Source organism: Tachyglossus aculeatus, chromosome 1 (assembly GCF_015852505.1).
Source record: "Tachyglossus aculeatus isolate mTacAcu1 chromosome 1, mTacAcu1.pri, whole genome shotgun sequence".
NCBI lineage: Eukaryota > Metazoa > Chordata > Mammalia > Monotremata > Tachyglossidae > Tachyglossus > Tachyglossus aculeatus.
In genome coordinates this window covers 66,169,566-66,241,654 of record NC_052066.1, presented here as the reverse complement: position 1 = coordinate 66,241,654, position 72,089 = coordinate 66,169,566, and the positions used below count along the sequence as shown (strand labels likewise).

Sequence of the window (72,089 nt, the reverse complement as noted above, 5' to 3'; positions counted from 1 at the left end):
GCATAAATGTGAAGGATGGTTGACAGTATGACTCAGCTATAGTATTTATTAATTAAACCCAGAATCCTTCCTGTGGATCACGCTTTGATCGTTTCAGTGACACACACACAACCCATGGGGAGTCGGTGATGTTTTCTTGGAACACAAAGGGCCCATGTGTTTCTTACCTCAAAAGACAAAATGAAATAAATATCGATGTCAAAGACCTTGGAAAATTAAAGGGGTCATACGAATTTAAAATATTGTTAATATTGTTGCTAATAAAAAGGTTGTGTGGCATTATATTGTACTTATGATGGAGTCGTCCACTGAAAATGAACAATTCTTAGTCCTGAGACTTTTCATAACGTAATTATGGAGATATAATACATCTCCAGCCCTGATCGCTCTCCCTCTTCTCAGGCTCACATTTCCTCCTGCCTTCTGGACATCTCTAGAATGTCCTGCTGTCACCTCAAACTTAACATGTCCAAAACAAAACTCCTTATTTCCTCATTCAAATCCTGTCCTCCCCATGCCTTCCCATCTCTGTTGACAGCACCATTCATTCATTCATTCATTCAATCGTATTTATTGAGTGCTTACTGTGTGCAGAGCACTGTACTAAGCGCTTGGGAAGTGCAAGTTGGCAACATATAGAGATGGTCCCTACCCAACAACGGGCTCACAGACTAGAATCAATAAATACAATTGAATGGATGAATAGAAGGGGGAGACAGACAACAAAACAAAACATGTGGACAGGTGTCTTCAGAATAAATAGAAATAAAGCTAGATGCACATCATTAACACCATAAATAGAATAGTAAATATGTACAAGTAAAATAGAGTAATAAATCTGTACAAACCAACATCCTTCTTGTCTCACAAGTCCATATCCTCAGCTTTACCCTCAATTCCCCTCTCTCATTCAACTCGCATATTCAATCCATCACTAAATCCTGTATTTTCAACCTTCACAACACTACTAAAAATCCATCCTTTCCTCTCCATCTAAACTGTTACCACATTAATCCGAGCACTTATCCTAGCCCACCCTGATTAGTTCATTCATTTCATTCAATCGCATTTATTGAGCGCTTACCGTGTGCAGAGCACTGTACTGAGCACTTGGGAAGTAAAAGTTGGCAACATATAGAGATGGTCCCTACCCAACAATGGGTTCACAGTCTATAAGGCCTTCCCAGACTGAGCCCCTTCCTTCCTCTCCCCCTCATCCCCCTCTCCATCCCCCCCATCTTACCTCCTTCCCTTCCCCACAGCACCTGCATATATGTATATATGTTTGTACATATTTATTACTCTATTTATTTATTTATTTATTTTACTTGTACATATCTATTCTTTTTATTTTATTTTGTTAATATGCTTGGTTTTGTTCTCTGTCTCCCCCTTCTAGACTGTGATCCCACTGTTGGGTAGGGACCGTCTCTATATGTTGCCAACTTGCACTTCCCAAGCGCTTCGTACAGTGCTCTGCACACAGTAAGTGCTCAATAAATACGATTGATTGATTGACTGATATAAGGGGGAGACAGGCAACAAAACGAAACATGTGGACAGGTGTCAAGTCATCAGAAGAAATAGAAAGAAAGCTAGATGCACATCATTAACAAAATAAATAGAATAGTAAATATGCACAGGTAAAATGTAGCAGCCTCCTTGCTGACTGCCCAGCCTCCTGTCTCTCCCCACTCCAATCTGTACTTCACATTACTGCCTGAATCATTTTTCTACAAAAACAGGCCATGTTTCCCCCCCTCCTCAAGAACTTCCAGAGGTTGCCTATCCATTTTCGACTGTGAGCCCACTGTTGGGTAGGGACTGTCTCTATATGTTGCCAACTTGTACTTCCCAAGCACTTAGTACAGTGCTCTGCACACAGTAAGCACTCAATAAATACGATTGATGATGATGATGATCTCCACATCAAAAAGAAATTCCTCACCATTGTCTTTAAATCACTTAATCACCTTACCCCACTCCTATCTCACCTCCTACTCTCTTACTACAACCCAGCCCGCACACTTGGCACATCTAATGCTAATCTTCTCACTCTACCTCCATCTCTCCTATATCTCACCACCAACATCTTGCCCACATCCTGCCTCTGACTCGAAACACTCTTCCTGCCCTCCTTTTTCATGTTCGACAATGACTCTTCCCACTTTTAAAGGCTTATTGAAGGCACATCTCCTCCAAGTGGCCTTCCCTGAATTAACTCTGATTTCCTCTTTTCCCACTCCCTTTTCCACCGCCATGGCCCAGACCCACAGCAGATTATATATATATATAGATAGATAGATAGATAGATAGATAGATAGATAGATAGATAGATATAGATATCTAGATATAGATATCTAGATATATATAGATAGATAGATCTAGATATATATATATATCTAGATACATATATATCTAGATATATCTAGATCTATCTATCTATATATATCTAGATAGATATATAGATATCTAGATATATGAGATATATATATATATATAGATATAGATATCTAGATATCTAGATATCTAGATAGATATAGATATCTAGATATAGATATCTAGATATAGATATATCTATATATATCTAGATCTATCTATCTATCTATATCTAGATATCTATATCTAGATATCTATATCTAGATATCTAGATAGATTATATATATATAATGGCATTTGTTATCTATATATCTAGATAGATTATATATATATAAATGGCATTTGTTAAGCGCTTACTATGCACAATGCACTGTTCTAAGCGCTGGGGAGGATACAAGGTGATCAGATTGTCCCACGTGGGGCTCCCAGTCTTCATCCCCATTTTCCAGATGAGGGAACTGAGGCCCAGAGAAGTGAAGTGACTTACCCCAAGTCACACAGCTGACATTGGCGGAGCCGGGATTTGAACCTCTGACCTCTGACTCCAAAGCCCGGACTCTTTCCACTGAGCCACGCTACTTCTCTAATAGATACGACTGAAGGAATGGATAATGACGTGTTTACTGTGTGCCGAGCTCCGTACTAAGCGCTGGGGTACAGACCAGATAGATCAGGCCAGACACAGTCCCTGTCGATCCACGTGGGGCCCGCATTCGAAGTAAGAGGGGAAAAAGAGGTATCATCCCCATTTTACAGATGAGGAAACTAAGGGCTGGAAAAGTAAAGTGCCTCACCCAAGGTCACGTGGCAGGCAAGTGGCAGAGCTGGGATAATAATGATGATGGCATTCACCAAGCGCCCACCATGTATATATGTTTGCACATATTTATTACTCTATTTATGTATTTTACTTGTACATATCTATTCTATTTATTTTATTTTGTTAGCATGTTTGGTTTTGTTCTCTGTCTCCCCCTTTTAGACTGTGAGCCCACTGTTGGGTAGGGACCGTCTCTATATGTTGCCAACTTGTACTTCCCAAGCGCTTAGGACAGTGCTCTGCACATAGTAAGCGCTCAATAAATACGATTGATGATGATGATGATGATGTGCAAAAGCACCGCTCCAAGCGCCGGGGACATGTTCCAGCATTTAGTACAGTGCTTTGCACACAGTAAGCACTCAATAAATACCACTGAATGAATTGAAGGAACATAGCTGTGATTTAATATTCAGTGATTGTATCAATCACTCACTGATTATAATGTAATAATGTCTGTCTTCCCCTCTAGACTGTAAGCTCGTTGTTGGCTCATTGTTGGCACTTTCCCAAGAGCTTTGTATGGTGTTCTGCCCTCAGTCGATAAAAATGATTGATTGAAAACATGATTGATTGACTGATTAATGACACTATGTTCAGAAAGCCCCACTGACTGTCTGCTGCCTCCCCCTTTTAGACTGTGAGCCCACTGTTGGGTAGGGACCGTCTCTATATGTTGCCAACTTGTACTTCCCAAGCGCTTCGTACAGTGCTCTGCACACAGTAAGCGCTCAATAAATACGATTGGTTGGTTGGTTAAATTGCTGCTTGAGACATTAAAACCGATGCGGGTAATTTGGTGCAATTTCTATCACCAGTTCTTGCTGGAACCTGCAACCCACGAGCTGATACAGCAAACACTTCCAGACCCACTTGGAAAAGACAATCCAATGATTTGTGTGGGCATTCCCACAAGTGTCCATTGCCATTTTGCCCAACCCTAACAGACTATTATAAATTTAAAGGAACGCAGGGAGGAAATACTGCATGGCAACAGCAGTGCCTTGGATTATTTGACAAGACTTGAAAATCCTATCCACGGCCCCAGCTGCTTATTTTCCGGACGCTACGAGGAGGGACGCGTCAAGAAAAAGAGATAAAACAATAGACTCTCTCTTGGGGTTTGGTCCTGCGGGGACACCAATCCAAACAGAGGCCTTTTTTCGTTTTTTCATCCTGGATGAAGACTGTCTGAGGGGGAATATTTGCAGAGAGCAGCCGCTGACTTGGAGCTTTGAAATGGAATTTCCTGAAAGCTGGGACACTTGTTCCGTAATTCTCGGGGTGGCCAAAGGCAGAGGAAGACGCCACTTATATTAGCAAAAATAGGTTCAGGATAGATTCATTCATTCATTCAATCGTATTTATTGAGCGCTTTCTGTGCGCAGAGCACTGGACTAAGCGCTTGGTAGATTTCTTCCTGTATCCCGAGTAAGACTTGTGGAACATCGTCTACAAATTCAGAATACTTGAATTCCTCCAATCGATCACTCAGTGAATGAAATTTATTAAGTGTGCAGGCCACTGTACTGAGGTCTTGGGAGCCTACCATAGAGTAGATGTAATCCCTGCCCTCAAGGAGCTTACAGACTAGAAGGGGAAACAGACATTAAAATAAATTACAGGTGGATAGGTATATTCATTCATTCAATCATATTTATTGAGCCCTTACTGTGTGCAGAGCACTGTACTAAGCACTTGGGAAGTACAAGTTGGCAACATAAAGCAGCATGGCTCAGAGGAAAGAGCATGGGCTTTGGAGTCAGAGCTCATGGGTTCAAATGCCCACTCCACCACTTGTCAGTTGTGTAACTTTGGGCAAGTCACTTCACTTCTCTGGGCCTCAGTTGCCTCATCTGTAGAATGGGGATTAAGACTGTGAGCCCTATGTGGGACAACCTGATCACCTTGTAACCTCCCCAGCGCTTAGAACAGTGCTTTGCACATAGTAAGTGCTTAATAAACTCCATCATTATTATTATTATAGAGAGACGGTCCCTACCCAACAGCGGGCTCACAGTCTAGAAGGGGGAGACAGACAACATTCATTCATTCAATCGTAATTATTGAGCACTTACTGTGTGTAGAGCACTGTACTAAGTGCTTGGGAAAGTTGGCAACAAGTTGGCAACAAGATGGTCCCTACCCAACAGCGGGCTCACAGTCTAGAAGGGGGAGACAGACAACAAAACTAAACATATTAACAAAATAAAATAAATAGAATAGTAAATATGTACAAGTAAAATAAATAGAGTAATACATCTGTACAAACAGGTATATAAGTGCGGTGGGGATGAGGTGAAAAGCCACGTGTTTAAAAGGTAGTCACTTCACTTCTCTGTGCCTCAGTTCCCTCATCTGTAAAATGGGGATGAAGACTGTGAGCCCCATGTGGGACAACCTGATCACCTTGTATCCCGCAGCGCTTAGAACAGTGCTTTGCACATAGTAAGTGCTTAACAAATACCATTAAAAAAAAAAGGTACAGATTTAAGTGTCTAGGTGATGCCAAAGGCAGTGGGGTGGGGGGAATGGAGAAAGTGAGGGCTTATTCTGGGTAGATCTCTGAAATCTGAAATATTTTAGTAGAGCACTGAAGATCGGGAGTCTTGGATACGAATGGGGAGGGACTTCCAGGCCAGGAGGAGGATGTGGGCAAGGGATCAATGGTGAGAAAGATAAGATGGTGGTATAGTAAGTAGGTTGAGAGGAATGAAGATGGGATGTAGTAGATCACTGAGATAAAGCAGGAAGAGGAGAACTGACCAAGTTCTTAAAGCTGATGGAAAGGAGTTTCTATTTGATGAAGGATGGATTGCCACTGGAGGTTCATGAGTGAGGGAAAAGCTGATGGAAAGGAGTTTCTATTTGATGAAGAGATGGATGGACAGCCACTGGAGGTTTATGAGTGAGGGAGGACATGGACTGGGCCGTTTTTTTAGAAAAATGATCGGAGCAGCAGAATGGACACCCTCTCGCCGCGCCGATTACTGAACGAACCCGTCTCCCCGGATGATGGGTGACAGGCGGTCCTGTCTGAATAATAATGATGGAATTTGTTAAGGGCTTACTACTAATAACAATAATAATGGCATTTAATAAGCACTTAATATGTGCAAAGCACTGTACTAAGCGCTGGGGAGGTTACAAGGTGATGCGGTTGTCCCACGGGGGGCTCACCATCTTCATCCCCATTTTACAGATGAGGGAACTGAAGCCCACACTATGTGCCAAGCACTGTTATAAGCGCTGGGGTAGATCCAGGGCAATCAGGTGGCCCTACCTGGGGCTCCATCCCCATTTTCCAGATGAGGTAACTGAGGCACAATGAAGTGACTTGCCCAAGGTCACACCACACCCTGACTTGCTTCTTTTGCTCCTCCCCCCCTCCACCCTGCAGCACTTATGTGTATATGTGTACATCTGTAATTCTCTTTATTTATATTGATGCCTGTTAACTTGTATCGATGTCTTTTCCCCCGCCCCCCTCAGACTGTGAGCCCATTGTCGGCAGGGATTGCCTCTTTCTTTCTGTATTGTACTTTCCAAGTGCTTAGTACAGTGCTCCGCACATAGTAAGCGCTCAATAAATACGACTGAATGAATGAATGACTCGAGAGGGGAGAGACAGGAGGCTGGGAGGTCAGCAGAGGCCGATGCAGCAGTGAAGGAGGGATAGGATGGGCTTGAATCAACATGGTAGCAGTTTGGATGGAGAAGAGGCAGATCCTGGAAATGTGAACGAAGAACCGGCAGGAATTGGTGAAAGACTGAACGAGAAAGATGAGAAAGATGAGAAACTTTGAATGAGAAAGATAAGTTGAGGATAATACTAAGGTCAGAGGCTAGTGAGACAGGGAGGTTAGTAGTGTTGTCAACAGTTATGGGAAAGTTTGGAGAAGGACAAGGTTTGGGTGAACAGATGAGGCGTTCTGTTTTGGACATGATAAGTTTGAAGTTACAGCAGGATATCCAAGACCATCCTTCCTGCCTCACAAACCTGCAGCCTTGGTGTCATCCTCGACTCCGCTCTCTCATTCACCCCTCACATTTAACCCGTCACCAAAACCTGCCAGTCTCACCTCCGCAACATCGCCAAGATCCGCCCTTTCCTCTCCATCCAAACCGCTACCTTGCTGGTTCAATCTCTCATCCTAACCCGAATGGATTACTGCATCAGCCTCCTCTCCGATCTCCCATCCTCCTGTCTCTCCCCACTTCAGTCTATACTTCACGCTGCTGCCTGGATCATCTTTGTGCAGAAACGCTCTGGGCACGTTACTCCCCTCCTCAAAAATCTCCAGTGGCTGCCAGTCAACCTATGCATCAAGCAAAAACTCCTCACCCTGGGCTTCAAGGCTGTCCATCCCCTCGCCCCCTCCTACCTCACCTCCCTTCTGTCCTTCTCCAGCCCAGCCCGCGCCCTCCGCTCCTCTGCCGCCGCTCACCTCCTCACTGGGCCTCGTTCTCGCCTGTCCCGCCGTCGACCCCCGGCCCACGTCCTCCCCCTGGCCTGGAATGCCCTCCCTCCCAACGTCCGCCAAGCTAGCTCTCTTCCTCCCTTCAAAGCCCTACTGAGAGCTCACCTCCTCCAGGAGGCCTTCCCAGGCTGAGCCCCCTTTTTTCTCTCCTCCTCCCCATCCCCCCCGCCCTACCTCCTTCCCCTCCCCACAGCACCTGTATATATGTTTGTACAGATTTATTACTCTATTTACTTTACTTGTACATATTTACTGTTCTATTTGTTAATAATGTGCATCTAGCTTTATTTTTATTTATTCTGATGACCTGACACCTGTCCACATGTTTTGTTTTGTTGTCCGTCTCCCCCTTCCAGACTGTGAGCCCGTTGCTGGGCCTGGACCACCTCTATATGTTGCCAACTTGTACTTCCCAAGCGCTTAGTCCAGTGCTCTGCACACAGTAAGCGCTCAATAAATACGATTGAATGAATGAAAGAGATGGAAAGGCCGAGGCTGGAGAGGTAGATTGGGGAATCCTCCACATAGAGATGGTAGTTGAAGCTGTGGGAGCGAACGAGTTCTCCAAGGAAGTGGGTGTAGATGGGGAATAGAAGACCTAAAAATGAGCCTTGAAGGACCCCCAGGGTTAGAGGGTGGGAGGCAGAGTAGGAGAGGCCAGAGGGCTAGGAGCAGAATCAGGAAAGGCGGTGTCAGTGAAGCCAAAGTTAGATTATGCTTCAGAGAAAAGGGAGTCATCCCCAGTGTCAAAGGCAACTGAGATTCATTCATTCATTCAACTGTATTTATTGAGCGCTTACTGTGTGCAGAGCACTGTACTAAGCGCTTGGGAAGTACAAATCGGCAACATATAGAGACGGTCCCTACTCAACAACAGGCTCACAGTCTAGAAGGGGGAGACAGACAACAACATAACAAAACACGTGGACAGGTGTCAAGTTGTCAGAACAAATAAAGCTAGATGCACATCATTCATTCATTCATTCAACTGTATTTATTGAGCACTTACTGTGTGCAGAGCACTGTACTAAGCGCTTGGGAAGTACAAATCGGCAACATATAGAGATGGTCCCTACTCAACAACAGGCTCACAGTCTAGAAGGGGGAGACAGACAACATAACAAAACATGTGGATGTGTCATTCATTCATTCATTCAATCGTTTTTATTGAGCACTTACTGTGTGCAGAGCACTGTACTAAGCGCTTGGGAAGTACAAATCGGCAACATATAGAGACGGTCCCTACTCAACAACAGGCTCACAGTCTAGAAGGGGGAGACAGACAACATAACATGTGGACAGGTGTCAAGTTGTCAGAGCAAATAAAGCTAGATGCACATCATTAACAAAATATAATAGTAAATATGTACAAGTAAAATAGAGTGGTAAATCTGTACAAGCACATAGACAGGTGTTGTGGGGAGGGGAAGGAGGATGATGAGAACTACTACGATGGAGTAGAGCCCTTTTGATTAGGCAAAGGGAGGTTACTGGAGATTTTAGAGGGGGCCGTTTCCAGGGAGTAAAGGACTCAGAAACACCTGGAACACGATTGATGATTTCCTGGTTTTGATCAGCTTCCGATTCCTCTGTCTATAGAAAGCATCAAAATTATCGATTTTTGGTCCCTCCAGCTGCAGTGATTCAAATGGCAAGCAAGAACTTACTAGTGTCTCCACTTTTTCTCTAGCAATTGTTAAGGACTCTCTATGTGCCAAGCATTGTGCTAAGCTCTGGGGCAGATTTAAGATAATCAGGTTGGACACAACCCCTGCCTCATATGAGCCTCACTCTCTCCATAGCTGGGGAGTTGTTGTTAATAGGTTTTTCTCTCTCTAAAGTACCCCTCCATTATTCCTCCATTATTCTTAAACACCTGCTTTTAATGTTTTTGTATTCCCGGACAACAAATAATGCCACACAGTGACACTGTTTCAGGCTTTTATGGTTGTCATAATTGGCATACCTTATTTTCATCGTCTACTGGAAATGAAAAGGAAGGATTTCTAGGCCAGTTCGTGTCTCTCCTGCCACCCACCTCTTTCTCAAACTGAGTGATCTCTTTTGAGAAGAATGAAAAAAGCAAGTTGGGATGTACTGAGAGAAGGGAGTGGATAAGGGGAGAACTGATGGAGTATCTCAATTTCAACAGTCAGGATTTTCTTCTTGATGTGGAGAGTTTTGGGCAACCACTGAAGTGAACCCAGACGAGTGACAGAGCCGGAATTAGAAACCAGGTCTCCTGACTCTCAGTCACTCCACTAGGCCAGGCTGATTTTTCTTCTTCCTGGAAGACAGGATAATGCCAAGGTTATAGGCTTGAGACACGGAGAAGGTCAACTGTGATGGGAAAGTTAAGATGGTGGAGAGGATTTAAGAGGGAAGGTAAGGAGTTTAGTATTAGACATATTGTGCTTAAGCTTTAGACATCCTGAAGAGATGACCAGGAGGCAAGAGGAAATGCAAAATTGCAGAGGAGGTGAGAGGTTGGGGTTAGTGAGCTAGATTTGTAAGTCATCTCCATAGATGTGAGACTTAAAGCCAGAGGAGCAGATGAGCTGTCTGAAGACACAATAATAATAACAATAATGGCATTTATTAAGTGCTTACTATGTGCAAAGCACTGTTCTAATCACTGGGGAGGTTACAAGGTGATCAGGTTGTCCCACAGGGTGCTCACAGTCTTAATCCCCATTTACAGATGAGGTCACTGAGGCACAGAGAAGTGAAGTGACTTACCCTAAGTCACAGAGCTGACAACTGACCTCTGACTCCAAAACCCAGGCTCTTTCCACTGAGCCACGCTGCTTCTCTAACAAGTCAAGTGAGAAGAGAAGAGGTGCAGAAAGTAAGTGCCCAAAGTAAGTGCTCAATAAATATGACGGGTAGATTGTAGCCTTAAAGGATACAACCTTGGGGTGGGAGGCAGAGGATATGCCCGCCAGAGAGAACGAGAGAAACATCAGCCAGAAAGGTTAGAGGACAGCAAATAGAGAATTGTGGCAGAATTTCAAGGAGAAGGGAATGGTTCATAGTGAAGGCAGCTGAGGAGGAGTAAGGCAGAGTACAGTCTTGTTGGCTTTGGCAGGTCACTGGTGAAACTTGGAAAATGCAGTAAGGAGGAGAGGGTGAAGAATGGAGTCGGAAGAGGGAAGTGGAGGCCATGGGTGTGTACAACCTGTTCAAGAAGTTTTGACAGGACTGGGAAGAGGAAGTTGGGGTAATAGCTGGATGGTACCCAGAGGGGTTTTCTATTTGGGAGAGGGGAAGTGTGGGAGTGTTGGAATCAATCAATCAATCAATCAATCGTATTTATTGAGCGCTTACTATGTGCAGAGCACTGTACTAAGCGCTTGGGAAGTACAAATTGGCAACACATAGAAACAGTCCCTACCCAACAGTGGGCTCACAGTCTAAAAGGGGGAGGCAGAGAACAAAACCAAACATACCAAAAAAATAAAATAAATAGGATAGAAATGTACAAGTAAAATAAATAAATAAATAAATAAATAGAGTAATAAATATGCACAACCATATATACATATATACAGGTGCTGTGGGGAAGGGAAGGAGGTAAGATGGGGGGATGGAGGGGGGACGAGGGGGAGAGGAAGGAAGGGGCTCAGTGTGGGAAGGCCTCCTGGAGGAGGTGAGCTCTCAGCAGGGCCTTGAAGGGAGGAAGAGAGCTAGCTTGGCGGAGGGGCAGAGGGAGGGCATTCCAGGCCCGGGGGAGGACGTGGGCCGGGGGTCGATGGCGGGACAGGCGAGTGTTGGAAGACAGGTGGAAAGGCCCTACCAGAGGCAGCAGTTGAAAATGGTGGTCAAGAAGGGAAGAAAAAGGAGCAGCTTTCCTATCAATCCAAACTACTACCATGCTAATCTGCGGACTTATCATAACCTGCCTTATCTATGCATCAGCCAACTTGCTGACCTCACCGCCTCCTGCCTCTCCCTACTTCGGTCCATATTCACTCTGCCTGGATTGTTTTTCTCCAAAACCGTTAAGCTCATGTTTCCCCATTCCTCAAAAGCCTCCAGTGTTGGCCCATCCACCTCCACAACAAACAGAAACTCCTTACCAATTGCTTCAGAGCACTCGATCACCTTGCCCCCTCCTACGTTACCTCTCTGATTTCTAACTTCAACCCAACCCACGCTTCACTCCTCTAATGCCAACCTACTCACTGAATCGCACTCTCATCTATCTTGCCGCCAACCCCTCGCCCACATCCTGCCTCTTGACCAGGAACTCCCTTTCCCTTCATACCAACAGACGACCACTGTCCCCATCTCCAACGCCTTATTAAGATCACATTTCCTCCAAGAGGCCTTCTCCAAATGAGCTCTTATTTCCTCTTCTCCCACTTTCTCCTGCATCCTGCTTGCACTTGAAATTGCACTCTTTATTCACCCCACCCTCAGCCCCACAGCACTTAATGTGCATAGCTAAAATTTAATTTCATTCATTCAGTCATATTTACTGAGCGCTGAGCACTGTACTAAGCGCTTGGAAAGTACAATTCGGCAACAAATAGAAATAATCCCTGCCCATACCGGGCTCATTCTCCCTGTAAACCATGAGTTTGTGTGGGCAGGGAATGTGTCTGTTATACTGTACTCTTACAAGCACTTACCCAAAGTAAGTGCTCAATAAATATGACGGATAGATTGGCACAAGTTCTTTTAGAAGATGAGAAGGCAGAGGTAGATAGAGGATGTAGATTTTGCGATTAAGTGGAAGATCTGCTTTTGAGAGATGGACAAGAAGGGTGAGTGGATCTAAGGGTGGAAGGGAGTTGGGGAGGTGAGGGGAAGACTTTTAAAGAGCTCAAGTCTGATGGTTTCACTCTCTCTACCGTACCACTCCCACAAATTTCAAGCAAGTTCAGGTTCTGTACACAGCAGGATGTGAGGATTGCTTCCTCTCATCATAATGAACAAAGGCTAACCACCATCACCTCAAAAGTTTTATTTTTAATGCTTGAGCATGAAAAAAAATTACAACGGAAACATACAGTTGATGATAGACAAAATAGCTCCAACTTCCCAATCAATCTCTGAAGTTTCTCTTAAAGGCTCAACTGGATTCCAAAGGCCATTTCGAATATTTCTCCAAGTCATTTTGCTTGAAAGGAAAAATCACCTCTGCTGCTCCAAGGTAAGGCCTGCCACTCTTCAGTGACTAGAAGAACAGCGATCTGGTTTATGGTCTGCCCCATATCATGAGATTTGCCTGCACCGATACTAAAACTAAGCTTAAAGGTGCCTTATTTATTTATTACTTTTTACTGCTTAGGTGGATTTGTTTTCTGCTGCCTCTCTACTATTACTTCCATTCCCAGAGCTCTCAGGGCTACTTTTCCAAGAAGCACTTGGCTTACCTGTAGTAATAAACTCCCCTCCCATAGATCTGAAAATGTATTTTACGAAACGATCCAGAATCTTCAGAAACTTCTAGCTGACTAGTTTCCCCCTCGACACATATAGGATTCTCAGGACATTTTAAAGCTTTTAATTACTGGATTCACCACATAAAAATCTTGCAGAAGGAACGGTCACGCTTCTTGATTCAACTTGCTTTGTATTTCTGTTTCAAACCATTGTTTTTTTCTAAGATGCAACTCACGCTGTGAGGCAGCCTGCCAGCTTCACCAGCTAGAGATGCAACTGAAAGAGCGGGATTACGTGAAGTTACAGTTTACTGGCCTGCCACCCCACCAAGCTCTTCCACTGGTGCAGGGGAGGGTTTCCCTGGGCGGCCAGCTTTTTCAGAAGGCGGCTAGGCTCTAGCTGGGGGATATCGGGATTGCTTCTGTAGTACTTCTGCAATTTTTCCAGGATGGTGGGCAGGCCAACCGTAGAAGCATAAAACATGGGGCCCCCCGTGTGCTTTGGCCACCCGAAGCCATTGACGTAAATGCAGTCGATGTGTTCCGGGCCGGCCGCTATTCCTTCTCCTAAGATGCGGAAGCCTTCGTTGATGAGGGCATACAGGCAGCGCTCCAAGATCTCGTCCCGGCTGACGGGGCGGGTTTCGATGCGGTGCGCTTTCCGGTAGTCGGACAAGAATTTCGAAAGCCACGGATCTGGCTTGGGAATCCTGCCCATGGGTCTGTCGTACTGGTACCAGCCTTTGCCGGTCTTCTGACCGAACCTCCCCTGTTCGCACAGCGCATCGGCGATCGGGCAGTACCTTTTCCCGTCCCGTTGCCGAGCCGGGGTCCCCGGAGCCAGGGTGGGCCCAGTCAGGCCCTGGCCCTGCCGGGATTTCCAACCTACATCGAGCCCGGCCAGGTCGGACACTCTGAAGGGGCCCATCCTGAAGCCGAACTCCTCCAGGACCCGGTCTACCTCCTCCGGCTGACTGCCCTCTTCCAGCAAGAAACAGGTCTGCTGGATATACGGAAACAGCATCCGGTTCCCGACGAATCCAAAGCAGTTCCCTACCACGACCCCGACTTTCTTCATGGTTTTGGCTAGGCTCATGACGGTGGCGATAGCGGTGGGAGACGAGTGGCGGCCGGGGATGACCTCCAGCAAGGTCATGACGTGGGCCGGGGAGAAGAAGTGAGTGCCGATGACCCGGTGAGGATGCCGGGTGGAGGAAGCGATCTCGTCGATGTTTAGGGCCGACGTGTTGGTGCAGAGGAAGGCCTCTGGCTTGCAGATTGCTGACAGTTGGCTGAAAACCTGTTTCTTTAAGCCGATTTCCTCAAACACGGCCTCGATAACTAAATCCACCTCCCCCAGCTCCTCCAGGGACATAGTGAACCTGGGCTTCGGGGCGGCCCAGCTCTGGCCGCTTTCCTGCATTTTGGAAGCCTCCAGCTCCAAGAGGAAGGATATCGCTCTCCTAGCCAGTTCCAGTTGTTTCTGGTCCTGCTCCACAGCGATCACTGGGATATTGGCCCTTGCCAGAGAAACTACGATGCCTCGGCCCATTGTTCCCAAACCTGAGGACAAGAAAGGGAGACTGGTAATAATAACAGTCACGGTACTTGCTAAGCACTTACTTTGTGCCCAGCACCGTTCTAATCACTAGGGTAGATACAAAACAATCAAGTTGGACACAGTCCCTGCCCAACGTGGGGCTCACAGTCTTAATCCCCATTTTACAGAGGAGGGAACGAGGCCCAGAGAAGTGAAGTTAATTTGCCCAAGGCCACACGGCCAACACTGCTCTGCACACAGTAAGCGCTCGATATATACTACTGAATGAATGTAGCAGAGCCGGGATTTATTCATTCATTCATTCAATCGTATTTATTGAGCGCTTACTGTGTGCAGAGCACTGTACTAAGCGCTTGGGAAGTACAAGTTGGCAACACATAGAGACAGTCCCTACCCAACAGTGGGCTCACAGTCTAGAAGGGGGAGACAGAGAACAAAACAAAACATATTAACAAAATAAAATAGAATAAATATGTACAAGTAAAATAGAGTAACAAATACGTACAAACATATATACATATATACAGGTGCTGTGGGGAAGGGAAGGAGGTAAGGTGGGGGGATGGAGGGGGGAGGGGGGGGAGAGGAAGGAGGGGGCTCAGTGTGGGAAGGCCTCCTGGAGGAGGTGAGCTCTCAGTAGGGCCTTGAAGGGAGGAAGAGAGCTAGTTTGGCGGATGGGCGGAGGGAGGGCATTCCGGGCCAGGGGGAGGACGTGGGCCGGGGGTCGATGGCAGGACAGGCAAGAACGAGGCCCAGTGAGGAGATTAGCGGCAGAGGAGCGGAGGGTGCGGGCTGGGCTGGAGAAGGACAGAAGGGAGGTGAGGTAGGAGGGGGCGAGGTGATGGACAGCCTTGAAGCCCAGGGTGAGGAGTTTCCGCCTGATGCGTAGGTTGATTGGTAGCCACTGGAGATTTTTGAGGAGGGGAGTAACATGCCCAGAGCGTTTGTGAGCAAAGACAATCCGGGCAGCGGCATGCAGTATGGATGGAAGAGAGGAGAGACAGGAGGATGGGAGATCAGAGAGGAGGCTGATACAGTAATCCACACGGGATAGGATGAGAGCTTGAACGAGCAGGGTAGCGGTTTGGATGGAGAGGAAAGGGCGGATGAACCCATGTCCTCTGATTCCCACGCCCGAGCTCTTTCCACTAGGCCATGACTGGTGATACAGACTGCTCAATACCTCAATAAGAGTGACGCTGAAACATGTTAGCTGATGAAGATAGTTATGACAGAAACCTCAGACTTACCTCTTGATTAACAGTTTTCTCTGAGTGCTTACTGGATTCTCCAATCTCTGGAGTCAGCACTACATGCCTTCCCAATACAATTCAGGCACCAACTGGCAGCCCTGCATTGACTCTCAACCAACCAACTAATCAATCAATCAATCGATGATATATATTGTACGCTTACTATGTGCAGAACACTGTACTAAGTGCTTGGGAGAGTACAATACGATACAGTTGGTTCCCACTGGATGATTTCAGACAAGAGCACGTGTTTGGCACGGAAATTTCATTCTATTGCCTGATTGAGTAGATCAGTGGGGACAACAGCAGGAATACAAGAAAAATTATAATACATTGTTCATAATAGCGTATTTACGAAGTTGAGATTTTCATTGCACAATGGAGAGAACTATTAAATGAAACTTGAACAAGAGAAATGCTATGGTAGTATCTTGACCAATTCTAAATGACAACTTGGGAAAATGAAAGCACTTCCAGATGGAGGGTTTATTTTTCCCGCAGAAAACTGAGCAGAAGATGAAAATCATCACCGACGGCCCTGTTCCAGTGCTTACGTCTTGAGCTCGGATGAACATACTGTACATCAGAGGTTGTCGACCCTTTTTCAGGCAGGGAGCCGCTTTTTAAGTTCAGATCCCGTGGTTTTTCACAGCTCCGTCTCTTAGCACCCTTTCATTCCCTTCTCTACCCTCTTCTCGTCACTGACCCTAATATCCATCAAAGAAGAGGAAACAAAATAATTTTACGTTCCTTTCTGATGACTCTCAGCTGAATTTCTGATTTCTCTTTACACTCCCTTGCTGTGACTCCTAGCCCTCTTACATTGTCTCAGGATGTGGATAAAAATATGCATTGTTCTATGATAACTGCATTGTTTTACAAGCTACAGGTTGTCCCCAAATCCTCTGCTTTTCTCTCCCAAACAGAAAAGAGATGGGGAGGATCAATGACTGAATACCACCAATCATGAGTTTGTTGGGCTTGGAGAATAGCTCCTTATATTATATTGTTACACTATACTGTTCTCTCCCAAGTGTTTAGTAGAGTGCTGTGCACACAGTAAGCACTCGAGAAATACCAGTGATTGATTAATCGATGAAATGATTAATTCAATCATCATCATCATCATCAATCGCATTTATTGAGTGCTTACTATGTGCAGAGCACTGTATTAAGCGCTTGGGAAGTACAAATTGGCAACATATAGAGACAGTCCCTACCCAACAGTGGGCTCACAGTCTAAAAGGGGGAGACAGAGAACAAAACCAAACATACTAACAAAATAAAATAAATAGAATAGATATGTACAGGTAAAATAAATAAATAAATAAATAGAGTAATAAATACGTACAAACATATATACAGGTGCTGTGGGGAAGGGAAGGAGGTAAGATGGGGGGATGGAGAGGGGGACGAGGGGGAGAGGAAGGAAGGGGCTCAGTCTGGGAAGGCCTCCTGGAGGAGGTGAGCTCTCAGCAGGGCCTTGAAGGGAGGAAGAGAGCTAGCTTGGCGGAGGGGCAGAGGGAGGGCATTCCAGGCCCGGGGGATGACGTGGGCCGGGAGTCGACGGCGGGACAGGCGAGAACGAGGCACAGTGAGGAGGTTAGCAGCAGAGGAGCGGAGGGTGCGGGCTGGGCTGGAGAAGGAGAGAAGGGAGGTGAGGTAGGAGGGGGCGAGGGGATGGACAGCCTGGAAGCCCAGGGTGAGGAGTTTCTGCCTGATGCGCAGATTGATTGGTAGCCACTGGAGCTCTTACTGTGTGCAGAGCACTGTACTAAGCGCTTGGGAAGTACAAGTTGGCAACACATAGAGAATCGATGAAATGATTAATAAAATACTAGTAGAGAGGATGAGAACCTTCAGTACCCTCTAACCCTTGCACTGGGAAGTAACTGAAGCTCTCATCAAGAGCCAGAATGCTTCTAGGTAGCTGGGGAACATCCCATAACGGTTTTGCTCAATCAAACACATTTATTGAGCACTTCCCATGCGCAAAGCACTGTACTAAGCACTTGGGAGGGTACAATAAAACAGAGGTGGTCTTGTTCCTTGCCCACAAGGGCTTACAGCCTAGAAGGGGAGACAGATATTAAAATAAACTATGAATATGTACACCAAATATACCAAGCTGTGGGGCTGAGGGTGGGGTGAATAAAGGATACAAATTCAAGGGCAACGCAGAAGGGAGAGGGAGTAGGGAAAATGAGGGCTTAGCCCGGGAAAGCCTCTTGGAGAAGATGGGATTTTAACAAGGCTTTTGAGAGCCGGGGTGGGTAACAGACTTCGGTTAAGCCTTGTTTCCCCGACTTCCTCTCCCTTTGCATCGTCTAGGCGGTTGGAAGTCTAGAGAAGCAGCGTGGCTCAGTGGAAAGAGCCCGGGCTTTGGAGTCAGAAGTCATGGGTTCAAATCCCGGCTCCGCCACTTGTCAGCTGTGTGACTTTGGGCAAGTCACTTCACTTCTCTTCTCTGAGCCAAGTTACCTCACCTGGAAAATGGGGATGAAGACTGTGAGCCCCTCGTGGGACAAACTGGTCACCTTGTAACCTCCCCAGTGCTTAGAACAGTGCTTTGCACATAGGAAGCGCTTAATAAATGACATCATTATTACTATTCTTATTTGGAGCTGTACCCTGTGGGCACTCGGTATTCACTTCAGCCCCACAGATCTGTATAGATCTGTAATTTATTTATTTATATTAATGTCTGTCTCTCACTCTAATAATAATAATAATAATGATGGCATTTATTAAGCGCTTACTATGTGCAAAGCACTGCTCTAAGCGTTGGGGAGGTTACAAGGTGATCAGGTTGTCCCACCGGGGGCTCACAGTCTTAATCCCCATTTTACAGATGAGGTAACAGGCCCAGAGAAGTGAAGTGACTTGCCCAAAGTCACACAGCCGACAATTGGCGGAGCCGGGATTTGACCCCGTGACCTCTGACTCCAAAGCCCGGGCTCTTTCCACTGAGCCACGCTGCTTCTCCACTCCAGCCTGTGAGCTTGTTGTGGGCAGGGAACTTGCCAACAAACCCTTTTGCAATGTACTCTCCCAGGCATTAAGTTCAGTGCTACGCACCCAGTAAGCTCTAAGTCTTACTGGGTCTTCAATCAATCAATCAATCAATCGTATTTATTGAGCGCTTACTGTGTGCAGAGCACTGTACTAAGCGCTTGGGAAGTACAAGTTGGCAACATATAGAGACAGTCCCTACCCAACAGTGGGCTCACAGTCTGGAAGGGGGAGACAGAGAACAAAACCAAACATATTAACAAAATAAAATAAATAGAATAGATATGTACAAGTAAAATAAATAAATAAATAGAGTAATAAATATGTACAAACACATATACATATATACAGGTGCTGTGGGGAAGGCAAGGAGGCAAGACGGGGGGGATGGAGAGGGGGATGAGGGGGAAAGGAAGGAAGGGGCTCAGTGTGGGAAGGCCTCCTGGAGGAGGTGAGCTCTCAGTAGGGCTTTGAAGGGAGGAAGAGAGCTAGCTGGGCGGATGGGCAGAAGGAGGCCATTCCAGGCCTGGGGGATGACGTGGGCTGGGGGTCGATGGCGGGACAGGCGAGAGCGAGGCCCGGTGAGGAGATTAGCGGTGGCAGAGGAGCAGAGGGTGTGGGCTGGGCTGGAGAAGGAGAGAAGGGAGGGGAGGTAGGAGGGGGCGAGGGGATGGACAGCCTTGAAGCCCAGGGTGAGGAGTTTCTGCCTGATGCACAGATTGATTGGTAGCCACTGCAGATTTTTGAGGAGGGGAGTAACATGCCCAGAGCGTTTCTGGACAAAGACAATCCGGGCAGCAGCATGAAGTATGGATTGAAGTGGGGAGAGACACGAGGATGGGAGATCAGAGAGAAGGCTGATGCAGTCTTCAGTATTTACAACTGACTGAAGACGGGTAAGATGCATCCCGTGGATTGTCGAAGTATTTGACCTGTCGGTACCAGCTCGCATTAATTTAACATCTCTGTAACTTCTCCAGCTCGAGTCAGGCTACTGGTTGGAGCCAGGCACCTTAAAATGGTCCCTAAACCTCAAACTAGATAAACTCTCTACCTTCTCTGAAAAGTATTCCAATTCACGCAGGCACACACCGTCTAGGAACTGACAGCGGCGACGGGGCATTTGGTAAACTCTTTCAAAAAGCCTTCCGGCACGGCTATCCTCCTCCGTCTACCTTCAGTATTACTGGTGCCTGAATTGGAAGTAAAGTGGGCCCCATGTCCTTTACTTCAACTGACAGTTTCTCTCATTTAGCCAGCACTCAGGAAACGTTGTGACTGATGATGGTAATGAGGAGAATGACGGACTGAATTATCTTATGAACGATCACGTGACGTTCTTCTTGGAAGAGGAGTAAAGGGACTAGAGGGAAAAGGATTCTGGACTAAAAAACTACTTTTCCCAGAAGGCAAAGGGCCGTTTCCTGTTTGTAAAAAGGAACCATAAATATAACAGCCTCTTTCAGAAAGTACATTTTCCAGAAAATACATGGTTCCTTCCTATTTCTATCAGTCAGTGGTATTTATCAAGCACTTACTGTGGAGAGCGCTGTACTAAGTGTTTGAGAGCGTATAATGTAACAGACGCAGTAGAGACAATCCCTGCCCACAAGGAGCTTACAGTCTCAAGGTGGAGGAAGACGGTAACTTAAATTGATAATCTAAATTAAGAAAGGGGACATAATGAAGTGTAAGGCTAGGCAAAAGCAGCTGTAGTAAGGTTTCCCAGAAGGCCTTTCCCAGCTCTTCCTACAGCGGAGGCCTTCATCATCATCATCATCAATCGTATTTATTGAGCGCTTACTGTGTGCAGAGCACTGTACTAAGCGCTTGGGAAGTCCAAGTTGGCAACATATAGAGACAGTCCCTACCCAACAGTGGGCTCACTGTCTAAAAGGGGGAGACAGAGAACAAAACCAACCATACTAACAAAATAAAATAAACAGAATAGATCTATACAAGTAAAATAAATAAATAGAGTAACAAATGTGTACAAACATATATACATATATACAGGTGTTGTGGGGAAGGGAAGGAGGTAAGGTGGGGGGATGGAGAGGGGGACGAGGGGGAGAGGAAGGAAGGGGCTCAGTGTGGGAAGGCCTCCTGGAGCTTTCAGTAGGGCCGGGACACTGCCATAGATCTCTTGTGGTAGGGTTTGTTTATAACTGTGGTATTTGTTAAGTGCTCACTATGTGCCAGGCACTGTCCCAAGCGCTGCGGTAGATACAAGGTGATCAGGTTGTCCCACGTGGGGCTCACAGTCTTTATCCTCGTTTTCCAGATGAGGGAACCGAGTCCCAAAGAAGTGGAAGGTCACACAGCAGACAAGTGGCGGAGTCAGGATTGGAACCCGGGTCCTATGCCTCTTTCTACTAGGCCACTTGGCTCCTGTCTTTCTGCTGCTTTGTTGTTGCTGCAGCCCAGCTGTTGCTGCTGTCAACAGCTAACTCCCCTGCTGTGAGCCAAGCAGCCTTGGAATCAGGGCTAAACCCACACTGAGCCCCTCACCACAGAGAGAATTGAATTCATCGTTCATTCATTCCATCGTATTTATTGAGCGCTTATTTTGTGCACAGCGCTGGACAAAGCCCTTGGGAAGTACAAGTCGGCAACAGATAGAGACGGTCCCTACCCGACAACGGGCTCACAGTCTAGAAGTGGGAGACAGACAACGAGACAAAACAAGTAGACAGGTGCCCAAACCATCAGAATAAATAGAATTATTTCTAGACTGTGAGCCTGTTGTTGGGTAGGGACCGTCTCTGTATGTTGCCGACTTGTACTTCCCAAGCGCTTAGTCCAGTGCTCTGCACGCAGTAAGCGCTCAATAAATACGATTGAATGAATGTGCAAAGCACTGTTCTAAGCGCTGGAGCACTGTTCTCAGTGCTGGAAGTGTGGGCTGTATCCAGCCTGATACAGCCCAGCGCTTAGAACAGTGCTTGACCCATAGTAAGCACGCAACAGAAGCCATTAAAAATAAAAGAAATGGCCTTTTTTCAGACACCTTAACCACTGAAGCAGCGTGGCTCAGTGGAAAGAGCCCGGGCTTGGGAGCCAGAGGTCAGGGGTTCTAATCCCGGCTCCGCCACTGGTCAGCTGTGTGACTTTGCTCAAGTCATTTCACTTCTCTGGGCCTCAGTTCCCTCGTCTGTAAAATGGGGATGGGGACTGTGAGCCCCACGTGGGACAACCTGATCACCTGGTGTCCAACCCAGTGCTTAGAACAGTGCTTCACATATAGTAAGCGCTTAACAAATGCCATCTATTACTCTATTTATTTATTTCATTTGTATATATTTATTCTATTTATTTTATTTTGTTAATATGGTTTGTTTTGTTGTCTGTCTCCCCCTTCTAGACAGTGAGCCCGCTGTTGGGTAGGGACCGTCTCTGTGTGTTGCCAGCTTGTACTTCCCAAGTGCTTAGTACAGTGCTCTGCACACAGTAAGTGCTCAATAAATACAATTGATTGATTGATTGATTGAATGAATTATAGCTACATGCACATCATTAATAAAATAGAGTAATAAATGTGTACAGATATATACAGGTGCTGTGGGGAGGGGAAGGAGGTAGGGCGGGGGGGGATGGGGAGGGGGAGAGGAAGGAGGGGGCTCAGTGTGGGAAGGCCTCTCGGAGGAGGTGAGCTCTCAGTAGGGCTTTGAAGGGAGGAAGAGAACTAGCTTGGCGGATGCGCGGAGGGAGCAGGGCATTCCAGGCCAGGGGGAGGACGGGGGCCGGGGGTCGACGGCGGGACAGGTGAGAACGAGGCCTGGTGAGGAGGTTTGCAGTGGCAGAGGAGATGGGAGAAGCTTGGGCTAGGCAAACAAGGGCCTGGAAGTGAGCCCACTGTTGGGTAGGGACCGTCTCTATATGTTGCCAATTTGTACTTCCCAAGCGCTTAGTACAGTGCTCTGCACACAGTAAGCGCTCAATAAATACGATTGAATGAATGAATGAATGGAAGTCAGGAAACCTGGGTTTTCGATCCAGCTCTGCCACTGGCTTGCTGTGTGACCTTAGGCAAGTCACTTCCCCTTTTTCCTCTGCTCCTCCTCCCCTCCCCATCGCCCTACCCCCTTCCCCTCCCCGCAGCACTTGCGTATAATTGTACATATTTATTACTACATTATGCGTAAATATCTATAATTCTATTTATCTATTTCGTATCTATTTTGAAGGTATTGACACCTGTCTAATCGTTTTGTTGTCTGTCTCCCCCTTCTAGGCTGTGAGCCCGTTGTTGGGTAGGGACTGTATCTGTTGGAGAATTGTACTTTCCACACTCTTAGTACAGTGCTCTGCACACAGTAAGCGCTCAATAAATACGACTGACTGAATGAATGAATCAATGAATTAACCTCTCTGGGCCTCTGTTTCCTCCTCTGGAAAAGGGGGCAAATACCTGGTCTCCCTGTCTGTTAAATTGTGAGCTTTATGTGGGACAGGAACTGCACTTAGGACAATGCTGTGGCACATGGAAAGCATTTAATCAATTATTGAACACTTTACAGTATGCGTACAGCAATCTACTATTTGGGGGAGTACAATTCAACAGTGTTGATAGACACATTTCTGCCTTCAAAGAGCTGCCAATCTATGAATTTTCCCTTTCCTGTTCATTCCATTCCTCCTCTTTAAAAAAACGGTATTTGTTAAGTTCTTACTTTCTGCCAGGCACTATACTAAGTGGTGGGGTAGAGATAATAATAATAATAATAATGATGGCATTTATTAAGCGCTTACTATGTGCAAAGCACTGTTCTAAATGCTGGGGAGGTTGTCCCACGGGGTGCTCACAGTCTTCATCCCCATTTTACAGATGAGGTCACTGAGGCCCAGAGAAGTGAAGTGACTTGCCCGAAGTCACACAGCTGACAAGTGGCGGAGCCGGCATTTGAACCCATGACCTCTGACTCCAAAGCCCGGGCTCTTTCCACTGAGCCACGCTGCTGATGAGCTCATCAGGTTGGACACAGTCCATGTGCCATACGGGGCTCACAGTCTTGATCCCCATTTTACAGATGAGGGAACTGAGGCCCAGAGAAGTGAAGTGGCTTGCCCAAGGTCATGCAGCAGACAAGTGACAGAGCCAGGATTAGAGCCCAGTCTCTTGGTCTGTCAACTATTCATTCATTCAATCGTATTTACTGAGCACCTACTGTGTGGAGAGCACTGTACTAAGCGCTTGGGAAGTACAAATCGGCAACATACTGTCCCTATCCAACAACAGGCTCAAAGGTCACGATGCTCCTCTCTGATTAAACTGCTGCTTGCAAATATTACATAAGTTTGCAATAGAAACTGGAATGCTCAGTGCTTCTACAAAACAAATCCTTTAAAGGTATCAGAAGTTGTTAACCCCTTTGTTTCTCTGGATATAAATGATAATAATAATAATAATAATAATAATGACATTTATTAAGCGCTTACTATGTGCAAAGCACTGTTCTAAGTGCTGGGGAGGATACAAGATAATCAGGTTGTCCCATGGGGAGCTTCACAGTCTTAATCCCCATTTTACAGTTGAGGTAACTGAGGCACGCAGAAGTTAAGTGACTTGCCCAAAGTCACACAACTGACAATTGAAGGAGCCGGAATTTGAACCCATGACCTCTGACTCCAAAGCCCGGGCTCTTTCCACTGAGCCACGCTGTTTCTGTAAATGATGGTATTTGTTAAGTGCTTACTATGTGCAAAGCACTGTTCTAAGCACTGGGGAGGATACAAGGTGATCAGGTTGTCCCAAGAGGGGCCCACAGTCTTAATCCCCATATTACAGATGAGGTGACTGAGGCTCAGAGAAGTGAAGTGACTTGCCCAAAGTCACACAGCTGATGTGGCGGAGCCGGGATTTGAACCCATGACCTCTGACTCCCAAGCCCAGGCTCTTTCCACTGAGCCACGCTGCTTCTCTATTACTTGTACATATTTACTATTCTATTTATTTTGTCAATGATGTGCATACAGCTATAATTACACCTGTCTAACATGTTTTGTTTAGTTGTCCGTCTCCCCCTTCTAGACTGTGAGCTCATTGTCGGGTAGGGACCATCTCTATATGTTGCCAACTTGTACTTCCCAAGCACTTAGTACAGTGCTCTGCACACAGTAAGCGCTCAATAAATACAATTGATTGATTGATTGAATATGTTTGGGCAGGGTAGGAATTCAAATACTCACTGGAGACACAGATACAGGATTACCAGTTTCCAACCGAGAGTAACAGAACTTGGAGAATGAGCAGGAACTCAAACTTCAAGCTGGCAACTTTCATTTTTAAAGAGAATTCAAAAGGTGAATGAAACCTGCCTCTGAGGACAGCTGGTCCAAATGTGTCTCCTGCTCTTTGGCTTTGGTTCTCTAGGGTTTCATTTCCAGGCAAAGTCTGCTCCCCCGCTGTTGGGTAGGGACCGTCTCTATATGTTGCCAACTTGTACTTCCCAAGCGCTTAGTCCAGGGCTCTGCACACAGTAAGCGCTCAATAAATACCATGCCAACCTCGTTCACTTCAAGTTTATCCTCTCCTGCCTTAACTCAGCCCTCTCCTCTGCCAGACAAAACTATTTCTCCTCCCTTATTGACACCCATGCCCATCACCCCCGCCAGCTCTTCCGTACATTCAACTTCCTTCTCAGAGCCCCGGTTCCTCCCCCTCCTCCTTCCCTCACCCCCAACGATCTGGCCTCCTACTTCATTAACAAAATTAAATCCATCAGGTCCGACCTCCCCAAAGTCACTCCCCACCCTTCTCCAACCCCCCGGCTCTCATCACTCTCTGCTACTCTCCCATCCTTCCCAGCAGTATCCTCAGAGGAACTCTCCTCCCTCCTCTCAAGTGCTACTCCGGCCACCTGTGCTTCTGACCCCATTCCCTCTCATCTCATGAAATCTCTCGGTTCAGTGCTTGGTCCCCTTCTGTTCTCGATCTACACTCACTCCCTTGGTAACCTCATTCGCTCCCACGGCTTCAACTATCATCTCTACGCTGATGACACCCAGATCTCCATCTCTGCCCCTGCTCTCTCCCCCTCCCTCCAGGCTCGCATCTCCTCCTGCCTTCAGGACATCTCCATCTGGATGCCTGCCCGCCACCTAAAGCTCAACATGTCGAAGACTGAATTCCTTGTCTTCCCTCCCAAACCTTGCCCTCTCCCTGACTTTCCCATCTCTGTTGACGGCACTACCATCCTTCCCGTCTCACAAGCCCGCAACCTTGGTGTCATCCTCGACTCCGCTCTCTCATTCACCCCTCACATCCAAACCGTCACCAAAACCTGCCGGTCTCAGCTCCGCAACATTGCCAAGATCCGCCCTTTCCTCTCCATCCATACTGCTACTCTGCTCGTTCAAGCTCTCATCATCATCATCATCAACAGTATTTATTGAGCGCTTACTATGTGCAGAGCACTGTACTAAGCGCTTGGGAAGTACAAATTATCCCGTCTGGACTACTGCATCAACCTTCTCTCTGATCTCCCATCCTCGTGTCTCTCCCCACTTCAATCCACACTTCATGCCGCTGCCCGGATTGTCTTTGTCCAGAAACGCTCTGGGCATGTTACTCCCCTCCTCAAAAATCTCCAGTGGCTACCAATCAATCTGCGCATCAGGCAGAAACTCCTCACCCTGGGCTTCCAGGCTGTCCATCCCCTCGCCCCCTCCTACCTCACCTCCCTTCTCTCCTTCTCCAGCCCAGCCCGCACCCTCCGCTCCTCCGCCGCTGATCTCCTCACCGTACCTCGCTCTCGCCTGTCCCGCCATCGACCCCCGGCCCACGTCATCCCCCTGGCCTGGAATGCCCTCCCTCTGCCCATCCTCCAAGCTAGCTCTCTTCCTCCCTTCAAGGCCCTACTGAGAGCTCACCTCCTCCAGGAGGCCTTCCCAGACTGAGCCCCTTCCTTCCTCTCCCCCTCGTGCCCCTCTCTATCCCCCCATCTTACCTCCTTCCCTTCCCCACAGCACCTGTATATATGTATATATGTATACATGTTTGTACATATTTATTACTCTATTTATTTATTTTACTTGTACATATCCATTCTATTTATTTTATTTTGTTAGCATGTTTGGTTTTGTTCTCTGTCTCCCCCTTCTAGACTGTTCCCCTGCTGTTGGGTAGGGACCGTCTCTATATGTTGCCAACTTGTACTTCCCAAGTGCTTAGTACAGTGCTCTGCACACAGTAAGTGCTCAATAAATACGACTGATTGATTGATTACCTCATCTCTTGATTTTAGGACTTGCTTATTAGTGGTCAATAATCATTCTGGGGAGATTCCAGAAGGTACGGATCCATTCGGCCCATTGTGACCCAGTGCCTTCTCGCCATTTACATGTCTTGGGGAAGAAGTAGCACGGCCTAGTGGAAGGAACACGGGCCTGGATGCCCAAAGGACCTGGGTTCTAATCCCGACTTCACCACTTGTCTGCTGTGGAACCTTGGGCAGGTCACTTCACTCCTCTGGGCCTCAGTTACCTCATCTGTAAAACGAGGATTGAGACCGTGAGCCCCACGTGGGACGGGGACTGTGTCTAACCAGACTGTATCTACCCCACTGCTTAGAACAGTGCCTGGCACATAGTAAGCGCTTAGCAAATTAAATAAATGAAAGAAGAGAAAGAAGTTATACAGCCTCTCCTTTATCCTTACCTATAACAGCTGCAGACCGGATGGGTTGAGCTGAAGAATTCTTCCAGGATGCTCCAGAGGGGGTTGACCACTTGCTGGTGAGTCTCTGAGCAAAGAAGACATATTGAAGCGCTTTCGCTTGCCCCGACGCGTAAAGAAATAGAAAAAGATCTTTCTCTTTCTCAATCCCCAGGGGATAGGGATACCGCACGGAGGCCTGGACCGCTCGGACGCAGGCTTCTCTGGAAATACACCCGGGGAACTTCTTCTTCATCTTCAGGTAGGCTTCGCTGAAGATGGAGTCCATGTTGGGCAGCTCTGGAACTTGTTTATTAAAGATCCGGCGAGATTCCGTGGATTGACCTGGAAGCGGAAAAGGCAAAATCAGATCCTACGGAATGCAACTCGGTAGATGTGCCGTAAGAGAGAGAAACCGCGGAAAGAACGGCGGACTGGAAATCAGGAGACCCAGGTTCTTGTCCCATCTCTGCCACTCGCCCACGGTGCGTGACCTTGGACCAGTCACCGCCTCTCTGTGCCTCAATTTCCTCACCTGTAAAACGGCGATAAAACACTTCTTCCTAAGTCTTAGATTATGAACATTGGGTGGAACAATGACTGCTCCATCTGATTATCATTTATCTACCCTGGTATTTGGCAGATCTCCCCCTCGAGACTGTAACCTCGCCGTGGGCCGGGAATGTGTCTACCAAACTCTGTACCCTCCCAAGCACTGAGTACATTATTCTGCACACAGAAAGTGCTCGATAAGTACGACTGATAAGGGCTTAAAACACAGAATAATAATGTCCAAAGTGAACACAATGACAACAAAACAACAGTACGGCTGAGACTTTAACGACACCCACCAAGGTATTTTAGTATAACTGTAACCAAAGCGGCTGCAATATTGTTTCCCTCTGTATGTGCATTATTTCGCAACCCTTAAAATATTCCCTGTTTCTGACCCTGATTAAGATCAAGCTGTAGCACATCTTTGGGAGGCTCTGTAAAGTAAGAGAAGAGCAATTTCATTTCATCAGACTACATTTCATAGGAATCCAGTCACAGCTAATAAATCCGGGAACCAAATTTAGATCAAAATGAGTTCTCTGTGTAATTTATAAGCAGGAATTAATTTCGGCCTTTTGAGCTGCTTTAGAGCAACCAATTTTGTAGAATTTCCTCAGGTGATCCTGCATCTCTCAAAAGGCTTTATATATTACTGTTACAGATACATTTCGTGAGCAGCAGAATAATAGCATTTGGTGCACTTCTTCAATCACTGATCAGAGGAGGGCTTCTTTAAAAGAGACGGCTGAAACTCATTAGAAGATAAAGGCAACTCTCCATCATCTGGGCTGATTGCAAAGAGGGAGAACTTGGAAATATAAAATCGGATTTTATCCAATAGCTTCTCCTCAAATCAGGAAGCAGCGTGGCTCAATGGAAAGAGCACGGGCTTTGGAGTCAGAGGTCGTGGGTTCGAATCCCGGTTCCACCAACTGTCAGCTGTGTGACTTTGGGCAAGTCACTTAACTTCTCTGTGCCTCAGTTACCTCATCTGTAAAATGGGGATGAAGACTGTGAGCCCCCCGTGGGACAACCTGATCACCTTGTAACCTCCCCAGCGCTTAGAACAGTGCTTTGCACATAGTGAGTGCTTAATAAATGCTATCATTAGTATTAGCAAAAGCATGATGGGGAGCAATAATGGAAAAATGAAGCACATAAGAGAAAGTGGAGATGGACAAGAAGAGTGATCATATAAACCTGAGCCTGTACAGCCAAACTGGGCTGTCAAGGCAAGGTCAGATGGGTCTCACTAAACCTCCCCCAACCCCGTTGCCTGTCCACTGCTAGCCTGAAGGTAGGCAGGAGGATAAAGAAGTAGAAACATGCATTTAAATGTTCTTTTCTTTTGATTCTTCTTAATGCGATGAACAGTGGTTCCGCAACAACCTGGCAACTTCACTTCCTAACTCCATAACTCGGGCACAAAGTCCTGTATTTTCAGATTCACCTGTACTCGGGTACATTAAGTCTGTCTCCCCCTTTTACACTGTGAGCCCACTGTTGGGTAGGGACTGTCTCTATATGTTGCCAACTTGTACTTCCCAAGCGCTTAGTACAGTGCTCTGCACATAGTAAGCGCTCAATAAATACGATTGATGATGATGATGATGGAGCCGGGGGTAACTGGAACAGGTCAGAACTCAGTTCGGGTCTTCTGCCACGGAAATTATTTTGCTGGGTGGTAATGGCCTCTCAGGGATGGGCCGCGTGGCTCCAGGACAGGATGTGACCTTGTTGTGGGCAGGGAATGTGTCTGCTTATTGTTGTACTGCCCTCTCCCAGGCGCTTAGTACAGTGCTCTGCACACAGGAAGCACTCAATATGATTTAATGAATGAATGACAGGAAGAGGGATTATGCTGTGGGGGCAATCTGGGCCCTTTCTCTGGTGGCAGCCTGACTTTATGAGGCCTTCCCAGACTGAGCCCCTTCCTTCCTCTCCCCCTTGCCCCCCCCTCCATCCCCCCCATTTTACCTCCTTCCCTTTCCCACACCACCTGTATATATGTATATATGTTTGTACATATTTACTACTCTATTTATTTATTTTACTTGTACATATCTATTCTATTTATTTTATTTTGTTAGTATGTCTGGTTTTGTTCTCTGTCTCCCCCTTTTAGACTGTGAGCCCACTGTTGGGTAGGGACTGTCTCTATATGTTGCCAATTTGTACTTCCCAAGCGCTTAGTACAGTGCTCTGCACACAGTAAGCGCTCAATAAATACGATTGATGATGATGATGATGATGATGATGACTTTGTGCCCATCTCTCCCTTTCCTCCCCACTCCCACTCCCCTCCACCAACACCCCAGAAGAGCTTCCTGGGCCCAGGAAAAGACAGACCTACAGACAGATCAACAACAACAACAACAAAAAACCCCGCCGTAAACTACGTCCACAAAAAATGTGTTCCGATGCATTTGAAGGGCAGTTTAGCCCACAGACTTTGGCGGGTGAAGTAGCCCTGCCTTCCTCTCGCTGGAATCACATGGCGTAAACCCGAAGTTTGGGGAATTCTTTGATATTTGGATGCCATCAAGTGGACACACTGCGTAACATTACTGTGGAACAGGAGACGCTCACACAGTGCGCTGCTTCATTCATTCATTCGATCAATCGTATTTATTGAGCGCTTACTGTGTGCAGAGCACTGGACTAAGCGCTTGGGAAGTGCAAGTCGGCAACATATAGAGACGGTCCCTACCCGACAACGGGCTCACAGTCTAGAAGAGGGAGACAGACAACAAAACAAAACACGTAGATAGGTGTCAAAATCGTCAGAACAAATAGAATTATAGCTTCCATATTCATTCATTCAATTGTATTTATTGAGCGCTTACTGTGTGCAGAGCACTTGACTAAGCGCTTGGGAAGTACAAGTCGGCAACATATAGAGACGGTCCCTACCCGACAACGGGCTCACAGTCTAGAAGGGGGAGACAGACAACAAAACAAAACACGTAGACAGGTGTCAAAATCGTCAGAACAAATAGAATTATACCTTCCATATTCACTCATTCATTCATTCAATTGTATTTATTGAGCGCTTATTGTGTGCCGAGCACTGGACTAAGCGCTTGGGAAGTACAAGTTGGCAACACATAGAGATGATCCCTACCCGACAAGGGGCTCACAGTCTAGAAAGGGGAGACAGACAACGAAACAGAACATGGAGACAGGGGTCAAAATCGTCAGAACAAGATAGAGAAGCAGCGTGGCTCAGTGGAAAGAGCCCGGGCTTGGGAGTCAAAGGTCATGGGTTCAAATCCTGACTCCGCCACTTGTCAGCTATGTGACTTTGGGCAAGTCACTTCACTTCTGTGGGCCTCAGTGACCTCATCTGTAAAATGGGGATTAAGACTGTGAGCCCCCCGTGGTACAACCGGATCACCTTGTATCCTCCCCAGTGCTTAGAACAGCGCTTTGCACATAGTAAGTGCTTAATAAATGCCATCATTATTATTATTAAATAGAATTATAGCTATATGCACATCATTAATAATAATGATGGCACTTATTAAGCTCTTACTATGTGCAAAGCACTGTTCTAAATAGAATAGTAAATATGTACAAGTAAAATAAGTAATAAATCTGTACAAATATATACAAGTGCTGTGGGGAGGGGAAGGAGGTAGGGTGGGGGGGGAGGAGAGGAAAAAGGGGGCTTTCTGGAATCCTCTCTCCAGCTAAGAGAAAGGATTCATTAAGATAATGAAACACAGGGCCCTAAACAGTAGCCTAAACACCATAACCATCAGCAGGCCTAGTGGAAAGGCCATCCGACCGGGAGACAAGAGACCTAGGCTCGAGTTCCAACTCTGCCCACTAGCCCGCTGTGTGACCTGGGGCAAACCGCTTAACCTTTCTGTGCCTCAGTTTCCTCAGCTATAAAATGGCTGCCAGTAATAATAATAATAATAATAATGATGGCATTTATTAAGCACTTACTATGTGCAAAGCACTGTTCTAAGCACTGGGAAGGTTAGGTTGTCCCTTGGGGGGGCTCACAATCTTAATCCCCATTTTGCAGATGAGGGAACTGAGGCCCAGAGAAGTCAAGTGACTTGCCCGAAGTCACACAGCTGACAATTGGCGGAGCAGGGATTTGAACCCATGACCTCTGACTCCAAAACGTGGGCTCTTTCCACTGAGCCACGCTGCTTCTCTCTCTTTGACGCTGCCAATAGCAGCGTCAGCTCTGGCAATAAATTTGTCACGGTTCAGGGCCGGGCACAGGGGCCACTTCTGGCGGGGAGATCAGTGGGGAAGCCATCCTGTGGGGGTTGATGATGATGATGGCGGTGGTACTGCTTAAGTGCTTACTATGTGCCAAGCACTGTTCTAAGCGCTGGAGTAGATACAAGGTAATCGGGTTGTCCCACGTGGGGCTCACAGTCGTCATCCTCATTTTACAGATGAGGTCACTGAGGCCCAGAGAAGTGACCAGCCTATAGCTGTCACTGTGGTTTCGAATGCCACACCTGGCGCGCCGCCCACTCACACTGGAATGGCCAAGAGTTGCAAACCATCTCTACCATCCTGACTCCGCCACATGTCTGCTGTGTGACCTTGGGCAAGTCACTTAACTTCTCTGAGCCTCAGTTCCCTCATCTGGAAAATGGGGATGAAGACTGTGAGCCCCACGTGGGACAACTTGATCCCCTTGCATCCCCACGCCCAGCGCTTAGAACAGTGCTCTGCCCATAGTAAGTGCTTAACAAATGCCATCATGATCTCTACGGCCGCAGGCTTAAATGCCTTGCCCCTCCCCTGAAATCCCCTCCTCTCCCAACTCGTGCAAAGCCCTACCCATTCCCGGAAAATCAAATGTTCACTCTCACCCCTGCATAATAATAACGGCATTTATTACTAAGGACTTACTATGTGCAAAGCACTGTTCTAAGCGCTGGGGAGGTTACAAGGTGATCAGGTTGTCCCACGGGGGGCTCACGGTCTTCATCTCCATTTTCCAGATGAGGGAACTGAGGCCCAGAGAAGTGAAGTGACTTGCCCAGAGTCACCCAGCTGACAACTGGCTATTTATATCCTATTTATATCCTATTTATTTTATTTTGTTAGTATGTTTGGTTTTGTTCTCTGTCTCCCCCTTTTAGACTGTGAGCCCACTGTTGGGTAGGGACTGTCTCTATATGTTGCCAATTTGTACTTCCCAAGCGCTTAGTACAGTGCTCTGCACATAGTAAGCGCTCAATCAATACGATTGATGATGATGATGAACTGGCGGCGCTGGGATTTGAACCCATGACCTCTGACTCCAAAGCCCGGGCTCTTTCCACTGAGCCACGCTGCTTCTCTACCCTGTATATACCCCTGCATCTAGATGCAGCATGGCGTAGCCAAGTCAGAAGATCGTGGGTTTTAATTCCGGCTCTGCCACTTGTCTGCTGTGTGACCTCGAGTAAGTCCCATCATTTCTCTGTGCCTCAGTTACCTCATCAGAGTGTGAGCCCAAGTGGGACAGGGACTGTGTCCAACCTGATTTGCTTGTATCCACCCCTGCACTTAGGCACATAGTAAGTGCTTAACAAATACCATTATTATTATTATTATTACCCCAGCACTTTTAGCACAATGCTGGGCACACAGTGAGCACTCAGTAAAAGAGCACGGGCCTGCGAATCGGAAGATTTGGGTTCTAATGTCGGTTCTGCCACTGTCTGCTGTGTGGCCTTGGGCAAGCCAGTTCATTTCTCTATGCCTCATTTGTCAAATGGGGATTCGTTCATTCGATCGTATTTACTGAGCGCTTACTGTGTGCAGAGCACTGTACTGAGCGCTTGGCACTGGGATTAATGCTGTGAGTCCCATGAGGGACATGAATAATAATAATAATAATAATGATAGCATTTATTAAACGCTTACTATGTGCAAAGCACTGTTCTAAGCGCTGGGGAGATTACAAGGTGATCAGGTTGTCCCATGGGGGGCTCCCAGTCTTAATCCCCATTTTACAGATGAGGACCAGAGAAGTGAAGTGACTTGCCCAAAGTCACACAGCTGACAATTTGAACCCATGACCTCTGACTTCAAAGCCCGTGCCCTTTCCACCGAGCCACGCTGCTTCTCTAAGCTTGAACTGTGTCCAACTGCATTAGCTTGTATCTACCTGAGCTCTTAGTACAGTACCTGGAACATAGTAAGCGCTTAACAAATACCATTTTAAAAATACCCCCCCACACCCCCTCCAAAATCTAATTATCCACCTACTGCCTCTACCACGTGTTCCCAGTCTCCACAACTCTTTTCCTTCACTTGGGAGGACACGGCTGCTGCAGTGGAGGCTGTAATTCTGGGAAGCAGCTGGCTGGCCCTCAAGCTTGCCCCGTGTAAATCAGAAGCTGTAAATAAGAACTTAAAGGTGGTTAACATCCCACCTCTTTTTTGCCTCTTTTACTTCACGTGAGAATAAATTTTATTTTACTAGAGGTGTGGGGCGCCGCACACATTTGAGGACTCTCACAGGGCTGCTTCCAATAGAAAAAAGAGTTGCAAGCCTCTGACCTAAGCGTGCTTCTGAATACTGTATGCTTGAGAGGTTGAGATCTCGGGAAACGTCAAAGGGCTGATTAATTCCCCTTGGAACATTCCCTCTCCGTTGGGGGCCCATATGGTGCCCAGAAGACCCCTTTTTCTGTCCTATGTGATGTTATTATTGTTTCCTACCCTGCTCCATCTAGATTTACTACAGTTTTCCCTCAGATCTGAAAGCTGAATCGCTCTCCTCAGCGGGTTCGGCTAAAAGCACTTCAGTACTCTGTCCTTACCTGAAATTTGCTCTGCAAACGTGATTGCTGCCTCGACTGGGTCTGATTTCACAATCTGATCTAGGAGACCCAGCTTGAGTGCTTCGGGAGCCATAACGTGTCTTCCTGCAACAAAGACAGAACGCATTTCCCCGTGAAGTCGGTTTCATCATCATCAATCGTATTTATTGAGCGCTTACTGTGTGCAGAGCACTGTACTAAGCGCTTGGGAAGTACAAGTTGGCAACATATAGAGACGGTCCCTACCCAACAGTGGGCTCACATTTCATTTACGTTTCAGAATTTAATTGTCGGTTATTGTCGGTTATTAATTGGCCTATTCTGAGCAGGAAAATGTTCCCCACACTGGACATCTACATCCATTTTTGAGTAGAGGATATCACAGAGTACGATGAGTCCAAGGCCTCAGTGACCCCAAAGCTGACCAGTTTTCTGAAAGTAGCGGTTGGGGAAGAGTTCTGTAAGTAAAGCGTGGCTCAGTGGAAAGAGCCCGAGCTTTGGAGTCAGAGGTCACGGGTTCAAATCCCTGCTCCACCAATTGTCAGCTGTGTGACTTTGGGCAAGTCACTTCACTTCTCTGCGCCTCAGTTACCTCATCTGTAAAATGGGACGGTGAGCCCCATGTGGGACAACCTGATCACCTTGTAACTTCCCAGCGCTTAGAACAGTGCTTTGCACATAGTAAGCGCTTAATAAATGCCATTATTATTATTATTATTAAAGCGGAGAGGATTCCAACTTGTACTTCCCAAGCGCTTAGTCCAGTGCTCTGCACACAGCAAGCGCTCAATCATCATCATCATCATCAATCGTATTTACTGAGCGCTTACTATGTGCAGAGCACTGTACTAATAAATACGACTGAATAAATACGACTAAATAAATACGGTATTTACGGTATTTTAATAAAATACGACTGAATAAATACGACTGAATGAATGAACTGATTCTAAGCATAGGACACAAGTAAAGCAGATTACTGCCATCTCTCCTGCCTCTTCCTTTGGTCCTCTTGGCATGACCGAATTTCTGTCCATTTGGGTGGCCTCAGTAGAAATTCCCACCCCTGGCAAGGGGGCAGTGGGCAAGAACAACTCCCCAAATTCCTCAAGGAAGAGTGAGACCGGTGGATGGATCGCGGTGGCAGGCCGGTAGGGAACAGCATTTGGGATCGAACGCCTTCCCACTCACCATCGAAGGTCCCCGCTTCCGGCATGGGAGCTGCTCCCACAAACCTCTCCATTCCCCCTTTCCCACTGGGACTCGGATCCTATTTTGTGTATTTTCTGGGGTCACGTTTGAACGTTTCCTCATTCCTGGTGTGTCTTTCTCGATCCCTTCTCCACGCTGAGAAGCAGCGTGGCCTAGTGGATACAGCCGACGCCTGGGAGTCGGAAGGACCTGGGTTCTAATCCCGGCTTTTCCACTTGTCTGCCGGGTGACCTGGGGCAGGTCACTTCATTTCTCGGTGCCTCAGTTGCGTCATCTGTAAAATGGGGATTAGGACTGTGAGCCCCATGTGGGGACCTGGACACTGTGTCCAAGCTGATGAACTTGTAGCTACTGCAGTGTTCAGTACAGTGCCTGGACACACAGTAAGCAGTTAACACACCACTTCAACTCTTACACTGTGAGCTCTCTTACAGACAGGGACTGTGTCTAATTTCCACCGGTGTCTTGTCTCCCAGGACTCAGTACAGTGCGCCACACACAGCAAGTGCTTAATCAATCAATCAATCAGTCAATCAATCGTATTTATTGAGCGCTTACCGTGTGCAGAGCACTGTACTAAGCACTTGGGAAGTACAAGTCGGCAACACATACAGACAGTCCCTACCCAACGGCGGGCTCACAGTCTAGAAGCGGGCTCACAGTCTAGAATAAATAAATACTTAATAAATACTTAATATTACTTAATAGTACTATTAGTGATATTATTACTTAACAGTACTTAATACTTAATATTAATAAATACTTAATAAATACTATTACTACTATTACGACTACAGAGAAGCAGCGTGGCTTCGTGGAAAGAGCCCGGGCTTGGGAGTCAGAGGTCGTGGGTTCGAATCCCGGCTCCGCCACTTGTCAGCTGGGTGACTTTGGGCAAGTCACTTCGCTTCTCTGGGCCTCAGTTCTGTAATATAGGGATTAAATCTGGGAGCCCCACGTGGGACAACCGAATTACCTTGTATCTACCCCGGCGCTTAGAACAGTGCTTGGCACATAGTAAGCGCTTAGCAAATACCATTATTACTATTATTATTATTACTACCACTGTGTCCAACCTGATTTGCTTGAATCTACCCCAGCGCTTAACACAGTGCCTGGAACACAGTAAGCGCTTAACAAATACCACAATTATTACCACTACTAAAATGACACAAAAAGTGATTATTATGAAGATTCTGGTCATTTGGCGGCTGCGATGCTTGCAGCAAGAGGCAGCACATACTGCATTTCTGCCCTTTCATTGTTCTTTAGGAAACGAAACCACCCATAATATCAGTAATATCCACCCAACAGAACCTTGTGACCTCTGATCTTGACCTCCCCAGACACTTTAATTGCCAGGATGAATTTCAGTATAAGAATCCGTATGTGTCCGCAAATGGTCATCTCTTCACTTCCCGGACCTGTGGTGGTATTGCTACGTAGAGAAGTGGCTCAGGGGAAAAAGCCCGGGCTTTGGAGTCAGAGGTCATGGGTTCAAATCCCCACTCTGCCAACTGTCAGCTGTGTGACTTTGGGCAAGTCACTTCACTTCTCTGGGCCTCAGTTCCCTCACCTGTCAAATGGGGATGAAGACTGTGAGCCCCCCGTGGGACAACCTGATCACCTTGTAACCTCCCCAGAGCTTAGGACAGTGCTTGGCACATAGTAAGCGCTTAATAAATGCCATTATTATCATTATTATTATATTTACATCTTACCCGAGGTAATCATGTCCAGGGCAGCTGGCACCCCAATGAGTCTGGGGAGAAGCTGGGTTCCTCTTGCACCGGGGAGAAGGCCAATAATGACCTCTGGGAAACCAACAAGAGCCTAAAGAGAATTGAAGTGACACCTAGAATTAAAAGGAGCAGGTCTCATGGACTGAAAAACTCCAGACAGCACTCTTAATTGCTTCCATAATAATAATGATGGCATTTGTTAAGTGCTTACTATGTGCAAAGCAGTGTTCTAAATGCTGGGGGGGATACAAGGTGATCAGGTTGCCCCACGTGGGCCTCACAGTCATAATCCCCACATAATCTTTTAGACTGTGAGCCCACTGTTGGGTAGGGACTGTCTCTATATGTTGCCAATTTGTACTTCCCAAGTGCTTAGTACAGTGCTCTGCACATAGTAAGCGCTCAATAAATACGATTGATGATGATAATCCCCACTTTACAGATGAGGTAACTGAGACTCAGAGAAGTTAAGTGTCTTGCCCAAGGTCACACAGCAGACATGTGGCGGGGTCGGGATTCAAACCCATGACCTCGGACTCCAGAGCCCGTGCTCTTTCCACTGAGCCACGCTGCTTCTTATGCAGAGCGCTGTACTAAGCACTTGGGAGAGGACAATAAAAACAGTAGTAAAAACAGTGTTAAGTGAAAGGATGCTAAATCAATCCATGGTATTTATTGAGTGTTTCCTGGGCAAAAAGCACTGAACTTGCCATTTGTACAGTGCCTGCCATATACTACACACTTAAATGCCATAATTATTATTATTATTATTTGGGTAAGCAGAGTACAACAGAGCTGGTAGGCCTTCCCAGATTAAGCCCCACTTTTCCTCAGTTCCCAGTCTCTTCTGCCTCACCATGACTTGATCCCTTTACACCTCCCTGCCCCACAGTACTTAATGGATATATGTATATATCTACAATTCCACTTATTTATATTGATGCCTGCTTACTTGTATTGATGTCTGTCTCTCCCTGATTAAGTCTGTGAGCCCACTGTGGGCAGGGAATGTCTCTCTTTATTGCTACGTTGTGCTTTCCAAGCGCTCTGCATACAGTACAGTGCTCTGCATACAGTAAGCGCTCAGTAAACATGATTGATTGAATGAATGACCTGTTCGCTGCCCACAAGTCTAGAGGAGGAACAAGTATAGTTTTCAAAAGGAAGCACCCTAAAGAACATTCTTTTCCTAGCACCGTCAAAATTGACCAAAACAACATAGTTTTTGAATACGATAAGAAAACACCATATATTTCCTCACCGTGCATTTCTTCATCAACGCACCAGTATGTCTGAACCAATGATAAAAGACAATAAATTTTCCAATTAATTGAGAAAGCACGCATAACCCAGAGGACGGAGGAAACGTTTGAAAAACACAGTGAAATAAAGCCTCAGAGAAGGTGGCGACCCAGCTGAAAACAGAGTTAGTTGCCCAGGATAGACCAACATGAGATTATGGAGTGATTCTCTTTGATAGCAAAAACTTTATAAGAAATTAGAGAAAAGGAAGTGAAAGTGAAACCGGTCAGGTGTTGCGAGAGGCAAATACGACAACGCAACAAGGGACGGACTTCTTGTGCACGCGATGTTCTCTGTCTCCCCCTTCTAGACTGTAAGCCCACTGTTGGGTAGGGACTGTCTCTATATGTTGCCAACTTGTACATCCCAAGCGCTTAGTACAGTGCTCTGCACACAGTAAGCGCTCAATAAATACGATTGATTGACTGATTGATGTGGCCAAGCCTGTTCATTCATTCATTCAATCTGGGCAAGTCACTTAACTTCTCTGTGCCTCAGTGACCTCCTCTGTAAAATGGGGATGAAGACTGTGAGCCCCCCGTGGGACAACCTGATCACCTTGTAACCTCCCCAGTGCTTAGAACAGTGCTTTGCACATAGTGAGTGCTTAATAAATGCCATTATGATTATTATTACTGTGAGCAGAACACTGTACTAAGTGGTGGGGAGAATACAAAATATCAATAAATAGGCACATTCCCTGCCCACAACAAGCTCACAGTCAGTCTAGAGGGGCAGACAGACATTAGTATAAATAAAGAAATTACAGACTTATCACTCCCCTGTTGGCCTTTTCATTCCCACACAGGCCCTCGGGGTGAACTTCACCGTCCGTGGACGGACAACCCTATATAACGTTTTCCAAAAGAGTCCTCACCAAAGCTTTGCAGAGATTGCTTGACTTTCTTCCAAATCCAGACAGTCCAGCAGATAAACGCTCTTTCAATCTTGTTATTTGCAGTAACCAGATGTACCTGATTACTGCACGCCAGACTAAATGTTTGGTTCTCCCCAGATCTCCCAGAGAGGCTTCGAGATTAGAAAGGTAATCTACCAATTTGGTAGCAACTAACCTCAGCGCAAAACCCAGCAGCTGTCAGTGTCTAACACACAGAAAGCTTCTCAGAGCACTCCCACACCTTCCCTGCCCTCAAGCCGCTTACAATCTACCCAACTCATTCTGTATATTTTTCATCCCTCTTGGCTACGGGAGATGTTCTTGCATTTCATTCCGTTGTCCTACTTTGCGCTTGCTCTAGCTAAAAAGCACGGCTCGTGGAAGAAAAACGGGAGGCCCCAATTGAACGCGGCACTCTATTTTGCATTTTTACCTTTGCGTGGGCAATTCTATAGTGACAGCCCAAGGATACCTCTAGGCCCCCTCCTAATGCCATGCCTTCAATGGCAGCCACCACTGGTTTTTCCATGTCTTGTAACTTATCAACCAGCATGCCCAATACGGTTGAGAACTTTCCCGTTTGGAAACCATGAATATCAGCACCTGAGAACACAGAGAAATTCAAATGAAAATGGTGCAAAATGCGTTCCTCACTACTTAGGGGTGAACCATTAAGAGAGTGTGATCTCCCTGTCTTCTGGAAAGATTCGGGAGAGGAAATGGGACTGGGGACGGGGGCAGATTGAGACTTTTTTGTCTGTGGGAAAGACTCCAATACTATTGACTCTTGCTAAAAGTTGAGCTTGAGGGTACATGGTTCACCTCCCCTTTAAGGTGTATAAAAAAGTTGAACCTAGAAAGGGATATTGTTTCCGGCTTCTGACCCAATGGTACGATCCAGGAAAACCCTGGATTTGGGCCAATTTTGTCACTTGTGAGAAAAAATCGTTGTGGCATTTGTTAAGCACTTAGTATATGCCAAGCACTGTACTAACCACTGGGGCAGATAAAAGATAATCAGGCCCCAGAGGGGGCTCACGGTCTAAGTGGGAGGGAGAACAGGTATCGGATCCCCATTTTTGCAGGTGAGGGAACTGAGGCCCAGAGAAGTTAAGTGACTTACCCAAGGTCACACAGCTGGAAAGTGGCAGAACCCAGGTCCCCTGAATCCCCGGCCTGTGCTCTCTCCACTAAGTCATGCTGCTCCTCGTAATGGGACAGGGGACTGATTGGACAGCATGGTCTAGTGGGTAGAGCACAGGCAGGGAGTCAGAGGCCCTGGGTTCATTCATTCAGTCGTATTTAGTGAGTGCTTACTGTGTGCAGAGTACTGTACTAAGTGCTTGGGAAGTACAAATCGGCAACATATAGAGACGGTCCCTACCCAACAGCGGGCTCACAGTCTAGAAGGGGGAGACAGACAACAAAACAAGTAGGCAGGTGTCAATACCATCAGAATAAATAGAATTATACCTATATACACATCATTAATCAAATAGAATAATAAATATGTACAAATATGAGAGTAATAAATAATGTACAAATAAAACAGAGTAATAAATATGTACAAATATACACAAATGCTGTGGGGAGGGGAAGGAGGTTGGGAAGGGAGGAGAGGAAGAGGAGAGGAAATGGGGGGCTCAGTGTGGGAAGGCCTCCTGGAGGAGGTGAGCTCTCAGTAGGGCTTTGAAGAGAGCTAGCTTGGCGGATTGTGTGGAGGGAGGGCATTCCGGGCCAGGGGGAGGACGTGGGCCGGGGGTCGACGGTGGGACGGGCGAGAACGAGGCCCAGTGAGGAGGTTAGCGGAGGCAGAGGAGCGGAGGGTGCGGGCTGGGCTGGAGAAGGACAGAAGGGAGGTGAGGGAGGAGGGGGCGAGGGGATGGACAGCCTTGAAGCCGAGAGGGAGTTTTAGTTCTAATGCCAACACTGCCACTCGTCTGCTGTGTAACCTAGGGCAACTCACTTAAATTCTCTGTGCCTCAGTTCCCTCATCTGTAAAATGGAGATTGTGACTGTGAGCCTCACGTGGGACAAGGACTGTGTCCAACTTGATTTGCTTGTATCCACCTCAGCGCTTAGAACACTGACTGACACATAGTTAAGCACTTAACAAATACCACAATTATTATTATTATTATTATTACTGAAACGGGGATGAAGATTGTGAGCCTCTTGTGGGACAGAGACTGTGTCCAAACTGATTACCTTGTATCCACCCCAGTGGTTGCCTATTAACCTTCGAATCAAGCAAAAACTCCTCACTCTCGGCTTCAAGGCTGTCCATCCCCTCGCCAGCTCCTCCCTCCCCTCCCTTCTCTCCTTCTCCAGCCCAGCCCACACCCTCTGCTCCTCTGCCGCCACTAACCTCCTCACTGTACCTCGTTCTCACCTGTCCCGCCGTCAACCCCTGGCCCACGTCCTCCCACCGGCCTGGAATGCCCTCCCTCCGCACCTCCGCCAAGCTAGCTCTCTTCCTCCCTTCAAAGCCCTACTGAGAGCTCACCTCCTCCAGGAGGCCTTCCCACACTGAGCCCCCCCTTTTTCCTCTCCTCCTCCTCCTTCCCTCCCCATTGCCCCCCCGCCCCACCCTCTTCTCCTCCCCACAGCACCTGTTATATTTGTACATATTTATTACTCTGTTTATTTTATTAATGATGTGTATATAGCTATAACTCTATTTATTCTGATTGTATTGACGCCTGTCTACTTGTTTTGTTTTGTGGTCTGTCTCCCCCTTCTAGACTGTGAGCCTGCTGTTGGATAGGGACCGTATCTGTATGTTGCCAATTTGTACTTTCCAAGTGCTTAGTACAGTACTCTGCACCCAGTAAGCACTCAATAAATACAACTGAATGAATGAATTAAGTGCTCAATAAGTACAATGAATGAATGAAAGATGGAGAAAACTGAGGCACAGAGATGTACCATCGACTTTAAAACATTCAATCACCTCGCCCCCTCCTACCTCACCTTGCTACTTTCCCACTACAACCCAGCCCTCACACTTCACTCCTCTAATGCTAACCTTCTCGCTGTACCTCGATCTCGTCTATCACATAGCCAACCTCTCGTCCACGTCCTGCCTCTGACCTGGAATGCCCTCCCTCTTCATATCCGACAGACAACGACTCTCGCCACCTCCAGAGTCTTATTAATGGCACATCTCTTCCAAGAGCCCTTTCCTGATTAAGCCTACTTTCCTTTTCTTCAACTCCCTTCTACATTGCCCTGACTTGCTCCCATTATTCAACTTGTACTTCCCAAGCGCTTAGTACAGTGCTCTGCACACAGTAAGCGCTCAATAAATATGACTGAATGAATGAATGAATCCCCCTCTCAACCCCATAGTAATAATGAATGAATGAATCCTCCCCCTCTCCATCCCCCCGTCTTACCTCCTTCCCTTCCCCACATATGTATATATGTTTGTACGTATTTATTACTCTATTTATTTATGTATTTTACTTGTACATATTTATTCTACTTATTTTATTTTGTTGATGTGTTTTGTTTTGTTCTCTATCTCCCCCTCCTACACTGTGAGCCCACTGTTGGCTAGGGACCATCTCTATGTGTTGCCAACTTGTACTTCCCAAGCGCTCAGTACAGTGCTCAATATATACGATTGAATGAATGAATTAATAATAATAATAATAATAATAATAATAATAATAATGATGGCATTTATTAAGCGCTTACTATGTGCAAAGCACTGTTCTAAGCACTGGATACTTATGTGCATATCTTTAATTCATTGATTTGTATTAATGGCCGTCTGTAAGCTCACTGTGGACAGGAAATGTGTCTGTTATATTGTTATGATGTACTCTCCCAAGCGCTCTGCAGTACGGTGCTCTGCACACAGTAAGCACTCAATAAATACCACGAACTGACTGACTAAAGGGACTTGCCAGCAGGCAGGAGGATTAGACCCCAGCCCCTCTGATTCCTGGTCCCGAGCTCTTTCCACTATGCCACGCTGCCTTCCAGCTGGAGGACCCACTCAGGGCCACCCACAGACCCCCGACATGCCTGGACACAGCTGTGGTGAGTTCATTCACTCATTCAATCGTATTTATTGAGCGCTTACTGTGTGCAGAGCACTGTACCAAGCGCTTGGGAAGCCCAAGTTGGCAACATATAGAGACAGTCCCTACCCAACAGCGGGCTCACAGTCTAGAAGGGGGAGACAGACAACAAAACAACACATATTAACAAAATAAAATTAAGCAATTCACAATGACTGGAGGAATTTCTGCCCCTAATCTGTATCTGACTTCCGAGGTGTTAGCGGATAACCAAAGAAGCTGTTGAATGGGGAAGGCGATTTAATTTAGAAATAAGCGCTGCAGATTTCAGCAAGTTAACTGCAACTCATTCAGAGGGATGCTTGTATGAGAAGGACCCCTGAGTGTATACTGTGTGCAGGGCACTGTGCTAAGCACGTGGGAGAGTACCATATATCACTGTGAGACGCCCAAACTCATGAATTACAGCTCCTCCGTTTTCTTGGGAGAGTAAGTCACTGTGAAACACAGAAACCGATGAATTATATGGCTCCTTTACCGCCCGTTGAAATCTTGGCCATAAAAAAAAATCTGGCATCAATTTGCCAGAAAGCAGATGAACTTACAAATCATTGACAGGCAATACCTGAAATGAAGGGCCAGATTATCTCAGGACATCAAGGACTTTGCAACAGCTCTTTCGGGCTTCAGAGGCGTCTAGGATATTCCGGCTCTAATGCTATCTGCTCGAAGGTTATGTTTGATGATGATGATGGCATTTGTTTAGTGCTTACTAAGTGCCAGGTACTGTACTAAGCACTGGGAATGCAATGTGCTAATTGACTCTGTTACACTGTAATCTCCTAAATGCATAGTACAACGCTTGGGACCCAGTTGGCGCTCAACAAATACCATTGACTGATTGTGCTAAGATTATTGAGAGATGGGTGGCACAAGTGCCACGCCTCCATTCACTCATTCCTTAATTCAACGGCACTCATTGAGCGCTTAATGGGTGCAAAGCACCATACTAAGTGCTTAGGAAAGTAGAATATAAAAATAAACAGACACATTCCCTGCCCACAACAGGCTTAGTCTACGGGGGAGACAGGCATTAATATAAATTAAGTTACAGATGTGTACACAGTAGACACTTGATAAAGGCTGATAACCAAACTCACTGGACTATACGTAGAAGCAACATGGTGTAGTGGATGGAGATCATGGGTTCTAATCCCGGCTCCGCCACTTGTCTGTTTGTTGTTGTATTTTACTCTCCCAGGCGTTTAATACAGTGATTTGCTTGCCGCAAGCGCTCAATAGATACAACTGAATGAATAAATGAATGCTGTGTGACCTTAAACAAGTCACTTCACTTCTCTGTGCCTGTTACCTCACCTGTAAAATGGGGCTTGCGATTGTGAGTCCCAAGTGGCAGAGGGACTGGGTCCAACTGTATTTGTTTGGATCCACCCTAGTGCTTAGAACAGTGCCTGGTGCATAGTAAGTGCTTAAACACCACAATTAACAATAATAATAATAATAATAGTAATGATGGTATTTGTTAAGCGTTTACTATGTGCACAGGACTGTTCTAAGCGCTGGGGAGGTTACACAACGTGATCAGGTTGTCCCCCGGGGGGTTCACAGTTTTAATCCCCATTTTCCAGATGAGGTAACTGAGGCCCAGAGAAGTGAAGTGACTTGCCCAAAGTCACACAGCTGACAGTTGGGGAGCCAGGATTTGAACCCATGACCTCTGACTCCAAAGCCCGTGCTCTTTCCACTGAGCCACACTGCTTCTTTCCATGTTGGAGGGAGGGGCGCCGGCCGTACCTTCGTTTTGGGGACTAAAGTGAGAAAAATCCCAAAGACCCAGCCCAATCTGGAACAGCCGGGGAGAATAGTCTGACAGTAGTGGTGGACAAGGGGGAACACTACCGGCAAGGTCTCTTCAATTAGCAGACCATACAGCTTGGATCCCTCTGGGATCCCGAGAATCCTCCAAAGCTCGCAGGAGGGGCCAGTGGACACTTATTTAATTGCCGTTCACCTGGCTTAGGTGAGAAGCAATGCGGCCTAGTGGAAAGAGCATGATCCCAGGAGTGAGAAGACCTGAGTTCTAATCCCAGTTCTGCCGCTTACCTGCTGAGTGACCCCGGGAAAGTCACATCACTTCTCTGGGACTCAGTTTCCTCATCTGTAAGGTGGAATTAAATGCTTGTTCTCCCTCCACCATGGACTGTGAGTCATATATGGGATAAGGACCGTTTCCGACTTGGTATCGACCTCAGGGCTTAGTACAATGCTTGGCACAGAGGAAGTGCTTAACAAATACCACAATTATTACTATAATTATTAAAGATCACAGAACATGAGCCATTAGTTGTAAATACCATTTACCTGCCGAGAACATGCCATCTGCTCCACAAATTACAATAGCTTTCACACCGCTGTCTCTTTCTGCTTTCTTCACTCCTTCTCTTAACCCGAGGATTACTGCCTCACTAAAAAGAAAACAAATAAGCAAAGATCAAAACTTGAACCCTGGTAGGATTTTCCCCTGAGAAAACAAAGCCAGAGTGCCTTGTTAGAGAAGCAGCGTGGCTTAGTGGAAAGAGCACGGAGTCAGAGGACATGGGTTCCAATCCTGGCTCCGCCACTTGCCGGTTGTGTGTCCAGCGCTTAGAACAGTGCTTTGCACATAGTAAGCACTTAATAAATGCCATCATCATTATTCTTATTGTGCGACCTCGGGCAAGCCACTTCACTTCTCTGGGCCTCAGTTCCCTCATCTGTAAAATGGGGATAAAGACTATGAGCCCCACAGGGGGCAACCTGCTTAATCTGTAACTACCTCAATGCTTAGAATAGTGCTTGGCACATAGTAAGCCCTTAACAAATACCATCATTATTACCTACCATTATTATTGTTAACCATGAACAGGACCAGGGTGAAAGCAGTCGTTTTCCATCTTTAATGAGGTGAAATTAATCCCATTTCCTTTAGAGGTTTGCGTTTGTGAGCCCAGTGGTTTCTTGGGGACCCTTGTGAGGGTGCAGTCTGGTGCAGAATTCCAGAATTTGGGGGGTCTTTTTTGATGGCCTACTCAGCTTTTAGGGTTTTTAAGCACTACCACATGAGATGTTCCATTGCCACTATAAGTGATGATCACTGTAAAGTCTCCTCTACCTTGCCCTACTTGGGACAGGTAGAGCTAAAACCTGGGAGGCCTCCCCAAACCCCTCATCACAAAGGCTTCGATTGAACTGTGCTAAAGAATGCTACTAGGTGCAATGACCGGAAATTTTAACACACCTGAACCACTGTAACTTTCAAACCTAACCCAGTCTCTGGGTTTCCCCACCCTGACATTTAGTGCACCTCAAGACTGCGGACGGACGCTAATTGCTGCTGTCTTCCCTGTTCTAAAGTTAAAGCCCCCGTGGAAAGGCACAGGAATCTTTTGGGATTCTTTTACCTTGTCGTGATCTAAATTGGAGGGATGCTTTTGAATCCTAACCCCTTTCCGTATAAACATGGTCCCACCCAAACGAAATGTGTGTACGCTTCCAAGAATGCAGATAAGTGAAGACTGCTCTTTAGATGGGAAAGAGGTAAAATGTATTTACAGTGCTCAGTTAAAGAAAGCTAGTCAGGGACAGTGCCAAGGTAAAATCCCAACAATCAAAACTGCGTGCACTTATAGTTATATTGTACTCTCCCAAGCGTTTAGTACAGTGCTCTGCATGGGGTAAACACTCGGTAAATATTACTGCCTGACTAACATCAGTACAAGGGAAACGAATATACACAAATCCAGTTACAAAATAACTAATAATAACTGTGGTATCTGTTAAGTGCTGTGTGCTAAGCACTGTACTAAGCACTGGGGTAGATACAAGATAATGAGGTTGGACAAGTCCCTGCCCCATATGGGGCTAAAAAATCTAAGTAGTGTACTTAGTGGTTAAAGCACGGGCCCGGGGCTCAGGAGGACCTGGGCTCTAATTCTGGTTCTGCCACATGTCTACTGTGTGACCCTGGGCAAGTCACAACTTTTCTGTGCCTCAGTTATCTCATCTGTAAAATGTAATAAGAGTGTGAGCCCCATGTGGGACAGGTACTGTGTCCAACCTGATTAACTTGTATTCACCCCAGTGCTTAGAACAGTGCTTGGCCCGTAGCAAGCACTTAACAAGTACCAGAATTATTATTATTAGTAGTAGTAATAGTAGTAGTATTAAATAGGAGGGAGAAAAACGTAACTGAATTCCCATTTTACAGAAGAGGAAACTGAGGCACAGAGAAGCAAAGTGACTTGCCCAAGGCAGGTGGCAGAGACGAAATTAGAACTCAGGCCCTCTAACTTGCAGATCAGTGCCCATTCCACTAGAGCAAACTACTTTCTTCTTTGCTTTTACTTTTCTTTAACGTGAACTCCAGGATCTTATACTGTCCGGGAACTACAGCTACGCCCTTCCCCTCTTCAGTTCTCCAAGGCTGAGGTCCTAGACTTCCTGCATGGTCTAAAGCAGGAGTGAAAGAAAGCCTGCTCCCAAGTACTTTACATTTTTCTGTGGGCCAGCCCCTTGCCCTGCCTCTCCTTCACTGCTGCAACCAATTTCTCAACTGGTACCGGGTCACCTCCCACGATGCCATCAGATCCTCAAATGAGGCTGCAAATAAGCAAAATATCTTCCCGTTTGGCAATAAATTTCTTTGACTGGGTGAGTCCAGAAGCCGGCATGATGGTGACAAACACGGACCAGATCTACAATGCATTTACGGCTGAAGGTAGGATATGAAGCCTCAGCAATCTTGCTTAATAGCCAAATTCTTGGACCAAAATAAACTACAGAATCAAAACCCAGATTCACAGAGCCCCAAAACAGGCAGGCCGCCCCCCACAACAAAAAGTCCTTGGATTTCTCGAGCCCAGTGTGCATCTCCAGTGTGCACTGCCAGTCAAAGATCCTCAAGAGGAGTCCTGAGGATCCCTTGGGTCAAAGATCCTCAAGAGCAGTCCTGGTTAACTTTTGCCCTGAAACTAAAAGTTTTCAACTGAACCAGGTAGGCCCCTAAATCAGAAGGCAGGAGTTGTCCAATTTAACCTTTATCCCCTTAAAATTTAACTTACCTCTGGACTATTTATTTTTAATCGGTTACCAGTGAAATTGAGAGAAAAGTCACTTAACTTTGAGAAGCTAATTGAGCAAAATCTGGGAATAAGTAACCAGTGCTTACGTAATATTATGTGGTCCAAAAGTTACCCAATTTTTGTTATGGAAACACTGAAAGCAAAATGAGCAAAAGATCAAGGTGAGAGTTCGTTTTAAATCAATTACCAACTAATGAAAGACTAATCCTGGCTCCGCCACTTGTCTGTTGCGTGACCTTGGGCAAGTCACTTAACTTCTCTGTGCCTCAGTTACCTTGTATGTAAAATGGGGATTAAAAGTGTGAGCTCCACATGGGACAACCTGATTACAATGCATCTACCCCAGTGCTTAGAACAATGCTTGGCACATAGTAACAAATACCCCATAATTATTATTATCAGATAGAACTCCAAAGGACTGTTTTAAGGATCCTGGCTTTGCGCCCGTAAATACTCAATAAAAGGGACTCTGTATTCAGATATTAATGAATAGCTTGGCAAATGGTAACATCAAGAAAACCTCGGCTTCCTTAGTTTAGAGAAGCAATATCCTAATGGAAATCAATGTCATTTGTTAAGCGCTTACTATAAGTGTGCTGAGCTGTAGTAAGCGCTTCGGAGAGTACAACACAAGAGGGTTGATAGACACGATCCACGCTCATAGGAGTTTATAGTCTAGCGGGGAGACACACATTAAAATAAATTACCGAAGGGGATACGTTCGTAAACTCTGTGGGGCTGAGAGTGGAGTGAATGTCAAGGGCTTAAAGGTTGAAGATCTAAGGGCATAGGTGATGCTGAGGAGAGGGGAATGAGGGCTCTGCACACAGTAAGCGCTCAATAAATACTACTGATTGATTGAGGGCTTAGTCAGGAAAGGCCTCTTGGAAGAGATGTGATTTTTCTAAGGCTTTGAAGGTGGAGTGAAGTGGTGATCTGTTGGATGAGAAGGGGAAGGAAGCTTCACACCACAGGGAGGATGTGGGCAAGGCATGAGAAGCAATGGTGAGGCTCAGTGGAAAGAGCAGGGGCTTTGGAGTCAGAGGTCAGGGGTTCAAATCCCAGCTCCGCCAATTGTCAGCTGGGTGACTTTGGGCAAGTCACTTCACTTCTCTGGGTCTCGGTTACCTCCTCTGTACAATGGAGATTAAGACCGTGAGCCCCCCGTTCGGCGGTGGGATGAACGAGATCAAGGTACAGTGAGTAGGTTGGTGTTAAGAGGAGTGAAGTGTGCGGGTTGGGTTGCAGTGCATCAGTGAGGTAAGTTAGGAGGGGGAGAGCTGACCAAGCGCTTAGTACAGTGCTTTGCACACAGTAAGCGCTCAATAAATATGATTGAATGAATGAATGAATGAATGAATGGAGTGTCGTAAAGTTGAAAGACAGGGCTGGAGTCGGAAGGGTTCTAATCCCACCTCCATCACTTGCCTGTTGTGTGACCTTGGGAAAGTCACTTAGCTTCTCTGAGGCTCAACCAATCAGTGGTATTTATTGATACTGCATTAAGTACAGTACTGTTGTACTGTATCTTCCAATCACTTAGTACAATGCTCTGCACACAGAAAGCACTCAATAAATATTATTGATAGACAGTACAATACAATAGAGTTGCTGGACATGTTCCCTGCCCACTAATAATGATAATAATAATGATGGCATTTATTAAGCGCTTACTATGTGCAAAGCACTGTTCTAAGCGCAGGGGCGGTTACAAGGTGATCAAGTTGTCCCTCGTGAGGCTTACAGTCTTAACCCCCATTTTACAGATGAGGTAACCGAGGCCCAGAGAAGCGAAGTGACCTGCCCGAAGTCACACAGCTGACAATTGGCGGAGCCGGGATTTGAACCCCTGACCTCTGACTCCAAAGCCCATGCTCTTTCCATTGAGCCACGCTGCTCAGGAGGACAGGCATTTAAATAAATTATGGACATAAACCTAAGTGCTATGGGGCTGAGGGTGGGGTGAGTAAAAAGTGCTTAGGAGACACAGTAGGGAGAAGGGGAGGGGGAAATCAGGGGTTAGTCAGGGGAGGCTTCATGGAGAGGTGACCTTAATATTGCTTTGCTGGTGGGGAGAATGGTGGACTGTCATACATGAAAAAAGTTCAGTTCACATCTCTCCCCTTCTCTCAAACCTCTGGTTTCTTTATCTTTAAAAATGAGAATAAGATACCTGTTCTCCCTCCCTGTTCCAGGGAAACCTATCAACCTGTGGCTGAAAGCTCCGGTAACATTCTCCGCCACAGCAAAACAAACCCGGGCCCACAGCTGGTACAAGATAAACTTTTTTTGCTATGAGCCCTTAAAAACGCACAATAAAATACAGAGTTGGTAGACAGGTTCCCTGACCGCAAGGAGCTTAAAACAAGAAAGCAGTAAGGCCTAGTGGATAGAGCACGGGCCTGAGAGTCAGAAGGACCTGCGTTCTCATCCTGGCCCTGCCACTTGTCTGCTGTGTGACATTGGGCCAGCCCTTCACTTCTCTGTGCCCTAGTTTCCCCATCTGTAAAATGGGGGTGAAGGCTGCAAACCCCATGTGGGACAGGGGCTGTGTCCAACCTGATCGGCTTGCACCTACCCCAGAGTTAAGAAGAGAGCAACCTGACACACAGTAAGCGGTTAACAAATAATAATAGTAATAATGATGGTATTTATTAACCGCTTACTATAATAATAATAATAATGGCATTTATTAAGCGCTTACTATGTGTAAAGCACTGTTCTAAGCGCTGGGGAAGGTACAAGGTGATCAGGTTGTCACTCAGGGGGCTCACAGTCTTCATCCCCCTTTTACAGATGAGGGAACTGAGGCACAGAGAAGTGAAGTGACTTGCCCAAAGTCACACAGCCAAGTGGCGGAGTCAGGATATGAACCCATGACCTCTGACTCCAAAGCCCATGCTCTTTCCACTGAGCCACACTGCTACTATGTGCAAAGCACTGTTCTAAGTGCTGGGGAGGTTACAAGGTGATCAGGTTGTCCCACGGGGGGCTCACAGTCTTCATCTCCATTTTACAGATGAGGGAACTGAGGCCCAGAGAAGTGAAGGGACTTGCCCAGAGTCACACAGCTGACAATTGGCGGAGCCGGGATTTGAACCGATGAACTCTGACTCCAAAGCCCGGGCTCTTTCCACTGAGCCACGCTGCTTCTCTAGTACCATGTAAAGGGGGAGACAGACTTTGATAAAAATTAAATACTCCAATGAGAAGAGGAAGATAGTAAAATTAGCACTTAGGAAAATGTGTTCTAAAGGAAGCACGGGGACTCTGCTGGGGAAATTAAGAGGAGAATTTGAAATCCACGAGGGTATGATCTGGGTTGGGGGACTGGCTACCGGGGCCAGAATGACTCTTTCCCCACCACAGAACTCACTGCTGGCTGCCATCGGCCAATTTGTACTTCCCAAGCGCTTAGTACAGTGCTCTGCACATAGTAAGCGCTCAATAAATACGATTGATGATGATGATGACGATGGGACCAATCGCCCCGTGCCTGCGGAGAGTCGCCAGGCCCTTCCCTACCTCAAGAGGAGAGAGCTCAGGGCTTGCAGGAACCGGCACAACTGAAAAGAAAACTCTGAGGGGGCTGAGGATGCTCGGAAATGTACAGAAATGAAAACACAAACTCTTTGTGTTTAATAATAATAATAAAAATAATAATAATAATAATAATAATAATAATAATAATAATGGTATTTATTAAACTTCTAGACTGTGAGCCCACTGTTGGGTAGGGACCATCTCTACATGTTGCCAACTTGTACTTCCCAAGCGCTTAGTACAGTGCTCTGCACACAGTAAGCGCTCAATAAATAAAATTGATTGATTAAGCACTATGTGCAAAGCAATCAATCAATCAATCAACCAATCGTATTGATTGATAGCGGCAGAGGAGCGGAGGGTGTGGGCTGGGCTGGAGAAGGAGAAAAGGGAGGTAAGGGAGGAGGTGGCGAGGAGATGGACAGCCTTGAAGCCCAGGGTGAGGAGTTTCTGCCTGATGCATAGGTTGATTGATAGCCACTGGAAATTTTTGAGGAGGGGAGTAATATGCCCAGAGCGTTTCTGGACAAAGACAATCCGGGCAGCAGTGTGAAGTATGGATTGAAGTGGGGAGAGACAGGAGGATGGGAGATCGGAGAGGAGGCTGATACAGTAGTCCAGATGGGATAGGATGAGAGCTTGAACGAGCAGGGTAGCGGTTTGGATGGAGAGGAAAGGGCGGATCTTGGCAATGTTGCGGAGCTGAGACCGGCAGGTTTTGGCGACAGCTTGGACGTGAGGGGTGAACGAGAGAGCGGAGTCGAGGATGACACCAAGGTTGCGGGCCTGTGAGATGGGAAGGATGGTAGTGCCATCTACAGTGATGGGAAAGTCAGGAGGAGGGCAGGGTTTGGGAGGGAAGACAAGGAGTTCAGTCTTGGACACGTTGAGTTTTAGGTGGCGGGCAGACATCCAGATGGAGATGTCCTGAACGCAGGGGGAGACACGAGCCTGGGGGGAGGAAGAGAGAGCAGGGGCAGAGATGGAGATCTGGGTGTCATCAGCGTAGAGGTGATAGTTGAAGCCGTGGGAGCGAATGAGGTCACCGAGGGAGTGAGTGTAGATTGAGAACAGAAGGGGACCAAGCACTGAACCTTGAGGAACCCCTACAGTAAGGGGATGGAAGGGCCTGCAAAAGAGACTGAGAATGAAATTAATTAATAATTAATTAATAATAATTATAACTAATAATTATTAATTATTAATCAGTGGGACGAGCACGGGCTTGGGAGCCGGAGGTCATGGGTTCAAATCCCTCCTCGGCCACCTGTCGTCTCTGGGCCTCAGTTCCCTTATCTGTCAAATGGGGGTGAAGACCGTCCCCTGTGGGACAACCTGATCACCTTGTGACCTCCCCAGCGCTTAGAACAGTGCTTTGCACCTAGTAGGCGCTTAATATGTAACCTCCCCAGCGCTTAGAACAGTGCTTTGCACATGGTAAGCGCTTAATGAATGCCGCTATTATTATTATTATTATTGTTATTAGAGGCCCAGTTGTCCTGTCACAACCGGAAATGGAGGCGACTGGTCGTGGTTGGGGGGCAGGCCCGGCCCCTTCGAAGAGGGGGAAGGAGTCCAAGGTCGGCGAAGGGAAAAGGGGCGATTTTTGGTGCCGAAGGCGGAGGGTTTACCTCAGGCTGTTGACGGGTGGGTTTCGTATGCGGATGAGGGCCACGCTGGCCCGAGGACGACTGTAGTCGGCCATGTTTCGGACTTGGCCCTCGACGACCGTTGCTCCGAATTTACCTCAGCGAGGTGGGCGGCTGCGAGCCCCACGTGGCGCGAGGGCGGGATTCCGCCCCGGCCAATAGGAAACGAGCTCCGCGCACGCGGGCCGCCACGCCCTCCCTCGCGCCCTCCCTGCAGCCGCGCCTGCGCAGTCGCGCCCTCCCTGTTGCCACGCCTCCGCACTCGCGCCCGCCCTGCATCCGCGCCTGCGCACTCGCGCCCCACGCGGCGCGAGGGCGGGATTCCGTCCCAGCCAATAGGAAACGAGCTCCGCGCATGCCGGCTGTCACGCCGTCCCTCGCGCCGCGCCTGCGCCCTCCCTGCGGACGCGCCTGCGCACTCGCGTCCCCCCTTTAGCTTGCGCGCCTGCGCACTCGCGTCTTCCCTGTAGCTTGCGCGCCTGCGCAGTTCGCGCTGATTTTTTTTTAACGTAAGGTGAAACGTCCGTCGAATTCAGACGGAAGGGAAGGCCCAGAGGCCTCTCGTTACCTCACCTCATATATATATATATATATATATATGAATGTAGAAAGATTTATATATACATACACATATATATAAATGTAGAAAGTTATATATCTTTCATTTATTAATATAATAATAATGGTATTTGTTAAGCGCTTACTATGTGCAAAGCACTGTTCTAAGCGCTGGGGGATACAAGGTGATAATGATAATGCTATTTGTTAAGCGCTTAGTATGTGCAAAGCACTGTCCTAAGGTAATCAGGTTGACCCACATGGGGCTCACAATCTCAATCCCAATTTTAATAGTAATAATAATGATGGTATTTGTTAAGCGCTTACAATGTGCAAAGCACTGTTCTAAGCGCTGGGGGGGTTACACAAGGCGATCAGGTTGCCCCCCGGGGGGCTCACAGTTTTAATCCGCATTTTCCAGATGAGGTAACTGAGGCCCAGAGAAGTGAAGTTACTTGCCCCAAGTCACACAGCTGTGGCAGAGCCAGGATTCGAACCCATGACCTCTTACTCCCAAGCCCGGGTTCTTTCCACTGAGCCACAATGCTTCTCTTGTACTTCCCAAGCTCTTAGTACAGTGCTCTAGACTGAGCCCCTTCCTTCCTCTCCCCCTCCTCCCCCTCCCCAACCCCCCCCGCCCCCTTACCTCCTTCCCCTCCCCACACCACCTGTATATATGTATAGATGTTTGTACGGATTTATTACTCTATTTTACTTGTACATATTTATTCTATTTATTTTATTTTGTTAATATATTTTGTTTCGGTGCCTGTCTCCCCCTTCTAGACTGTGAGCCTGCTGTTGGGTAGGGACCGTCTCTATATGTTGCCAACTTGGACTTCCCAAGCGCTTAGTACAGTGCAGGCAGAAACTCCTCACCCTTGGCTTCCAGGCTGTCCATCCCCTCGCCCTCTCCTACCTCCCCTCCCTTCTGTCCTTCTCCAGCCCAGCCCGCACCCTCCGCTCCTCTGCCACCGCTAACCTCCTCACTGGGCCTCGTTCTCCCCTGTCCCACCGTCGACCCCCGGCCCACGTCCTCCCCCTGGCCCGGAATGCCCTCCCTCCCTCCGCACATCCTCATCAAGCTAGCTCTCTTCCTCCCTTCAAAGCCCTACTCATCATCATCATCATCAATTGTATTTATTGAGCGCTTACTATGTGCAGAGCACTGTACTAAGCGCTTGGGAAGTACAAATTGGCAACATATAGAGACAGTCCCTACCCAACAGTGGGCTCACAGTCTAAAAGGGGGAGACAGAGAACAAAACCAAACATACTAACAAAATAAAAGAATAGATATGTACAAGTAAAATAAATAAATAAATAAATAGAGTAATAAATATGTACAAACATATATACATATATACAGGTGCTGTGGGGAAGGGAAGGAGGTAAGATGGGGGGGATGGAGAGGGGGACGAGGGGGAGAGGAAGGAAGGGGCTCAGTCTGGGAAGGCCACCTGGAGGAGCTGAGCTCTCAGCAGGGCCTTGAAGGGAGGTAGAGAGCTAGCTTGGCGGATGGGCAGAGGGAGGGCATTCCAGGCCCGGGGGATGATGTGGGCCGGGGGTCGATGGCAGGACAGGCGAGAACGAGGTACGGTGATCTCCCTCACAGAGATCTCCTCTCTCTTGACCCCATCCATCTTTCTGAGCACCTCACACTCCACCTCACCTCCCTCTCCTCTTTACCCAGTCTTGATGATCAGATTACTGCTCTCAACTCTACCCTTTCCACTCAGCTAGAGTCACTCACTCCCCTTTCCCTTCGCCGCTCTTGTACTACTAACCCACAGCCCTGGATCACTGCCACTGTCCGCCTCCTTTGCTCTTATGATCGAGCTGCCGAACGCTGCTGGTGAAAGTCTAAACAACCATGCCAACCTCATTCACTTCAAGTTTACCCTTTCCTGCCTTAACCCAGCCCTCTACTCTGCCAGACAAAGCGATTTCTCCTCCCTTATTGACAGCCATGCCCAACATCCCTGTCAGCTATTCCGTACATTCAACTCCCTTCTAACGCCCCCGATTCCTCCCCCTCCTCCTTTCCACACCCCCAACGATCTGGCCTCCTACTTCATTAACAAAATTAAATCCATCAGGTCCGACCTCCCCAAAGTCACTTCCCCCCTCTTCTCCAACCCCCCGGCTCTCAACACTCTCTGCTACTCTCCCTTCCTTCCCAGCAGTATCCTCAGAGGAGCTCTCCTCCCTCCTCTCAAGTGCTACTCCGGCCACCTGTGCTTCTGACCCCATTCCCTCTCATCTTATGAAATCTCTCGCTCCATCCCTTCTCCCCTCCTCAACTTCCAACGTCAACCGCTAACTCTCCACTGGGTCCTTCCCCTCTGCCTTCAAACATGCCTATGTCTCTCCCATCCTAAAAAAAACCCCTCTCTTGACCCCACCTCACCTTCTAGTTATCGCCCCATATCCCTCCTACTATTCCTTTCCAAACTCCTTGAACGAGTTGTCTACAGGTGCCAACTCGAATTCCTCAACATCAACTTTCTCCTGGACCCCCTCCAGTCTGGCTTCTGTCCCCTACATTCCACGGAAACTGCCCTCTCAAAGGTCACCAATGACCTCCTGCTTGCCAAATCCAACGGCTCATACTCTATCCTAATCTTCCTCGACCTCTCAGCTACCTTCGACACTGTGGACCACCCCCTTCTCCTCAACACGCTATCTGACCTTGGCTTCACAGACTCCGTCCTCTCCTGGTTCTCCTCTTATCTCTCCGGTCGTTCTTTCTCAGTCTCTTTTGCAGGCTCCTCCTCCCCCTCCCATCCTCTTACTGTGGGGGTTCCCCAAGGTTCAGTTCTTGGTCCCCTTCTGTTCTCGATCTACACTCACTCCCTTGGTGATCTCATTCGCTCCCACAGCTTCAACTATCATCTCTACGCTGATGACACCCAGATCTCCATCTCTGCCCCTGCTCTCTCCCCCTCCCTCCAGGCTCGCATCTTCTCCTGCCTTCAGGACATCTCCATCTGGATGTCTGCCCGCCACCTAAAACTCAACATGTCCAAGACTGAACTCCTTGTCTTCCCTCCCAAAACCTGCCCTCTCCCTGACTTTCCCATCTCTGTTGACGGCACTACCATCCTTCCCGTCTCACAAGCCCGCAACCTTGGTGTCATCCTCGACTCCGCTCTCTCATTCACCCCTCACATCCAAGCCGTCACCAAAACCTGCCGGTCTCAGCTCCGCAACGTTGCCAAGATCCGCCCTTTCCTCTCCATCCAAACTGCTACCCTGCTCATTCAAGCTCTCATCCTATCCCGTCTGGACTACTGCATCAGCCTTCTCTCTAATCTCCCATCCTCGTGTCTCTCTCCACTTCAATCCATACTTCATGCTGCTGCCCGGATTGTCTTTGTCCAGAAACCCTACTGAGAGCTCACCTCCTCCAGGAGGCCTTCCCACACTCAGCCCCCTCCTTCTTCTCCCCCTCCTCCCCTCTCAATCCCCCCCGCCTTACCTCCTTCCCCTCCCCACAGCACCTGTATATATGTATATATATTTGTATGTATTGATTACTTTATTTCATTCGTACGTATGTATTCTATTTATTTTATTTTGTTAATATGTTTTGTTCTGTCGTCTGTCTCCCCCTTCTAGACTGTGAGCCCGCTGTTGGGTAGGGACCGTCTCCATATGTTGCCAACTTGTACTTCCCAAGGGGAAGGATGTGGGCCCCGGGTGCTCTGCACACAGCACTCAATAAATGCGATTGATTGAATGAATGAATATAAATACGATTGAATGAATGAATGCTCTGCACAAAGTAAGCGCTCAATAAAGATGAACAGAGAAGCATCGTGGCTCAGTGGAAAGAACCTGGGCTTGGAAGTCAGAGATCATGGGTTCTCATTCATTCATTCATTCAATCGTATTTATTGAGTGCTTACTGTGTGCGGAACACTGTTCTAAGCGCTTGGAAAGTACAATTCAGCAATAGAGACAATCTGGCTCTGCCACTTGTCAGCTGTGTGACTTTGGGCAAGTCACTTCACTTCTCTGGGCCTCAGTTCCCTCATCTGGAAAATGAAGACTGTGAGCCCCATGTGGGACAACCTGATCACCTTGTATCCCCCCAGCGCTTTGCACGTAGTAAGCGCTTAACAAATACCATCATTATTATTATTATCCATGCATTCATTAAATCGTATTGAGCGCTTACTGTATGCAGAGCACTGGACTAAGCGCTTGGGAAGTACAAGTCAGCAACATATAGAGAACGGTCCCTACTCAACAACCGGCTCACAGTCTAGACAGTCATTCATTGATATTTATTGAGCGCTTACTGTATGCAGAGCACTGTACTAAGCGCTTGAGAAGTACAAGTCGGCAACATAATAATAATTTTGGTATTTGTTAAGCCCTTATTATGTGCCAAGCACTATTCAGGATACAAGGTAATCAGGCTGTCCCATGTGGGGCTCACCGTCTTAATCCCCATTTTACAGATGAGGTAACTGAGGCACAGAGAAATTAAATGCTTTATCGACGAGTAGGGGGCAAAATAAGTTAACCGGTGTAAATCGGCCACAAGGTTCGAGAACCCAAGGTGGTGACGCAGATAGGAAAAATGACTCAGAGACACGAGTTCAGATAGAGCAGTAGAGGTATTAATAATAATGATGGTATTTGTTACTATATGCTTACTATATGCCAAGCACTGGGGAGGTTACAAGGTGATCAGGTTGTCCACCGGGGGGGCTCACGGTTTTCATCCCCATTTTCCAGATGAGGTCACTGAGGCCCAGAGAAGCGAAGTGTCACACAGCCGACAGTTGGCAGAGCCGGGATTTGAACCCGTGACCTCTGACTCCGAAGCCTGGGCTCTTTCCATTGAGCCACACAGGGGCAAGGGTGAGATGCCCCCCGGGGACGGTGGCACCCGCACATTCCCGGATTCGTCTGTCCCCCGACCCCGGGATCGGATGGCCGGCCTTCTTCCCGGAAGAGGCCTGGCACACGGAGCTGGGTCGGCTGGCCAGTTGGCACGCCCGGGCTCCGAGGGCGGCTGGCACTAGGCGGCCCCGAATCTCCCGGAGGAATCGGGGGTCGCCCACGCCCGGCCCACCTTGGGAGGGTCTCAGATAGAGAATCAGCGTGACTCAGTGGAAACAGCCATGGCTTTGGAGTCAGAGGTCACGGGTTCAAATCCCGGCCCCGCCATCATCATTATTATTATTCTCTGGGCCTCAGTTACCTCATCTGTAAAATGGGGATGAAGACTGTGAGCCCCCCGTGGGACAATCTGATCACCTTGTATCTCGCCCAGTGCTTAGAACAGTGCTTTGCACGTAGTAAGCGCTTAATAAATGCCATCATTATTATTATTATTATTATTATTATCAGGTTGTCCCACGGGGGGCTCCCAGGCTTAATCCCCATTTTCCAGATGAGGTAACTGAAGCACAGAGAAGTTAAGTGACTAGCCCAAAGTCACACAGCTGGCGAGGGGTGGAGCCGGGATTTGAACCCGTGACCTCTGACTCCAAAGCCCGGGCTCTTTCCACTGAGCCACGCTGCACACAGTTGACAAGCGGCCGAGCCGGGATTAGAATCCATGACCTCTGACTCTCAAGCCTGTGCTCTTTCCACTGAGCCACGCTACTTCTCTATAATAATAATAATAACGGCATTTATTAAGCGCTTACTATGTGCAAAGCACTGTTCTAAGCGCTGGGGGGAATACAGGGTGATCAGGTTGTCCCACGGGGGGGCTCACAGTCTTCATCCCCATTTTACAGATGAGGGAACTGAGGCACAGAGAAGTCAAGTGACTTGCCCAAAGTCACACAGCTGACAAGTGGCAGAGCCGGTACTTGAATCCATAACCTCTGACTCCAAAGCCCGGGCTCTTTCCCACTGGGCCACGCTGCTTCTCTATATGGAGACGGTCCCTACCCAACAACGGGCTCATATTCGATCGTATTTATTGAGCACTTACTGTGTGCAGAGCACTGTGCTAAGTGCTTGGGATGTATAACTCACTCATTCATTCAGTCGTATTTATTGAGCGCTTACTGTGTGCAGAGCACTGGATTAAGCGCTTGGGAAGTACAAGTTGGCAACAAATCGAGACAGTCCCTACCCAACAACGGTTAATTCGGCAACAGAGACAATCCCTAACCACAACGGGCTCACAGTCTAGAAGGGGGAAGACAGACATCAGAACAAACAGGCATTCATTTAATCGTATTTATTGAGCGCTTACTGTGTGCAGAACACTGGACTAAGCGCTTGGGAAGGACCAGTCGGCGACATCTAGAGATGGCCCCTACCCAACAGCGGGCTCACAGTCTAGAAGGGGGAGACAGACAACAAAACTAAACATATAAACCAAATAAAATAAATAGAATAAATATGTATAAGTAAACTAAATAAAGAGTAATAAATATGTACAAACATATATACATATATACAGGTGCATCAGTAGCATCAATATAAAAATTCCTTTCAAAGCCCTACTGAGAGCTCACCTCCTCCAGGAGGCCTTCCCAGACTGAGCCCCCTCCTTCCTCTCCCCCTGCCTTACCTCCTTCCCCTCCCCACAGCACCTGTATATATGTATATATATTTGTATATATTGATTACTCTATTTCATTTGTACATATTTATTCTATTTTATTTTGTTAATATGTTTTGTTCTGTCGTCTGTCTCCCCCTTCTAGACTGTGAGCCCGCTGTTGGGTAGGGACCGTCTCTGTATGTTGCCAACTTGGACTTCCCAAGGGGAAGGATGTGGGCCCGGGGTACAGTGCTCTGCACACAGCGCTCAATAAATACGATTGATTGAATGAATGAATATAAATACGATTGAACGAATGAATGCTCTGCACAAAGTAAGCGCTCAATAAATATAAACAAAGAAGCATTGCAGCTCAGTGGAAAGAACCTGGGCTTGGGAGTCAGAGATCATGGGTTCTAATTCATTCATTCAATCGTATTTATTGAGTGCTTACTGTGTGCAGAACACTGTTCTAAGCGCTTGGAAAGTACAATTCAGCAATAGAGACAGTCTGGCTCCGCCACTTGTCAGCTGTGTGACTTTGGGCAAGTCACTTCACTTCTCTGGGCCTCAGTTCCCTCATCTGGAAAATGGGGATGAAGACTGTGAGCCCCACGTGGGACAACCTGATCAATCAATCAATCAATCAATCGTATTTATTGAGCACTTACTATGTGTAGAGCACTGTACTAAGCGCTTGGGAAGTACAAATTGGCAACACATAGAGACAGTCCCTACCCAACAGTGGGCTCACAGTTTAAGAGGGGGAGACAGAGAACAGAACCAAACATACCAACAAAATAAAATTAATAGGATAGAAATGTACAAGTAAAATGAATAAATAAATAAATAGAGTAATAAATATGTACAACCATATACATACATATATACAGGTGCTGTGGGGAAGGGAAGGAGGTAAGATGGGGGGATGGAGAGGGGGACGAGGGGGAGAGGAAGGAGGGGGCTCAGTCTGGGAAGGCCTCCTGGAGGAGGTGAGCTCTCAGTAGGGCTTTGAAGGGAGGAAGAGAGCTAGCTTGGCGGAGGGGCAGAGGGAGGCCATTCCAGGCCCGGGGGATGACGTGGGCCGGGGGTCGACGGCGGGGCAGGCGAGAACGAGGTACGGTGAGGAGATCAGCGGTGGAGGAGCGGAGGGTGCGGGCTGGGCTGGAGAAGGAGAGAAGGGAGGTGAGGTAGGAGGGGGCGAGGGGATGGACAGCCTGGAAGCCCAGGGTGAGGAGTTTCTGCCTGATGCGCAGATTGATTGGTAGCCACTGGAGATTTTTGAGGAGGGGAGTAATATGCCCAGAGCGTTTCTGGACAAAGACGATCCGGGCAGCAGTGTGAAGTATGTATTGAAGTGAAGAGAGACACGAGGATGGGAGATCAGAGATCAGAGAGAAGGCTGGTGCAGTAGTCCAGACGGGATAGGATGAGAGCTTGAATGAGCAGGGTAGCGGTTGGGATGGAGAGGAAAGGGCGGAGCTTGGCAATGTTGCGGAGCTGAGACCGGCAGGTTTTGGTGACGGCTTGGATGTGAGGGGTGAATGAGAGAGCGGAGTCGAGGATGACACCAAGGTTGCGGGCTTGTGAGACGGGAAGGATGGTAGTGCCGTCAACAGAGATGGGAAAGTCAGGGAGAGGGCAGGGTTTGGGAGGGAAGACAAGGAGCTCAGTCTTGGACATGTTGAGCTTTAGGTGGCGGGCGGACATCCAGATGTAGATGTCCTGAAGGCAGGAGGAGATGCGAGTCTGGAGGGAGGGGGAGAGAGCAGGGGCAGAAATGTAGATCTGGGTGTCATCAGCGTAGAGATGATAGTTGAAGCCGTGGGAGCGAATGAGGTCACCAAGGGAGTGAGTGTAGATTGATCACCTTGTATCCCCCCAGCACTTTGCACATAGTAAGCGCTTAACAAATACCATCATTATTATTATTATCCATGCATTCATTCAATCGTATTGAGCGCTTACTGTGTGCAGAGCACTGGACTAAGCGCTTGAGAAGTACAAGTTGAAAACATAATAATTTTGGTATTTGTTAAGCACTTATGTGCCAAGCACTATTCAGGATACAAAGTAATCAGGCTGTCCCATGTGGGGCTCACCGTCTTAATCCCCATTTTACAGATGAGGTAACTGAGGCACAGAGAAATTAAATGCTTTATCGACGAGTAGGGGGCAAAATAAGTTAACCGGTGTAAATGGGCCACAAGGTTCGAGAACCCAAGGTGGTGACGCAGGTAGGAAAAATGACTCAGAGACACGAGTTCAGATAGAGCAGTAGAGGTATTAATAATAATGATGGTATTTGTTACTATATGCTTACTATATGCCAAGCACTGGGGAGGTTACAAGGTGATCAGGTTGTCCACCGGGGGGGCTCACGGTTTTCATCCCCATTTTCCAGATGAGGTCACTGAGGCCCAGAGAAGCGAAGTGTCACACAGCCGACAGTTGGCAGAGCCGGGATTTGAACCCATGACCTCTGACTCCGAAGCCTGGGCTCTTTCCATTGAGCCACGCAGGGGCAAGGGTGAGATGCCCCCTGGGGACGGTGGCACCCGCACATTCCCGGATTCGTCCGTCCCCCGACCCCGGGATCGGATGGCCGGCCTTCTTCCCGGAAGAGGCCTGGCACACGGAGCTGGGACGGCTGGCCAGCTGGCACGCCCGGGCTCCGAGGGCGGCCCCGACTCTCCCGGAGGAATTGGGGGTCACCCACGCCCGGAGACCTTGGGAGGATCTCAGATAGAGAATCAGCATGGCTCAGTGGAAACAGCCCGGGCTTTGGAGTCAGAGGTCACGGGTTCAAATCCCAGCCCCGCCATCATCATTATTATTATTCTCTGGGCCTCAGTCACCTCATCTGTAAAACGGGGATTAAGACTGTGAGCCCCACATGGGACAACCTGATCACCTTGTATCCTCTGCAGCGCTTAGAACAGTGCTTTGCACATAATAAGCGCTTAACAGATGCCATTATTATATTATTATTATTATCTTGAGAGGGGGGGCGTTGCGATCCGCCGGAACCGCCGTCGGCCGAGCTGTTTATTCCAACGGGAGAGACGCGGCCCCGCCAGCCCGTCACACGGAGCCCCAGGTGCGGAGGAGCCGGCGGGCCATGCCCAGGTTCCCGCTGTCCTGGTAGATGAGGGCGAGGTTGTACGCCACGTCTCGGCGCGGGTCCAGCTGGTCGGCATCCATGCCCGGGGCGACGAGGGGCGGCAGGTCGAGGGTCTTGCGGTAGTAGTGGACGGCGGCGTGGCCCAGGCCCAGCTGGTGGAGGGCGCGGCCCAGGTTGTAGAAGGCCTCCTGGCAGGGCCCGCGCAGGCTGAGGTAGCGGTGGAGGAAGGAGAAGCCCCGCACGACGAGCGCGTGCCTCTTCAGCACGTGCCTCTGGCAGGCCATGTGCACGAAGGTCAGGCCGATGCACAGGCTGAAGAGCGGGTCGCCCGGGTGGGCGCGGAAGGCCCGCACGTACCGGCCAGAGCGCGTGCCTGTAGCTTCCTCCCACGAAGGCGTTGTGGCCGTTGAGGACGCGGAGCACGTGGCTGTCGGGGTGCCTGAGCATCAGGCGGAGGCAGAAGCGACGGTGGCGCGCTTCCCGCGAGCGCGCGGTCACCTGGTTGAAGATGTTCCACAGCTGCGGCCGGTTCGCGTCCTCCATGACCATTAGCCGGACGTAGTCGTAGGCCTTGGGGAAGTCGCCGCCCAGGACGGCGGCGGACAGGCCCGGGTGTTCCAGCTCCCTGCGCTTCCGCCGGTCTCCGTAGAAGAAGTAGCATTCCAGCGCCGAGTCCACCAGCAGCTCGGCCTCCCGGTAGCGGGCCAGCGCGCCCAGGGCGTCCACCGCCCTCAGCGCCACGTCCCACCAGTCCTCCTCGGTCAGCGCGCCGCCCAGCCCCGCCAGGGTGGCCCCGACGTCGCAGCTGGCCGTCTCCCCGTCGCCGTCGGCCGAGACCCCGTCCCGCGGCACCTTGACGAGGTAGAGGTGCCTCTCCCCCGACCTGCAGCTGGAGATCAGGCCAACCCGGGCCCTGTTCATCGCCGCCTTTAGAAGCATGGCGAGCATGGTCAGCAGGGCGTCCACGTGGCCGCTCACCTTGCCTTGGGAGGGGAGCAGGGTGGAGCGGTGCGGCAGCAACTTCAGCTCCTGCCGGACGGCGTTGGCGTCCCGGGCCGGGGCGTCCGGGCCGCGCGCGGGCTCCAGGGCCTCCAGCGCCTCGTCGGGTCGTCCGAGCCGCTGCTGGAGCGTGGACAGGGTGATGCGGGCGTCCAGGTGAAGCGGGGCGAGGCCTACCACCTTGGCATAACTCCGGGCGGCGCACTCCACGTGCCCCAGCGCCTTCAGACACTCGGCGTGGCGCAGCCAGACGACGGCCTGGCTGTAGCGCTCGGAGCAGACCAGCGCGCTGAGGAGCGGCAGGGCCCCGCCGTACTCGCCCATGTCCAGGAAGGCCTCCGCCACGTCCAGGTAAAGGTCTCCCACGTCCTCGGGGTCCTGCTCCACCAGGCCGGTCAGGAGGGGGTTGAGCGGTCCCGGCGCGTTGAGATGGATCAGGCAGACCGTCAGCTTCGCGGCGATGTCGACGGGGACTCCTTCCGGGACGGTGCACGTCACCCCCTCTCCGCCCGCGCCCTTCTCCAGGACGATGCCGGGGAACCCGGTGATGACCTCCAGCGCCTTGCCGAACTGCTTGCTGGCCGCGTAGAGCTCGGCCGCGACGTTGACGTCCTCCACGGAGACGAGGCCGTGGTGCTTGGAGAACGCCTCCTCGACGATGCCGACGGCCGACGCCACGTCGTTGGCTTCGTAGTAGCTCTTGGCCACGTCCCTGGCCAGCCGCACGAAGCGCTCGCCGTCCAGCGGGGACAGGAGGGCCAGGACTCGCCGGTAGCCATCCGCGGCCAGCTTGCGCTCGCCCATCCGCTCGTACAGACTGGCCCGCTCCCACAGGTAGCGCACGTTGGCCGCGTCGTACTTCAGCGCTTTGGTGTAGCAGGAGACGGCCTGCTTGACGTTGTCCTGCTCCAGGGATGTCTCGGCCAGGCGGACCCACGCCTCCGTGTCGCTGGGGTTCAGGTGGGCGGCGATCAGCTCCAACTGCAGCGACTTCTCCACGTCCCCCTGGTCCTCGTAGATCACGGCCAGGGTGGAGAACGGCTCGTGAGCCAGCGGCGCCCGTCTGACGATCTCCATGCACATGGCGATGGCCTCCTCACGCTCCCCGCGCGCGAAGCGGACGTTGGCCTCGCCCATGAGGCCGCGTAGCGCCCGCGGGAGCTTGCTCCGGGGCCTCTTCTCCTTCATCATCTTCTGGGTCTCCCGATTTAGCGTCATCTCCAGCGCGAACACGTCTCCCGCCGTCGGCTGCTGGGCGGCCTCCTCTTCCTCCTCCTCCTCCTCCTCCTCCTCCTTCTCCTCGCTCTCTCCGATCATGGAGGCGAAGGCCCGCCACACAGACTTGCTGACGCCGTCAGCCGACTCTCCTTCCCCGCTCTCCGGGCTGCGGGGTTTGGAGGACGAGGAGGAAGACGGGGTCTCCGGCTGGGCGGAAGCGGGGGTCCCCTCACTTCCCCTCTCCTGCACGGCTTTTCCGGGATGCGTCTGGCATTCCTCCCTGCGCCGCTCGAACTCTTCGAAGGAAACCTTCCCCTCCAGGTAGTCGATGAGCTCGGGCATGAAGCCCGACATGGCGGCCCTGTCCTGTCCTGGGCCCTGCCCTTGGCCTTGACCTTGGCTGGGCCTTTCCCGCCGGATCGGATAGGAAGGAAAGCTGACTGCTCACCGAGAGTGACGAACAGACCCTGTCCTAGCCCCTTCTTCCCTTTTATTTGCTTTCCCCATGGGAGCTACACAAAGTGTTCCCACCTACCTGAAACTTTGTCACCCTGTTAACAGGAGATCTTGCCCACAAAGGCTGGGGGTCGTCGCAGACAAGGTGTGGCCGCTTTGATTAGTGTCAGCCCTCCTTGATTCCAGGATCTTCCCCAGCCGGAGCTCATTCCCAGTAGGGATCGTCTCCATCTGTTGCCAATTTGTACTTCCCAAGCGCTTAGTACAGTGCTCTGCACACGGTAAGCGCTCAATAAATACGATTGAATGAACATCCTGTTGTTAAACCCTGCATACAATGGAGTCGGTTATGCTAATAAGCCTTTAGGGAAAGTGCAGGCAATTCCGCTTCAGATGGAGTATGTGGCTAGGGTGGATGACAAGTGACTTGCCCAAAGTAGTAATAATAATAATAATAATGATGGCTCCCCCTTTTAGACTGTGAGCCCACTGTTGGGCAGGGACTGTCTCTATATGTTGACAATTTGTACTTCCCAAGCGCTTAGTACAGTGCTCTGCACACAGTAAGCACTCAATAAATATGATTGAAGATGATGCTGATGATGGCATTTATTAAGCGCTTACTATGTGCAAAGCACTGCCCTAAGTGCTGGGGAGGTTACAAGCTGATCAGGTTGGGAAGCAGCGTGGCTCAATGGAAAGAGCCCGGGCTTTGGAGTCAGAGGTCATGGGTTCAAATCCCAGCTCCGCCACTGGTCGGCTGTGTGACTTTGGGCAAGTCACTTCACTTCTCTGGGCCTCAGTTACCTCATCTGTAAAATGGGGATGAAGACTGTGAGCCCCCCATGGGACAATCTGATCACCTTGTATCTCCCCCAGCGCTTAGAACAGTGCTTTGCACATAGTAAGCGCTTAATAAATGCCATTATTATTATCATTATTATTATTATTATTATTAGGTTGTCCCACGGGGGGCTCCCAGTCTTAATCCCCATTTTCCAGATGAGGTAACTGAAGCACAGAGAAGTTAAGTGACTAGCCCAAAGTCACACAGCTGGCGAGGGGCGGAGCCGGATTTGAACCCATGACCTCTGACTCCAAAGCCCGAGCTCTTTCCACTGAGCAACGCTGCACACAGTTGACAAGCGGCAGAGCTGGGATTAGAATCCATGACCTCTGACTCTCAAGCCTGTACTCTTTCCACTGAGCCATGCTACTTCTCTATAATAATAATAATAACGGCATTTATTAAGCGCTTACTATGTGCAAAGCACTGTTCTAAGCGCTGGGGGGAATACAAGGTGATCAGGTTGTCCCACGTGGGGCTCACAGTCTTCATCCCCATTTTACAGATGAGGGAACTGAGGCAGAAGTGAAGTGAAGTGAAGTGACTTGCCCAAAGTCACACAGCTGACAAGTGGCAGAGCTGGGACTTGAACCCATGACCTCTGACTCCGAAGCCCGGCATCTTTCCCACTGAGCCACGCTGCTTCTCTATATGGAGACGGTCCCTACCCAACAACGGCCTCACATTCGATCGTATTTATTGAGCACTTACTGTGTGCAGAGCACTGTGCTAAGTGCTTGGGACGTATAATTCACTCATTCATTCATTCAATCGTATTTATTGAGCGCTTACTGTGTGCTAGAGCAGTGGACTAAGCGCTTGGGAAGTACAAGTTGGCAACAAATAGAGACGGCCCCTACCCAACAACGGGTAATTCGGCAACAGAGACAATCCCTAACCACAACGGGCTCACAGTCTAGAAGGGGGGAGACAGACATCAAAACAAACAGGCATTCATTCATTCACTCAATCGTATTTATTGAGCGCTTACTGTGTGCAGAGCACTGGACTAAGCGCTTGGGAAGTACAAGTTGGCAACATATAGAGACGGTCCCTACCCAACAGCGGGCTCACAGTCTAGAAGGGGGAGAAAGACAACAAAACTAAACATATAAACCACATAAAATAAATAGAATAAATATGTATAAGTAAACTAAAGAGTAATAAATATGTACAAACATATATACATATATACAGGTGCATCAGTAGCATCAATACAAATATTCCCTTCAAAGCCCTACTGAGAGCTCACCTCCTCCAGGAGGCCTTCCCAGACTGAGCCCCCTCCTTCCTCTCCCCCTCCTCCCCCTCTCCACCCCCACAGCCTTACCTCCTTCCCTTCCCCACAGCACCTGTATATATGTATATATGTTTGTACATATTTATTACTCTATTTATTTACTTATTTTACTTGTACATATCTATTCTATTTATTTTATTTTGTTAGTATGTTTGGTTTTGTTTTCTGTCTCCCCCTTTTAGACTGTGAGCCCACTGTTGGGTAGGGACTGTCTCCATACGTTGCCAATTTGTACTTCCCAAGCGCTTGGTACAGTGCTCTGCACACAGTAAGCGCTCAATAAATACAATTGATTGATTGATTAGAACAGTGCTCTGCACATAGTAAGCGCTTAATAAACGCCATCATTATTATTATTATTATTATTATAGTGCTTGGCATATAGTAAGCACTTAACGAGTACCAAAACTATTATTATTATTGTCAACAGTGATGGGAAAATTGAGGGCAGGAAAGGGTTTGCGGGAGGAGGCCGGACCGGATGTGGGGGGGGAACCGGGCGGCAGGGAGGAACTGCGCACGCGCGGCGGCGGCGAGTGGGGACATTGCGCACGCGCGGCTGCAGCAGGGGGGGGGACATTGAGCGGGGGGGGGGGAATTGCGCACGCGCGGCGGCGGCGGGGGGGGGACATTGCGCACGCGCGGCGGCGGCGGCGGGGGGACACACTGTGCAGACTGCGCACGCGCAGCGGTGGGGTGGGGCTGCGCATGCGCGGCGGCTGGGCGGGGGGAGATTCAATCAATCAATCAATCAATCGTGTTTAATGAGCGCTTACTGTGTGCAGAGCACTGTACTAAGCGCTTGGGAAGGACAAGTTGGCAACATCTAGAGACAGTCCCTACCCAACAGCGGGCTCACAGTCTAAAAGGGGGAGACAGAGAACAAAACCAAACATACTAACAAAATAAAATAAATAGAATAGATACGTACAAGTAAAGTAAATAAATAAATAGAGTAATGAGGACGAAGAGGATAATGGCCTGAACCATCAGTCGTTGCTACTAAGAGCTAACCACATGCGGAGCTCTGTTGTAATAATAATATGATGGCATTTATTAAGTGCTTACTAGGTGCAAAGCACTGTTCTAAGCGCTGGGGAGGTTACAAGGTGATCAGGTTGTCCCATGGGGGGCTCACAGTCTTCATTCCCCTTTTACAGCTGAGGTAACTGAGGCACAGAGAAGTGAAGTGACTTGTCCAAGGTCACACAGCTGACAAGTGGCAGAGCTGGGATCAGAATCCACGACTTCTGATTCCCAAGCCGGGCTCTTTCCACTAAGCCACGCTCCTTCTCTAATTATAGAGAGCTGTACATAATTTTAGCTACATACACATCATTAATAAAATAGAGTAGTAAATATGTACAAATAAAACAGTAATGAAGCGTTTAGTACAGTGCTTGGCACACAGTAAGCACTCAGTAAATAATAATAATAATACTAATAATGATGGCATTTATTAAGCGCTTACTATGTGCAAAGCACTGTTCTAAGCGCTGGGAAGGTTACAAGGTGGTCAGGTTGTCCCATGGGGGGCTCACAGTCTTCATCCCCATTTTACAGATGAGGTAACTGAGGCCCAGAGAAGTGAAGTGACTTGCCCAAAGTCACGCAGCTGACAATTGGCAAAGGCAGGATTAGAACCCACGACCTCTGACTCCCAAGCCCGGGCTCTTTCCACTAAGCCACGCTCCTTCTCTAATTATAGAGAGCTGTATATAATTATAGCCATATACACATCATTAATAAAATAGAGTAGTAAATATGTACAAATAAAATAAAGTAATGAAATGCTTAGTATAGTGCTCGGCACATAGTAAGTGCTCAATACATTCATTCATACATTCAATCGTATTTATTGAGCGCTTACTGTGTGCAGAGCGCTGTACTAAGCGCTTGGGAAGTACAAGTTGGCAACATATAGAGACGGTCCCTACTCAACAGTGGGCTCACAGTCTAGAAGGGGGAGACAGAGAACAAATCAAAACATATTAACAAAATAAAATAAATAGAATAGTAAATATGTGCAAGTAAAATAAATAGAGGATGCCACTGATTGATTGAATACACTCTATTCTCCATCTTCCGTCTCATTGCCAACCTGTCACTCATGTCCTAGGAGCCTCTGGCCCGGATCTCCCTCTCTCTTTCATTCATTCATTCATTCATTCATTCAATCGTATTTATTGAGTGCTTACTGTGTGCAGAACACTGTACTAAGCGCTTGGGAAGTCCAAGTTGGCAACATATAGAGACGGTACCTACCCAACAGCGGGCTCACAGTCTAGAAGGGGGAGACAGACAACAAAACCAATTAACAAAATAAAATAAATAGAATGAATATGTACAAATAAAATAAATAAATAAATAAATAGAGCAATAAATCCGTACAAACATCTATACAGATATACAGGTGGTGTGGGGAGGGGAAGGAGGTAAGGCGGGGGGGATGGAGAGGAAGGAGGGGGCTCAGTGTGGGAAGGCCTCCTGGAGGAGGTGAGCTCTCAGTAGGGCTCCCCATCATTCATTCATTCATTCAATCGTATTTATTGAGCGCTTACTGTGTGCAGAGCACTGGACTAAGCACTTGGGAAGTCCAAGTTGGCAACATATAGATAACGGTCCCTACCCCACAGTTGGCTGACAGT

The 72,089-nt window shown here is 48.0% G+C and overlaps 2 protein-coding genes across 2 annotated transcripts; both read right to left on the bottom strand.

The window, feature by feature from the left end:
• Positions 1-12,629: 12,629 nt before the first annotated feature.
• EHHADH (enoyl-CoA hydratase and 3-hydroxyacyl CoA dehydrogenase) lies at positions 12,630-54,508 on the bottom strand. Its single transcript, XM_038744454.1, has 7 exons — positions 54,399-54,508; positions 46,466-46,569; positions 40,486-40,655; positions 37,832-37,943; positions 34,899-35,003; positions 27,556-27,897; positions 12,630-14,633 (listed from the first exon to the last, which is right to left on the bottom strand). Exons 1-7 carry the CDS (start codon positions 54,470-54,472, stop codon positions 13,372-13,374), a joined length of 2,169 nt encoding a protein of 722 aa, XP_038600382.1. The 5' UTR covers positions 54,473-54,508; the 3' UTR covers positions 12,630-13,371.
• A 10,036-nt stretch (positions 54,509-64,544) lies between these two features.
• LOC119930393 (general transcription factor 3C polypeptide 3-like) lies at positions 64,545-67,192 on the bottom strand. The gene is given in 2 exon segments (XM_038748701.1): positions 64,545-64,983; positions 64,985-67,192. Coding segments are annotated over 2 exon segments (2,610 nt in total). The 3' UTR covers positions 64,545-64,581.
• Positions 67,193-72,089: the final 4,897 nt, after the last annotated feature.

Bases quoted from the DNA above. Each gene is read 5' to 3' on its own strand.
- EHHADH (XM_038744454.1), bottom strand. From the start codon at position 54,472: ATGGCCGACTACAGTCGTCCTCGGGCCAGCGTGGCCCTCATCCGCATA. The intron at 35,004-37,831 runs GTAAGATGTAAA...TCTTTGTTGCAG, and splicing joins CCTGGACATGATTACCTCGG to GAAGACACGTTATGGCTCCC. The intron at 27,898-34,898 runs GTAAGGACAGAG...TTCCGCTTCCAG, and splicing joins GTTTGCAGAGCAAATTTCAG to GTCAATCCACGGAATCTCGC.